This window comes from Emys orbicularis, chromosome 5 (assembly GCF_028017835.1).
Source record: "Emys orbicularis isolate rEmyOrb1 chromosome 5, rEmyOrb1.hap1, whole genome shotgun sequence".
Lineage (NCBI taxonomy): Eukaryota > Metazoa > Chordata > Testudines > Emydidae > Emys > Emys orbicularis.
Window position 1 is genome coordinate 83,650,490 of NC_088687.1, and position 60,948 is coordinate 83,711,437.

The 60,948-nt window shown below is 40.9% G+C and overlaps 2 protein-coding genes across 2 annotated transcripts; one reads left to right on the forward strand and one right to left on the reverse strand.

Moving 5' to 3' along the window:
- The first annotated feature begins 9,396 nt into the window (after positions 1–9,396).
- Positions 9,397–13,110, forward strand: SLC25A4 (solute carrier family 25 member 4). The gene is made up of 4 exons (XM_065405182.1): positions 9,397–9,507; positions 11,381–11,867; positions 12,469–12,609; positions 12,924–13,110. Exons 1-4 carry the CDS (start codon positions 9,397–9,399, stop codon positions 13,079–13,081), a joined length of 897 nt encoding a protein of 298 aa, XP_065261254.1. The 3' UTR covers positions 13,082–13,110.
- Positions 13,111–18,907: 5,797 nt separating this feature from the next.
- CFAP97 (cilia and flagella associated protein 97) lies at positions 18,908–54,348 on the reverse strand. The gene is made up of 5 exons (XM_065405593.1): positions 53,466–54,348; positions 53,292–53,363; positions 34,353–34,621; positions 22,033–22,183; positions 18,908–19,035 (listed from the first exon to the last, which is right to left on the reverse strand). Exons 1-5 carry the CDS (start codon positions 54,328–54,330, stop codon positions 18,908–18,910), a joined length of 1,485 nt encoding a protein of 494 aa, XP_065261665.1. The 5' UTR covers positions 54,331–54,348.
- Positions 54,349–60,948: the final 6,600 nt, after the last annotated feature.

Here is a 60,948-nt window from a genome sequence, read left to right on the forward strand (position 1 = left end):
CCCCTTTCAGGAGTCTGATTTGTCTTACGTATCCCCCAAGTTTCACCTTACTTAAAAACTACTTGCTTACAAAATCAGACATAAAAATACAAAAGTGTCACAGTACACTTTTACTGAAAAATTGCTTATTTTAATTTTTACCATATAATTATAAAATAAATCGATTGGAATATAAATATTGTACTTACATTTCAGTGTATAGCACACAGAGCAGTATAAACAAGTTGCCCCTATGAAATTTTAGTTTGTTCTGACTTCGCTAGTGCTTTTTAGGTTGTTGTAAAACTAGGCAAATATCTAGATGAGTTGATGCACCCTGGAAAACCTCTGAGTACCCCGTCTAAGAACCACTGATCTAGGGTTAACTAGTTACAGAGATATACATAATGTAACGTGATAACAATCAACAGGTTATAGATAAGTGAAGACAATACCATTAACATTTTATTTGAACTAAATTAACACACAAGTGAATTAACCTGATTATAATACAATACCTTTTGACACTCCTTTGATTTCATAGAATCATAGAATATCAGGGTTGGAAGGGACCTCAGGAGGTCATCTAGTCCAACCCCCTGCTCAAAGCAGGACCAATTCCCAACTAAATCATCCCAGCCAGGGCTTTCTCAAGCCTGACCTTAAAAACCTCTAAGGAAGGAGATTCCACCACCTCCCTAGGTAACCCATTCCAGTGCTTCACCACCCTCCTAGCGAAAAAGTTTTTCCTAATATCCAACCTAAACCTCCCCCACTGCAACTTGAGACCATTACTCCTTGTTCTGTCATCTGGTACCACTGAGAACAGTCTAGATCCATCCTCTTTGGAACCCCCTTTCAGGTAGTTGAAAGCAGCTATCAAATCCCACCTCATTCTTCTCTTCTGCAGATTAAACAATCCCAGTTCCCTCAGCCTCTCCTCATAGGTCATGTGCTCCAGCCCCCTAATCATTTTTGTTGCCCTCCGCTGGACTCTTTCCAATTTTTCCACATCCTTCTTGTAGTGTGGGGCCCAAAACTGGATACAGTACTCCAGATGAGGCCTCACCAATGTCGAATAGAGGGGAATGATCACGTCCCTCGATCTGCTGGCAATGCCCCTACTTAGGCCTGGTCTACACTAACCCCCCCACTTCGGACTAAGGTACGCAAATTCAGCTACGTTAATAACGTAGCTGAATTCGAAGTACCTTAGTCCGAAGTTACCGCGGTCCAGACGCGGCAGGAAGGCTCCCCCGTCGATGCTGCGTACTCCGCTCGCCGAGCTGGAGTACCAGCGTCGAAGGCGAGCACTTCCGGGATCGATCCGGGGCACTTCCGGGATCGATCCGGGATCGATTTATCGCGTCTTAACCAGACGCGATAAATCGAACTCAGAAAACCGATTGCTTACATCCGGACCCGGATGTAAGTGAAGACGTACCCTTAGACAGCCCAAAATGCCATTAGCCTTCTTGGCAACAAGGGCACACTGTTGACTCATATCCAGCTTCTCGCCCACTGTAACCCCTAGGTCCTTTTCTGCAGAACTGTTTCCTAGCCATTCAGTCCCTAGTCTGTAACAGTGAATGAGATTCTTCCGTCCTAAGTGCAGGACTCTGCACTTGTCCTTGTTGAACCTCATCAGGTTTCTTTTGGCCCAATCCTCTAATTTGTCTAGGTCCCTCTGTATCCTATCCCTACCCTCCAGCGTATCTACCACTCCTCCCAGTTTAGTGTCATCTGCAAACTTGCTGAGAGTGTAGTCCATGCCATCCTCCAGATCATTAATGAAGATATTGAACAAAACCGGCCCCAGGACCGACCCTTGGGGCACTCCGCTTGAAACCGGCTGCCAACTAGACATGGAGCCATTGATCACTACCCATTGAGCCCGATGATCTAGCCAACTTTCTATCCACCTTATAGTCCATTCATCCAGCCCATACTTCTTTAACTTGCTGGCAAGAATACTGTGGGAGACCATATCAAAAGCTTTGCTAAAGTCAAGGAATAACACATCCACTGCTTTCCCCTCATCCACAGACCCAGTTATCTCCTCATAGAAGGCAATTAGGTTAGTCAGGCATGACTTGCCCTTGGTGAATCCATGCTGACTGTTCCTGATCACTTTCCTCTCCTCTAAGTGCTTCAGAATTGATTCCTTGAGGACCTGCTCCATGATTTTTCCAGGGACTGAGGTGAGGCTGACTGGCCTCCCGGGACCTCCCCCGATCGCCATGAGTTTTCAAAGATAATGGCCAATGGCTCTGCAATCACATCTGCCAACTCCTTTAGCACCCTCGGATGCAGCGCATCCAGCCCCATGGACGTGTGCTCATCCAGTTTTTCTAAATAGTCCCGAACCACTTTGTTCTCCACAGCATATGAGTGAATTAGCCTGCAGCCCTGTCCTGAGCTGGCACCAGGGTAGACAGCATCACACATGCATCCTAGAGTCATTAAATTATCTCAATAAATACTCCTGCTAACATACAGCACATATTTTCAAACTAAAGGCTTACTCAGTTCAACAGATAGAGGAAAGTAGGGGTTAAAATTAATTTTATGATAGAACTCTTAATGCCACCTTCACCAAGTAGTCATTGCAGCTGTAGTCAATGATGTTACTAATTGGCTATTCCCTGAGAAGTGACAGTAAAAAATCATGGGAATCCATGTTTATTCTCTGTTAATATCTTTCATATTGAATTTGCTCTGGTTAGAAGTCAAAAGAGGATTTTTCTGTCAATTAACAAGGTCATTCTCGTCTAATGTAACTGAATTTGCATATATCCACAGCCCTTCGTCTTCAGTTTTTACTGAAAATTTCCCAAGTTTCCAAAAGCTATTATGCTGTTTTTACCAATTTTCAGACAAATTTTGGAGGAAGTGGGGGAGGCAAGGGCACCATCTCCTCACACTGCCTCCTCTACCTCTTCCACTTCCAAGCCCACTCAGAGAGGTGAGATGGTGGCTCACAAGCCAAGACAGCCTAGGTTACCAACCTGTCATCTCTCTTTCAAGAGTGGGAAGCTGTCAGAAGTACCTGACTCAAGTGCTGCTTTATGTGAATCCCACACCCACCAGATACACATTACCAGCTCTATAGATAGTGATTAGCAGTCAAAGCAAATAAAAGTGAGTGAACTACTTTGCATAGAATCATATAGCACTGGAAGATACCTTGAGAGGTCATCTAGTCCAGTCCCCTACATTAAGGACTAAGTATTATCTAGACCAGTGGTTCTCAAAGTCGGTCCGCCGTTTGTTCAGGGAAAGTCCCCTGGTGGGCCGGGCCGGTTTGTTTACCTGCCGTGTCCGCAGGTTCGGCCAATCGCGGCTCCCACTGGCTGCGATTCACCGCTCTACGCCAATGGGGGCTGTGGGAAGGGCGGCCAGCCCATCCCTCGGCCCGTGCCGCTTCCCGCAGCCCACATCCGCCTGGAGCGGCGAACTGTGGTCAGTGGGAGCCGCGATCAGCCGAACCTGTGGACGCAGCAGGTAAACAAATCGACCCGGCCCGCCAGCGGCTTTCGCTCAACAAGCGGCGGACCGGCTTTGAGAACCACTGATCTAGACCATCCCTGACAGGTGTTTGTCCAACCTGCTCTTAAAAATCTCCAATGATGGAAATTCCATAATCTTCCTAGGAAATTTATTCCAGCGCTTAACCATCCTAACAGTTAGGAAGCTTTTCCTAATGTCCAACCTAAACCGCCTTGCTGCAACTTAAGCCCATTGCTTCTTGTCCTATCCTCAGCTGTTAAGGAGAAAATATTTTCTCCCTCCTCCTTGTAACAACCTTTTATGTATTTGAAAACCTGTTATGTCCCCCCTCAGTCTTCTCTTCTCCAGACTAAACAAACCCAATTTTTTTTTAATCTTCCCTCATAGGTCATGTTTTCTAGACCTTTAATCATTTTTGTTGCTCTTCTCTGGACTTTCTCCAGTTTGTCCACATCTTTCCTGAAATGTGGCACCCAGAACTGGACACAGTACTCCAGTTGAGGACTTATCAGCGGGGAGTAGAGCAGAATTACTTCTTGTGTCTTTCTTACAATACTCCTGCTAATACATCCCAGAATGAGGTTTGGTTTTTTTGCAACAGTGTTACACTGTTGACTCATATTCATGCTAAAAAGGTCAAAAATGAAAAACTGTTTTTATGTTTCAGAACCTAAGTGTTTTATTGAAAGTTTAAAAAAAACCCAGAATATTTACTCTATTTTCCCAGAAAACTGTAAAGTTAAGTTTTTGCAACAATTTTCACCTGTTTTTTAATTTTTATAATAAACAATAATAAATTCCTGGGAAATTTGAAACAAAATAAAAACTGAAAATGTAGGGCCTTAGATATATCACACCTAGAGCAACCTATCAGTCAGCAGAAAAGTTAGATGGTAACTGTGAGCCTCCGCTTAGTACCCTAATCTCACTGGCCTGGGTCTACAAAGCCAGTGAAGAGCTGAATACCTAATTTCTAGGACCTAGAAAATCATTGGAATAACTATGAGATCTACAAAGCCTGGATTAGGTACCTAGGTTCCCTATAAAATGAATGAGGACAGATAGATGCCTAAGAATAGAATCCACAAAAGCCATCAGGGAGCCACCTAAACTAGTCAATAAGAGATGTCAACAATAGGGGTGTGTCCTAAGCTCTGCCCTCTCACAAATCAGGCACCCAACTGTGGGCTACAGGGAGGTGTCTATCTCTGCTTGCAATCTGCTGCCAGGAATCCTCTTGTGGAGTCAGGCAGTTTAGGCACCTAAACTATTTTTTGCAATAAATGCCAGTGGTGGTATTGCTGCTGCTGCTGCTGCTTCCCCCTTATAACTTTTATTCCAGTGGTTAGAACATTCACCCAGCATGTGGTAGACCCAGGTAGAGGGGGAAATTGAACTTGGGTACCCCACATCCTGGGGGAGTGCACTAAAAGTTATAAGGGATGTGGTATCTCCACCCCCTGGATTTTGACTGGAGCCCAATCTAGTAGGTATGTTCAGAAAAAACTTACAGGGTCAGACCCTGCAGGAGGCATAGACATCCCCCACCTACCTCCACCTGGTTTGTGGCTTGTGCTGGGCTTAGGTGTGAGACGGACATCTAGGTGCCTAGGCAGTGGTTCTCAAACTCCCCCCCCAGATCACTTGAAAATTGCTGAGTGGATCACTTAATGATCTTTCCAAATGTTAAAGCAACAGAGAGTCCTGTGGCATCTTTAAGACTAACAGATGTATTGGAGCATCTCACCACTATACAGATGCTCCAATACATCTGTTAGTCTTAAAGGTGCCACAGGACTCTCTGTTGCTTTTTACAGATCCAGACTAACATGGCTACCCCTCTGATACTTTCCAAATGTTGTTTGTACCATTAGCTAACTATTGTAAAGTGCTTTGGATAAAAGCACTATATACAAGAAACTTAATAATAATTAACTTTTTTGTTCTACAAATAAAAGCACACAACTCATATTTTCATTTCAGTCGTTTTATCTTTCTAATGTGATGGATGTGCACTCTCTCCCCCACCATGGCAGCCCCCGAGCTGTGGCTGGGAAGGAGGAATGTCTCTTCCTCTCTCCCCCACCACCACAGCAGCCCCCAAGCTGGGGCTGTGAAGGAAGTGGGTCTTTCCCACCACAGCAGCCCCTGAGCTGAGGCTGGGAAGGAGGACCATCTCTCCTAGGCAGCCACAGCCCTAGAGCTGGGGAAAGTCACCTCTTTCTCTGGCCACTGCAGCCTTACACATCCCAAATTCCCCCTCCCTTCACCCCACTGCCCACCACCTCACCTTATATGTGCATCTTCTCCAGGGTCCAGGCAGCTAATTAGTGGAGGCATGCCTGCATGGCTCTATTAATTAAGTGGGTGGCCCTTCATTCACTTCTGTGTGGTCATCCAGGTGCGCACTTTAGAGGGAACTATCTGTAGACCACCTGACTAGAGCTCACAGACCACTGGTGGTCCATGGACAACAGTTTGAGAACCTCTTGCCTAGAGTGAGGCAGCAACGTGCATGCTCATAGGCAGAAACATAGGGAGTTTTTACAGTGAAAACTTAAGCAGCGGGTGAGCTTAGGCACCTACAGAGTTAGGTAGAAGCGAATCAGGGGTTTGTTGATCTGGGGTTTAGGCACCTAGGTATCTTTCTGGATCTAGGCCATTATACTGCCTAGAAAAAGTCAGCAGGACCTCAGCTCTTACTGTTAAGTTCCAAAACATTCTTAGTTTAATTCCACAGCTCAGCAAGTTCTTTGGTGTTAAAAGGGGGGTTAATGATGACTGAGGTACCAGAGAAAGAAAAAATGAAGGTTAAAAGACCAGCAGCATTGAAAAGCAATAGTGGTTGCCTAATGTTTTCCTTCACCAGCTGTGCATGAAACTAATTAACTCCACCTGTGGAGTATCACTATGCTTTCTAGTTATACAATTATCATCTGACATAACATACCTGTGGGCTTCTGTGCTCAGGTACTCACAGCTGTGGCTCTCTGCTCTGTATCAGGGCTTTTACTTGTGGTGGCTGTAGTTTTTGATAGGAGTCTATTCTTCCCATTGTCCAGTAGCTATGGAAAAAAGAGTCAAGTCAGTTCAGTTGGGGGCCCATGCTAGGTGGGATGCAAGAGAAGTGGTTCTGTTTGGAGTCAGAGGTCTCACAAATATCCTAGAATTTATAATTGTGAAAAGAGCCATCTTTACCTTCTGGGTGTGTTGCTGTATTTTCTTCAGCCCTTGACAGTATTAACACCTCAGGATTTCAGCTAACCACCTGCAGGGAATAGGAAGAGATTTTCTGCCCCCCCCCCACCCCCCAATGTATTCTGGGTTTTTCTTTTAATCTCCTTTGTCTGAAGCAGCTGGAGATGAGACATTGGGCAGGGTGGGCCTGGGCTCTGAGGTGGCACTGAGCATTCTCTGTCTTAGGTGCTTGGGGTCTAACTGATCGCCATACATAGGGTCAGGAAGGAGTTTTCCCCCAGGTCAGAGTGCAGTGACCTTGGAGTTTTCCCACCTTCCTCTGCAGCTGTGAGGGCAGGTCAATTGCCAGGATTATCTGGGTATATGTCACTTAATAATTTCCCTGCTATTGCTGGGGCCTTAATGCACCTCGGTTCCTTCTATTCTCTGCCTGTGGCTAGTGTGGTTTCCTGTGGGCTGTAATACTTTGGTCTGATTCCAGTGGTTGGGCTTAGTATACTGGCAGGTGGTGTGCTGGGTGGTCTGGTTGGTGGCCTGTGATATGCAGGAGGTTAGACTAGATCAGTGGTCCCCAACCTTTTTGTGACCAGTAGCACATTCATGTTTTCAGAAGAGTGTGGCGGGCGCCAACAATTTTTCAAGGCTTATTTTGTATTTATACATTAAATAATATGAAAAACACCATATTTAATATTACATAGTATATGAATCCAGAGAAAAGAGAGAAGCCAGAGAGAAGCCGCAAGGACAGAGAACACTGGCGCCCACAGCCCCAGAGTTCTCTGTCCCCAACAGGCGTGGGGCCCCGGCTTCTCTCCACTGCTGGGCATTAGGTGGGCCCCGCGCCTGCCGGGGACAGAGAACACCGGTGCCCACAGCCTGCAGCCCCGGAGTTCTCTGTCCCTGGCAGGCACAGGGCCGCGGCTTCTCTCCAGCTTAAGCCGCAGCCCCACGCCTGCCAGGGACCGAGAACACCGGCGCCCGCAGCCTGCAGCCCTGGAGTTCTCTGTCCCCGGCAGGCACAGGGCCACAGCTTCTCTCCCCTGCTGGGCACTAGGCGGGCTGCGGGTGCACATAAATGCCCTGGCGGGTGCCATGGCACCCATGGGCACCACGTTGGGGGCCACTGGACTAGATGATCTGGTGGTCCCTTCTGACCTTAAACTCTATTACCTTGGCGAGGGAAATGTTCTTAAAGTAGCTGGGGCTAGAGGAAGGGGGATCAGCCACAGGGGCTCACTAATCCAGTTTAGTGTTTCATTGAGGAGAGGAATTTGATTTGCATTAAGAGAATATCACTATGTAGGGAAGGTCAGTCTTTTAGCTGCCAAGTTAAGGTGAAATTCAGTTCTACTAATTATTATTTGTATTTCATGAGCATCTGCAAATCCCAACTGAAACTCATATGCCATTGCACTGGTACTCTACAAGCCCTGCAGTGCTTATCACAATCTATGGCCCCCATTCTGAAAACACACCTGCTTAACTTCACAAGAACAAGTAGTCCCATTGATTTCAGTGTGTAAGCCTTTGCAGGATCGGGGTCTAAATAGACAAGTCACACAAGGGATGGGCAAAAGTATTATCCACATTTTATGGATGGAAAAGAGGGGACAGTGAGGCACAGAGAAATTAGTTAAGCATCAGGTACTGAGTGCACAAATTGTTCGGCTGTTTCACATTTGGTTTGGGTCATGCACTTGAATTTCCCAGGGCACGTGCTCCCTAGAGCCCCCTCGCTCCTCCCTTCCATGTAAGTGACCCTACTTAGCCCACTCTGCCAGTTATGTTCCTGTCTCATGCAGGGTCGTCTGTCCTTAAGGGTACAGTGAGGACACTAACAGGAAAAGTTTTCTCTTCTCTTCAGGAAATCTAGGATCAGGGATAACATGTTAGCATTTGAAGCTATGTCAGACTTTTAGGACTTTAAGCAAGGTGTTAAATCTTAAGAAACTTTCTGTCCTCCACGTAAAAGGCTCTAATCCAAATTCTGCAACTCATGTCTCAGCAAGCCACTGAGGGTCACTATTATATTTATATCAGCTTCTTTACCCTATCTTACAAAATATCCATAGAACCCAATTAACCAGGCTGCACTGTTGGTGTGCATCAGTAGGTACCATGTTTCTGTAAATCAGATGCAGTGTGTATGTGTGCCTCAATACAGACAATAACAGCCGTTAAAATACATGTGCTGGTTTATGATAAGTTTTTATCGGACTCCCAAACTTCCCTTGATCTGTCCGTTATTCTCCGTGGGCAGCACTGGATGTGAACGCAAATGGTTAACACCCTCCGAAGTATTTTTGCAGCCCCCCCCCCAGTCCCATCCTGCGTCTCCGCGGTGCTATTAATACAGCAGGCACATGCTCTGACATAGCGTTCTCCAGCAGGGAGCAGATAACTTTAATTTGCCCTTTAAACGTCCCTAGCACAGGGCAGCCGCCCCGCCCCGGCGGCCTCTCTGGAACAGCATGGCGGCTTTGCCCCTGTGCCCTCTGATAACTGGGGGGTTCCTAGCCAATGTGTGTGCCCGGGGGGGACCCTCCTCTTATCGCGAGAAGCAGAGGGGATATAAGTCGGAGAGACGCGCTTCTTCATTTGGAGCGCGGTGCAAGAGGCTGGTCGGGGGCAGCTGGGTGGGGAGGTGCGCGGCAGCATCTGCTTTTGCAAGGGGGCTCTTTGGGGTTTGTCTGAGCGAGTTCCAACATGAGTAACCAAGCGATCAGCTTCCTTAAGGACTTCCTGGCTGGCGGGGTTGCTGCTGCTATTTCCAAGACAGCTGTCGCCCCCATAGAAAGAGTTAAATTGCTGCTGCAGGTAAGGAGGGGGACGATTTCGTTCAAGCCCCGGTCTATGGACTTTGGTAGAGCAAACGGCCCGATTGACTTTGCTTGTCGCTAGCGTGCATGGCTCTCTTTGCTTTAAAGGCACCATGTAACTGTAAACGCTGCTAGCGAATGTGTGAGTGGAAATTTAGCAACAGGTTGCCTCTATCAGTCTCGGCTCGTGATTGTCCAGAGAGCAAATCTAAAGGGGCTGGGGGCATGATGAGGTTCAGTGCACTGGGTGGTAATCTACAAAAGGATGCTGTGTATTGCCCTGGGCGCTTGCAAGGAGTCTTCCTTCCCTGGGGGGTAGGAGTGTGAAGTTTGACTTGGAAGCGATGCAGGAATTGTCATATGGGCAGAAGCTTGAAGTGCCTAAATATGGCAACTGGCTTCGGGAACTCTGGTTACGCAAGAGCAGCACCGCTTCTTTCCCCTGGCTCTGTTTATAGCCGGGATACATGGGGACACTGAGCGCGCGCGCGGGGGGGGGGGGAATGGCCTCAAATCAGTGCTTAATTTATGCCAGGGCTTGAAAGTTCATATCCCCAGCAGCTCTGGGCTTGCCCGCTCCGTTATGAAAGTGTAAAAAAAAAAAAAATTTTTTTTTGCTTTAGCTCCGGCACCTCATTCGTTACAAATTAAGCTTCAATGGTCAACATCGTTTTCAGGGGCTTGTTGGCCGGACGATAAGACCGGGGACCCAAATATGCTAAGAGTGCACTTACTATCTGACTTGCTAAGTAAAATGGAAATGTGAAACTCTAAAGCAAGGTTGTACACTTGTATGAGACTAACACACTTCTGTGCAATTGGATAAGCTTTCTGGAAGATGTCTTTCTGTTAAAGTTTCAGGATCCTCCTGCAAATGCCCTGCAGGTGTCTCCTCCTGTAGGCAGTTTCCCTTTGACCTAATAATGTAATGGTCTTAAAGAAACTGGATTAAGATAGCCTGTACCTGTTTTATGCAATTATGTTGAATGGTAAGGTTATGAAAAAAGGCTCCATGTAATCTTCCAGAGTAGATGAAAGATGATAGATCTCCTGGTGAGAAGCAGAATTTTCTAAGAACATAAGAATGTCCCTACTGGATCAGACCAATGGTCCAGTTAGCTCAGTATCCTGTCTTCCAACAGTGGCTGATGCCAGATGCCTGAGAGGGAATGAACAGAACAGGGCAATTATTGAGTGATCCATCCCGTTATCCAGTCCCAGCTTCTGGCAGTCAGAGGCTAGGGACACCCAGACCATGGGGTTATGTCCCTAAACATCTTGGCTAATAGCCATTTATGGACATATCCTCCATGAATTTATCTAGTTCTTTTTTGAACCTAGTTATACTTGTTGCTACAGGGGTGTTGTGAAGGCCAAGAGTTCCACAGGTAGCCTGTGTTGTATGAAGAAGTTCTTCCTTATGCTTTTTTAAAAACCTGCTGCCTAGTCAATTTATTGGGTGACCCCTGGTACTAGTGTTACGCAAAGGGGTAAATAACACTTCCTTGTTCGCTTTCTCCACGCCATTCATGATTTTATAGACCTCTACCATATCCCCCCTTTACCAAGCTGAACAGTCCCAGTCTCTATAATTTCTCCTCATATGGAAGCTGTTCCATACCCCTAATAATTTTTGTTGCACTTCTCTGTACCTTTTGCAATTCTAATCTTATCTTTTTTTGAGATGGACTACCCAGAACTGCATGTGGTATTCAAGGTGTTGGTGTACCATGGGTTTCTATAGTGGCATGATATTTACTGTCTTATTTTATTCCGTTTCTTCACTTTGACAAATTGGGGTTTGTTTGATACATTGTCCAATGTAACTGTTGCAATCTCGTCTCTGTGCCCTTCTCTCTCTCACTTAACAGGTCCAGCATGCCAGCCAACAGATCACAGTTGACAAGCAGTACAAGGGAATCATGGACTGCGTGGTGAGGATACCCAAGGAACAGGGCATCATTTCCTTCTGGAGAGGCAACCTGGCCAATGTCATCCGTTACTTCCCCACGCAGGCCCTCAACTTTGCTTTTAAGGACAAGTACAAGCAGATCTTCTTGGGGGGAGTGGACAGGCACAAGCAGTTTTGGCGCTACTTCGCAGGGAACCTGGCCTCTGGAGGTGCTGCGGGAGCCACCTCCCTCTGCTTCGTTTACCCTCTGGATTTTGCCAGAACCAGGCTGGCTGCTGACGTGGGCAAAGGGATGAGTGAGAGGCAGTTCACAGGGCTGGGCAACTGCATTGGCAAGATCTTCAAATCTGATGGCCTCAGAGGGCTCTACCAAGGATTCAACGTGTCAGTCCAGGGCATCATTATCTATAGAGCAGCCTATTTTGGGGTTTATGACACAGCCAAGGGTAAGTGGAGGAGGAGGGAGCTGTGATTACTGAGAGAGAATCCAACAAATATAAGGATGGCCTGCTCCAGTGCACCCTGCCTTGGGCATTGGCTTTCAGGACTTAGTTAAACTGCAGCTTTGTTTAAATTTATATAATGCATTATAAATATTACAGCACACTTTTGAAATTCCATCCTGTCTGTTTTGGTTGATTCCCTCATGTCAGGCTTTTGTTTCTTGCTTTTGCAAACTCAGAGCCTCCTAAAACTGTTTGTAACTTCACTCTCTTTCCAGCGTGGTCATTTTTGTGTGTTTTGTTATTGAATTCGGTTATAAGAAGTTTAAATCCTGCTACTGTAGTGCAGTTCTGCAAGGAAGCTGTTATGGTCAAGGTTAAATGTTCTAAAAGCCAACTCTTGACTGACTTTTAAATGGCTGGACTGAGTGAAGACTGGATGATGCTGAGCAAGATGTGGCTGAAGGAATTGGCTGTGGGGAAAAGTCCCCTCGACTTACCATTGATCAGGCTCTGTGAATGAATGGAGTCTGGGGTAGGAATGATTCTCTCTTCCTCTCTCCACCCCTTTGTACTGACATTGTTGATTTACTCTTGATGACAGGTATGATGCCTGATCCCAAGAACGTGCACATCGTAGTGAGTTGGATGATTGCCCAGTCGGTCACCGCTGTAGCGGGGCTGGTGTCCTACCCTTTTGACACAGTCCGACGTAGGATGATGATGCAGTCTGGCCGAAAGGGAGGTAAGAACAAGTCTTCACCTGCAGTGGCCTAGCTGCAGAGATTATCTCCCCAGCAGGACATGGCTGAAATTTAAGGCATTATATATTCTACAGAAAATCTATGGCCTTTCTACTAAAATAATACATTGGAATAAATTGGTCCTCACTATATTTGATTGGTCTTTCAGATTGTTGTGAAGTACTTTGCTAGAGCTGTGTTTTTTGTTGTAAATATATTTGTATTAATTTAAAATCCTCTAGGGAGCACACTTCTGATTAATTGAACTGCCTGTATGATTCAAGAGTTTCTCAGGTGTACCTTCTTGTTTCCACAGCTGATATTATGTACAAGGGCACAATTGATTGTTGGAAGAAGATAGCTAAAGATGAAGGAGCCAAAGCTTTCTTCAAAGGCGCCTGGTCCAATGTGTTGAGAGGCATGGGCGGTGCTTTCGTATTAGTATTGTATGATGAAATCAAGAAATTTGTCTAAAGTAAATAAAACTATTCTGTTCAGTTGTGTAATATACTGCTTGTGGTTTAATGGACAACAAAATATTTCCTAGGGAAATTGAGATGGCTGTCATGGGGCAAATCCAGTTCAGAGAAGGATGCATAATTGTTTAATGGTTGTCCATTGGATCATAGTTAAATTTTGAATGAAAAGTCCTCAGATACTTATATTGGAACCTGTTTATATATTAAATATCTGCACAAGATCACTAATGTACTTATTCCTATGACTAGAATGCATTTCTTGATTTGGTGCCTTACATGCTAGCTATTAAAAGAGTTCACATTATTAGATTTTAAAGAAACCAAGTCAAGATCAAGTACTTATTTGTATTAAAGTGAATGTCTCTATAACTACCCAACAGCATCAGGGCATTCAAAACACATGGTTGAAGAGCATGCTTCTCCTATTAGGCTGGACTTCTTAAAAATCTGATATTAAAGTGAAAAAAGCATGTTTACAGATATACTTGGATACTATCTGTAAGCACCAGGATATAGGTTCTCAACCACTGCTGTCTCCCTGAATAAGCCCTCCCTTAAGGTAAATGAGGTCCTAAATTCCAACAAACTTTGAAAGACTGAAATTCTCTGTTCAAGATTAAGTGCCATACATGTCTTTACAAAAAGCAACATTATTAGTTGTCTGTTGGATTATACTTAATGTTCAATTGAACCAAAACAGAAAAAAAAATTTGTGTACTGATCATATTGTTACTTTTTCTCCTGTTTGGTTTCCAGTACTGCTCCATTTTTCAAATGATCCATGCTTGTAATAAGTGTTCTGCATGTACAGTATGCATGTACTCTGTATTTTAGTACACAAGTACCCTTCAGATAGTAATATCCATACCCATTATTATTAATAGTAAAAAACCTGTTTTAGGATGAAGCATTGGTATGATTTTAACCCTAAAAGACCTTGCTAGTAGTGCTGTAGTAATTGTGGAGATAGTGACTTAAATTGTCACTGTTTCAGTAGCTTATAATTTTCCTGAAAATTTACCCTGAAATGCAATTCTCTCAGGATTATTCTCAACTAATTGTAACACTTTTGCAGGGGAGGGGAGAGAGACTGCCAGATGGAAATGGTGGTGGAGAAATTTGAGTTATTAAGAATCTTAGAATTTGTATGTGCTGAATTGAAACTGCAGATATGGTATATAGATAATGCTCAATGAGAATAAGCTGTGTTCTGCATTTGAAAATAAGTGCCTGGGCAAGGACTAATAATTTTAGACTGTGTACCTCATGCATATTCTAGTGATCCAAATGCACTGTCTGATATAGCCACCTAGCAAGACCAGGATTAGACTTTCCAGACAGAGGGCTTTTTTTAATTCTCAAGTGAGGCAAAAAGCCTGGCATACTTGATTTGTACTTTTTCACATCTAGCATCCCAATTTTAAAATACAATGTTCAGTGTACCTTTTTGTGTGAAATTAAATGCAAAAAAGTCTGCTAGAACTTGCTATGCTACAAAGCTATAACATGGATACCTTTTTGTAATAAGAGGTGTGTGTGTGTATGTATGAACACACACAGTGGATTTTAGGTAGGTTTGTTTGGTACAGAGCTAATTAATCTTGGGGAAGCTGCAGTTTACATTTAGGAGGGAAATGCCCAAAGTATAGTAGCGCTCTCATTGTGTGACCTTGAGTAAGTCACCTTACTCTTCTGCCTCCATGAACCCTAATGAGAAATGCTTTTCCTATTTTCAGTCAGAATCACCAAGTGCATCTGTACTGAACTGTCCTGTATATTTACTCATCACAAATTCCCAAACTGTTAAGGATTACTCTTTGACATTTAATGTTCAAACTTTTGGCCATTTGGTGTATTTTATGACTGATCACCCACAGGTTTTGATCACTCTGAAGGAGTTAGAAATCACTTTAGTTTATAAATAGCACTTGCTGTCTACAGAAGTTGTGTTATCAGCTGTTGCTATGATGCTTGCTTGAAAATGCTCACCATGCTCTTGGAACTAATACACTCAAGGCTTAGCATATTCTTAACTGTGCCCTACAAGTTCAAGATTTTGCTATTTTTCTGCTGAAAAATAGAACTGATGCTTTTTTTTTCTCTTTCTAATTTCTGAAGAATCTCCCTTGATTTCAAAACAAAATGTCTTTATCCCTTGCTGAGATTTATTCTTAATTAGGAACTGTGGGCATTAAAACTTATTTCAGAGCTGCACTTCAGCTTTTTAAACTTCTTTAAAATGAAGCACAGCTTTGAGTCTGGTTCCCACAGGCCAATATTAGGAAAAACTGGACCTGCACTTCACTATTGCCATAACTCTGCTGATGGTTACACCTTATAGATCCTACCATTTCATGCTAGTTGCACAAGTGGGTGATGCTTAGACTACCACCACCACTTTTCTCAAATCTTGCCTCTGGACCTAAAAAGCCAGTGGGGAGAAACAGAACAGAGGGATATCTGCACCCCACTAATGGTGAGCCAATCCTACAGCACCCACTTAAGCATCCAAACACCCCTGGACCACTAGTCCCCCTCTCCCCATCTTGTGTCTAGAGCAATGAAGACCTGATCCACTATGGCTCGTGTCAACAAGGGGGCTTCCGCCTCTGCTCTAGTGTTTGCTAATCCCCCCTCTGCTGGAGACTGGCTGCAGATAACCATCTCTGTTTTGGTTACACTTGTCATATTTTCAAGTTTTAAACTAGAAATGAGGGCATTTTATTCAAAATGAAAGTTGAGATTGACATTCTCAAATAAGTCTGAAGCAGAGAGCAACTTTCATGTATTTGTGCATTTTAATTTGCTTAACACTACAGTTTAGAAGCAGCACTTGTTTCCCAAATGGTTAGATAAAAGGTCTTCAGTTTTTGCTGGAGAATATTAACAGGAAAGACTGAAGATACTGTCTTGAAAATATTCAGACTTCAAGCAGCATATTCATAATTTTGGGAGGTGCTGAGAGTTCTGCATAGGCACCAAACAAAAAATGTTGTTTTGGCTTCTGTTGAATAAAAATGCACAGTGCATACAATTCAAGTTTCAGATACTCCACACTCCTGCAGAAAAAGTCTAAAATTATTACAGTACTCACCTTTATGCTATATATAAACAAAATGGTAGTGGGAGAGAAGCACCTGTCTCAGGCACTTTACCTTTAATTCATAATTTGAGAACAAGGAGACAGGAAATGTTTGGCAAGTGGTTTCTCACATTATTAAAAGGAATGGGGAAAGAATCAGCTTTTGAGAGAAAAAACAGCCTTCTTCCAAAAGGAAAATGTGGAAGATCTTCTGAGGAGATAAAGTGAAAGACGATCTAGTAAAGAACACTGAAAATGAGGTGAAAGTTTGAAGTGGGACTATTACTATAAATATCCCAAGGCAAAAGGATTTTCAACCAATGACCCAGGACAACAGATGTCATAACTGAAGATTTCAAGTTTAAAAAAAAAAAAAAATCCGTAACAATCTCAGAGAAGTTTATGCAGAACATATGGTTTCCTTCATCAATGAATGAAGGGAAGTTATGTGGAGAGGTACTACTGAGAAGGTGGCCATCATGAGGAAAAATTCCCTTTAGGATAAAAAAGGAATTACATTTAAACTGCCTGACAGATTATTACCCAGGACTTGCCAATAAACCTAGTTTTAAAAATAATCATCCATGAGTGAAAAAGAAAGAAAGAATCACAAAGCTCACATTTGATGCATTTTTGCACTCCTGTTTCACTAGCTAAACTGATAAACAGCCAATTTCTCTCAGTGTCCTTTACAGTTGCTGGATAATAAACTAACAAAATGCTCCAAGAAGCTTATGCAATGATGAACATACATATAATTCATGTTAAATATTTTACTTCTTACAATTTACAAAAGGAGTGACATACAAAACTGACAAATTCCCCATACCAAATTCAATCTAAGCAGCTGGGATGATTAAAACTAAGCCCATTTTGTTAGTTTCTTCAGAGAAAAGAATTGCTATAGGAACACTCAAAAGTGCCTAGTGTACCCTTGATATTATAGTTTATTTGTGTCTCATTCAAAAACAAAGAATTTAAATGGTGAATAATTTTAATCAGCACAGTTATACAAATAATTACAGCAGTACTATTCAAAGAACACATTACAGTCACAATGAAAGAACAATACATTTCAATTATAGCTTTTTTCCATACTACTGTTTAAAGTTAAAAACTGTTAAAACATTGTCAAGCATATAAAAATTTAATCCACAAAAGTCAGCAGGTTCAGAGGTAAAGCTTCTTTAACCCATACAGTTCTGTCAAGTTATCAGAGAGGACCAAAGAAACTAGATGATCCTGTATGCCAAGTGTATCACAATATTAAATATTCAAAAATGTATGCCATTGTGCTAAACATGGAGAGAGAAAATGGATCTGACTTTTGTAGGTCTAGGTCTCGATACTATTAAACAAAGAAAAAATCTTTGTTAAATAGAAAGACCCCCAATAGTTCTGCCATAAGGGAGTCAGGACAACAAGCAAAAGTACAGTAGTAACTATGGATAGCAGATCATAATTCATGCTCTTTATGAAAGAAAATCCTGCGGCCAGTGACCAAATCGCCTGTTGCAGTTTAGATATGGAAATAAACTACATCACATACTGCCTTCCATTATCACTTCCATAAAATCTTACATTTATTATGTAACGGGAAACTGTTGCTAAGGTTGGTCTGAAACTACTTAAGAGATCTAGTATAAAACATAAACATTAAAAATATAAGTTAAAGATGCAAAACTTTGGATTTATCCTTATATTCTACTTTGTCCTCTTTTCTAATTCTGGTTGATAGTATCTCTCAAAACTTGGATGTTGTACTACTAAATTTGTTTCCCACAGCTCCATATCTGTTCCCACTAGTAAGCCAGGGCAGAGGTCTGCAAGTAGTGCCATCACTAAAGGCAATGGCTATTAACCCAGTTTGGGGAATAGTTGAATTTTCTGTTTTTATTGGACTTCACATTAGAATTTCACTTCACATTTATTCTCCTATCCAACAAACATTTCTACCCAGTACAGCAGGTTCTTTTTTCCTTGTGTGTAGGTCCATAAGTTTGGAAAAGACATCACCTCTGACCCAGAATGAACACCACTTCTTTATTCAGCTAGAATGATCTGCAATAGTTGCAGAACAAGACACTTCCTGCATCCTCAACATTTTAGCTCACTCACATGAAAGGAAGTGCTATTGCTGCGCAACCAGAATGGCTTTGTTGCTGCTACAAGGTAGATTTCCTCCACTATTCTGCACAACATTCAGATATTTCTATACCCTCTTCCTGCATCATAAGAATAAAACATATAGATCTACTTTTTATCAAAAACATTCCCACAAACTGTAATAAAAAGAAAACCCTTTGAGCCATTATTGCATGACCTAGAGGTTCTGAAGACCAAACAAGGATGAAAAATTAGGACCATTTACAAACTAAACACATGCTTGAAAGTTTATTGCAAATTAAAAAAATTAATTAAAAACATTAATTTTTACATCTTGGAACCAAAGCGCAGCAATTCCATCCTTCACAAGTGTGAACTTCATTTGTGCTTTGCAAATAAAAATAATTCGCAATTTCAATTTTCACCTCTCTCTTTTATAAATACATCCTCTCTCAGGAAACACTGATTAAAGTGAAATTGTCCATTTAAAACCAATTTACAAGAAATTACACCACACTGCAGTGCACTTTAATCAGCAAACAATGATGACAATATTCTTGCACAGAGATAATCTACAAAAGCAATAGAAATATAAGTCTGGTGATCAAGAACTCTGGGCAAAGTACAAATAATTTATAACCAAGCAGCACGAACATTAGTGGGCTTAGGTCTCCGTAACGCCCCACTAGATGCATCAGAAACTGGTCTCTCAGTCCTATGACTGACTGTACTGGATGCACTAGATGCTCTTGAAGCTCCTCCTATTAGAGAATATAAGGAGAACATATATCAACAAATGATCTTGTTATCTTGGATGCCTGGATACGGTAGGAGGCCCTATTGCTTCCTTTCCCCCCCATACTACCCCAAAGAACTGTTGTCATGGTTTTGCTAGGGTTTGGGGGCCAATCCAGACATATGAGGGGATGTGTCACTGCCTGCTCTGTAAACCTGGGTGCCTCAAAATGCTTTACTGCTGTAGCTCCAAACCTGGGCTGCTCACAATCAGCCTACTAGCACGCAGGTCACACCCTAAGTGTCTGTGTGCTATACAGCCCTGGTTCAGCAGCTCTGACCTCAGCAGCCTCTCTACAGCCCCCCTCTGGCTTCCACCAGACTTGGTTACAACCAACAAGAATATGACCCCAATGTACTCCCAGTCCCAAATTGTCCTTGCCTGGACAACTCAGAGAAATAATAAGGTTCGTTGCTCTTGTAAAGAGAGACAAAACTACATCACATCTTATTAACATAACTAGGGCCAAATACACCCCTTCCTTTAAACACAGCACTGTGCTGGTTTATGGTAAAAATGAAATAAATTTATTAACAAAATATACATAGGATTGAGTTCAAGTAAAAGGAATGAAGATAGAAAGAGTTACAAGTAAAACAAAACAAAAAACACACTTCTAACTGTCTAAAACTTAATCTGGCAAGATACAGGCTTTGTTCAAGATGGCTTCTCTCATCAGTCATTCTTTTTCCCACCCATGGCTGACTTTCCCTCAGTCAGAACTTTCCATAAGAGTACAAGGTGCTGGCTTCCCTTGTTGTCTTAGGTGAAAGATCTTTGCCAAAGCAGGTTGCTCACCTATATTCAGTTTCCAGAGACTTCAACTCCTTCTCGGTTGAAGGACCCATCTTTCTCAGCTCACAAGAGCTCTGTTCCCTTGTGTTTGTTTAGTGATGGATGCCAAAGATGGTTTCTGTCTTTGAATTTTGAAAGATATAAGCAATGACTATTTCAAGAGGCAGGATAACCTCGTAGGATTCGTCCTTTCCTGTGGGCTTCCCATTTCCTTGTATGATTTCAATGAAAATGGACCTTCTATTGTTTCTGATTCCACCATGCTTAATTTACATAAGAAATAAATATAGCTGACATTTCCTCCTGTCTGGGCAGACTATACCACCTAATATCAATGAGTACCCATAATTCCTTACACAGTGTTAATACATACCTTTCACAATTATATTAAATCACGTGTAATTAGTTTTCAAGGAAAGACCTTGCTCTATACACTTGTATAATACAGTAATATTGTATGCAATCAGTTAGTTCAATTGCTTATTACTTGAGATTCAGCCCCCCTCTCTCTTCATAGCTCAAATAAAGTTCCTCTTCCCTGCTGGGGGTGAAGCTATGCTGTCTCTTCCCCCACTTGTTAGCTTGATAGCTTTGTTTATCTGGTATGCAAATGTGCCTCCATTGTGTGCCTGACAACCAATCTGGAAAGGACATGCTGACCCCCAACCACCTGTGAGCTTTGATGGTTGTTTATTGCACATGTAAATTGCAATCCCACTGTCTCTGGTCAACCCTTCTTCATTTGTATTCAAGACCTGGGCAGACCTGTTTACAATTCCCCTGAACTGCCTCATTTAAACACACTTTAGTCATAAATCCAGCAGTGTTGCCAACCCTCACCACTAGAAAATCATGCGTCAGACCCCCCCCCCCCAAAATCATGAGATTAAAAAAAATCATGATTTTTAAGCCAATGAAATGTGGGTTCTCTTTATTTCCCTTTTGGTTTCTGAGCCTTTAAAGTGCTCTCAGGTCACACATCTGGCTGACAGCAGGAGTCCCAGCCACCTAGGTCTGACAGCAGGAGCCTCTCCTTGCAGGAGTCCTGGGAGGAGGGGCTCCCACTATTAGCCCTGGGGTGGGCTGACAGTGGGAGTTCCGGCTGCCCAGGGCGGGCTGGCAGCGATTTCTAAGTAAAATTATTAAGGCTGATTCATGATCTTGAGCTAGAACTCTCAAATGTCAGGTTCCCCCCCCCTGTCCCCCCCTCTTCTTCCCAGCTCTGGCTGAAACCCCCCCAAAAACCCAACATTTGAGAGTTCTATTGTGAGATCATGAGTCAGGTTTAATTTTACTTAGAAATCACATCTCTTGCGATTAATTTGTGAGAGTTGGCATGTCTGATACCCATCCCATACATACACCATAGAAAAGAATGAATGATCAGTAAGTTATTCGTTTTCAAATTATACCCCAACAAGCCATATTTTGTACAAAGATTATTACAAGCATGTGCAGGGTATGAATACAGGGGTTCTTAGTGTCACAAATGTCATTGCCATGTTTGCTGGAGACCTCACAAGAAATTAAAAACAAACCTAAAATGGTTTGAGTAGTTTAAAAGTAGTCTGGACAAACCATTCAAGAATAGCGTAGAACCTCAGAGTTACAAACACCTCAGGAATGGAGGTTGTTTGTAATTCTGAAATGTTCATAACTCTGAACAAAACGTTATGGTTGTTCTTTGAAAAGTTTACAACAGACCATTGACTTAATACGGATTTGAAACTTCACTATGCAGAAGAAAAATGCTGCTTTCCCTTTATATTTTTAGTAGTTTATGTTTAACATAGCATTGTACTGTATTTGCCCTTTTTTTCCCCCCTCTGCTGCTGCCCGATTCCATACTTCCGGTTCCAAATGAGGTCTACGGTTGACTGGTCAGTTTATAACTCTGGTGTTCGTAACTCTGAGATTCTACTGTATGTTGTAGATAATCTTGCTAATGCAGAATTGTTTAACAAGATGAGTTCTTAGAAATTAGATATGGTAAAGAGTAATTACACAGATAATGCATAGTTCATTTCTTTTTATATATGAAGAAAATGATTTATTGTTCTTAAAGAAAACTACAGAATATTCTTTCATTCTAACAGGAGGGAGAAAAATCACTCTGAGTGCAAAAATAAAGTATAATGCACACAAATGCCATACCAGGTCCACTTACTTGAAGAGCTAAGCTGGCTTAGAGCAGACTTTCCTCGTCTTGTGGATGGTGAAGAACTTAGATAACCCATATGACGCTGATAGTCCATCAACTGTTCAGAACGCTTCATACCAACTGTTGGTTTCACAGCTTCCAGTCTCTTTAGAAGAGCCTTAATTTAAAAAAGCCAGTTTTGGTTAAAGAAGCTATAAAGAAAATATTCACAAACAAATTAATTTATATTTGTATAAATCACAACACCCCACAACTGAAGTGTGATCTATAACTCTACACTCAATAAGTTAATTACCAGTGAAGTGATTCAATCTTATTCCATCCTTGGGTCCATTCCGCCCCCCCCCCACTCTTTTTGTTAAGCATATACACCTCTACCCCGATATAACGCTGTCCTTGGGAGCCAAAAAATCTTACCGCGTTATAGGTGAAACCGCGTTATATCGAACTTGCTTTGATCCACCGGAGTGCACAGCCCTGCCCCCCCGGAGCACTGCTTTACCGCGTTATATCCGAATTCGTGTTATACCGGGTCACGTTATATCGGGGTAGAGGTGTATTAAACTCAAATACTACATTTATTTTAAGTCCCTAAATTGTGTTTTTCACTGCACACTATATACAAAATGAGTGTCTGTATAGCCATTTAACTGTACTTTGTGTTTCTCAAAAACAAAATTAAATAAACCTATCACTACATGGGGAGAGGGTAAAAAGAGAGTGTGATTGTTTCAGACTAGTTTTCAGTGAGTGGCATAAGCAGTCATGGAATGTCAGCTATGTCAGTTTAAGTGCAATAAATCTATTAACATACTATAGTTTGCATATGGGAACCTGGAAATGTGCATTGAGAGAGCACAAGAGAGAAAGGACAAGTAGTTTTGGCTTAGTAGTATGTCATGTGTTTGCATCACGTGCCAGTCTGTTCATCATCAAATGGAAATACCTAGGTAAGCAAAAGTCAAAGGAAGGACTTTGGCTAGAAATAGCAACTGCTTAAAGCCAGTTGCAAAACATGAAATGTTAGACTAGTCTCTAAATGTTAGATCCAACTTTGTACATGATTTTGTCACCATCTCCTACACAGCTGCATAATTTTTGACCTGTGACAGGAATTATAAATTGATCATTCACTAATCCTGAAACTTTAAACTGTAAATTCTCAAAACATTTAATGAAACAGTCTACACAGGCAGGCTAATATAATGAACTGATATTCTTCTGTTAAAAGACAAACATGTATGAATTTACATTCCAATAATTGTATACGGTCTTTGTACAATTTACATACCAGGAACATCACAGTAACTTCAAGTATGCCTTAAACTTCATAATGACTGTTTATCTACTGGATATGCCCACATTACTCAAGAGAAAAACAAACATATGTTTCCTTTAAATTACATTTTTATGTATCAAATGTATTTCAAGCTGTTATGCATGTGTTCAGACAGGGAGCAAAAAAAGCAAACAATTTTAAAACATGCATCTTTCACAAGTAAGAAAGATGTTATTTTCCAAAAAAATTAAAATGAAGACAGATGAACATTATTGAAAATATTAACCCTTATTTATTGAGAGATCAGATACAGATTTTAAAGTGGTAGTGGCAGGTTCTACCCTGCCATAAGGGACCCTCCTGTAAGAGATGAGAGGGTAGCCTTCATCTGTCCTTACTCTCTGCTGAGAATTTCATCAAGGGTCATTATCTGGGGTTTTGCAATCCGGACAGCAGTCTTCTGCATATGGAAATGAACCTACCTGAACATTTGAAATGACAGTCCTGACCTACTGAATCAATGAAGAACTAATAGACACCTTATATTTGATGACCAACAGTGTAAGCCTTCTAGCACCTTACTAAACAAACAGTAATTTTAAGTTGAGTTTACTTTCAATTATTAAATATCTCCTGATTTTTAAAGTTAATATTTTCTTTAACACAATATCGTAAAATGTTCACTGAATAATGCTATGACTATTCTTACTTCTTCCCCACCCTTTAGTCTCTATGGCTCTGATCCCACACCATTCAAGTCAATGGGAGTTTTACCATTCACGTCAATGGTTGTAGGATCAAGCCCTATAAAATAAGCTTTTGTTGGTATAAGAGATTTCACAGATTAGGATTTGAGATAACAACATGGGGCCATTACATCCCTCATATTTTAAAATACATCAACACCACTCCTTACTCTTAAGAACTTGTATTGCAGCTATCATCATTTTAGCCAAGATGGACTTTAGAAACAAAGCTAAATCAATTAAAAAAAAAAAAAAATTAGGTCAGTGCTCAACAAATCAAGGCACCATGCTGTTTTCCCCTCATCTCTGAGGAACAATGCTAATGTAGTACATCTGTTACTGCCCCAGCCTGTGCCAGCCCAGGAAGCAAGAGATCAGAAAAGGTTATAAAATGGAATTTTTTCTCCCCCCATCACCATGTAAGATTAAGTAGATTTCAGATACTGGATTTAACATAAATAGGAGAAGAAAACAAGTGAAAGTTGTGTTATCTTCCAGCGTTACTGCACCTTCCTGTTCACAAAGCCTTACACTGATGAGTAAGACTCTTCCCTTTAGGAACAGGATCTACAGATTTCTGAAGAATTTCTAAAGCACAAACTGTAAACAGCGGAAGCAAGCACTGGATCACTGACATTTGGAAAAATGAAACAAAACAGAAGCAGTATAAAAGATTGGTGCTGCTTAGTGGCTTAAAATGAATGGCATTAATTCAACTTCCACCACAGTAAGTGAGCACTAAAACTAGTCTGGGTACTTTCTTTTTTCAAAAATTCAGTATATGTTCTTCTAAAGCCATTCCAGAGGGGGAAGGGAGAAGTCACAAGTAAAATTGAGTATCTAGCTCCATAAAGTTCAGTTTAGAGGAAAAGGTTAAGCTACTACTTTCCCTTGTCTTATGTTGCTCTTTGGATCTCTGTAGGCTTCAGTTTCACCATCCATTGAACGCCAAACAGCTGACCGTTGTGCCTCAACAGCTGTTCAAGTGTATTTATATTATGACGTCTCGAATTTCGTTCTTATTAGAACCACACTATTACTTTGCAGAGCAGAGAAAGAACAGAAGGTGCATTTGAGGACAGCTTCTTTTTGTTCCTCTGCATGGACTAATTTCTAATTTTTTTCCATTGTTAAAGTGGCATTAATTGGCTCTATACTTGTCAGTTAGTTGTAAGTAACTGATAAGCTCCAAAGTTCTTTCATCTATGACAAAGACTTAACGGAACTTTGCTAATTATTTTTGTGAGTAGGAGCCACGGGCAGCTCAATGAAAGAAAGCTGAGAAGATAAACAGCAGCATGAGCGAAAAGGACACAGTTTGAATATCAAAAGGAAACATTATTTACAGTACCTTCTCTAGCTTCAGTGAGTCTAGCCAGTCTATAATCATTATTTTTATTACTGTAGCACCTAGAATCCCCCATCCTGGACCAAAGACCCCGTTGTGCTAGGTAGGCACTGTACATACACAGAACAAAAAGACAGTCCTTCCCCCAAGAGCCTAAAATCTAAGTACATGCTAGGATCACAGTTATCCTACTTCATGTCGTACCTATTTGCATGGCACAAGCAATAGTGCTAATATCTGTGTAACAATCCAAGCAGCGCTGTAACTATGGCATTTTAGCACCCAGGATGAGCAAGCATATTTGTGCCCCCTACTGCTTCCCTCCCCTTCATTTCTCTGCCCCATTTTTCCACCCCCACAGCTTTGCGCCCTGGGCGTCTGCCCTGCCCTGGTAATGGCCCTGAATCCAAGAGCCTGATGTTCTCGCCTAGTGAGGGAAAAGTTACTACAGGAACTTCTCCATGTGGCAGGATTTCTAATGTTGGGAACTGCTGCCTGGATCTACACCTGACCTTGGGCTAGATCTGGACTCCTATCACAAGGTTGCCTTTAGACATAGGTTTTTATTATATTACCAGATTAAAGGAAAACCTAAATATTTTATTTTAGAAAAACAACTATGAAGCACAAAGCCCTAGGAAGTATCCCCCTTTGCTCCAGCCTCTGAGATTCTGCCTGCAGCTCAGCTTCTGAGGTCCTGCTGTATTCCACATTCCAGGAGACTCTGTCCTACAGCAATTGCATTCTGTTGAACTTTTTCCTTTGGACAAACGGGCTAGTGAGTTAACAGAGCACTCTCAGCATTGTTCCTGCTGCCCCTTAGATGTAATCACCAAGGCAAACACAAACAAACAACAGCCTTAAAAATCTACAGTCCTCTGACATCTATTCCCTCTCCAGCCTACCCAAAATGCTGCTACTAAAATCATCTCCCACTCCTTCCACTTCAACCCCATCACCTCAAGTCCTTTCACTAGTTTCCTATCTATTCCTTAGCAAAGGTCAAACTCCTCATCCTTACCTTCAGGGCTCTACACATCTCTGCTCCTTCCTACATCTCAGTTTCTAGCTTCTTGCACACCACATTTTGGTTGCTCCTCTCTAATGATCCCTTGTCTCCTCCTCATGACCTTGTGCCTTTTTCAGGGTGCCCTCAGCAGCTGGGACTGCCTCCTTCTTGTGCATCAAGCAATCTAACTTTCCTTCAGAAAACACTTCCTCAAAACTCAGCCTTCAGCTGGCTTTCCAACCCTTCTCTGCTCTAGCACTATCTACTAGAAAAAGTAAATAAAAAGTACCTTACCTACCTTGTCTCTCTCATAAAGCAATGCAGCATTTGCAAGAAAGCCAGATTGTATAAAAACACTCTCTCAACACCATCATCTCTCCTCACCTGCCCTACCCTCTAACCATCATAGAGTATTGTCATCAAGTTATCTACAGTAGAACCTCAACGTTACGAACACCCTGGGAATGGAGAGTGTTCGTAACTCTGAACAAAACGTTATGGGCTGTTCTTTCAAAAGTTCACAATTGAACATTGCATAGTAACATTTCAAAGCTGTATTAAGTCAGAAAAAAAAAAAGATGTTTTTAACCTCTTAATTTAAATAAAACAAGCACAGAGACAGTTACCTTATCTTGTCAATTTTTTTTAAACTTTCCCTTTATTTTTTTAGTAGTTTACATTTAACACAGTACTGTATAGTATTTGCTTTTTTTTCTTTTGTCTCTGCTACCTGATTGTGTACTTCTGGTTCCAAATGAGATGTGTGGGTGACTGGTCAGGTCGTAACTCTGATGTTTGTAATTCTGAGGGTCTACTGTACCTAATTCAGACTGTAAGCATCTCAGGAAGGACAGGGACTCTGAGTTATGTGTTTATAAAGTGCTATGCACATTAACTGTACTGTAAAAATAAGGATTCTTACATATCAACAGTCAGCGTCAGTGCAAGCTTCCCTGCACTGCTCTCCTCACCCAATATACTGTAACTGTTCTGGAAGGTATCATTTCCAAAGCTGAGAGGGTGGCTCTGACTAGGCCCATTCAGTTTCCTCCAAGGCTTCCAAATGGGCGAACTGATGCAAATTGTGATGGCCATTTATCTACCAGGAACTGGGCTGAGCAAACCAGCTCATTAAATGCAGGCCACCTAACAAGTGCCCACGAAAGCTTATGCTCTAATAAATTTGTTAGTCTCTAAGGTGCCACAAGTACTCCTGTTATTTAAGTGCCAGATGGTAATGATTTCTAATCATGACCAAACAGAGACACATTTAAAGTAGCGAACTATGTGTTTATCCCATTACTTTAGAGAACGTGAACTGATTCAGGGACTAGATGGTTAAGTATCTGTATGCTGGTGTTTTAAGGTCTCTGATTTATAGCAGGGGCTGGTAGCACTGCCTAGTAAGATTGCCCAACATTTCCCATTATAAGACCTTGTTTCAGTTGCACTTTGCCAGATTTTAACCATTCAGGCTGAAATTTCCCACGACAGGAGTTGGTCTCTGGCTGAATCTTTTTGGAAACTTGCAGCCAAAATGTCTCAGCCATTTCTGAGAATGAGGCTCAGGAAAATACATGTTTTTTCAGTGTTAAAAAAATATGACCACCTTTTCTTTGGAAACCTTTAGCAATCTCCTGCTTTGGAGCAGGTATTTGAAATTTGGCAGGTGGTGGCCTGTGCGTCAGGGATGGACCTTGTGCGGTCTCTGTAAAAATCCACCAACATTTGGCCAAGTTATATACTTTTTGGGGGGGGGGGGGGAAGAGAGGGGGAAATCACACTTTGAACATAAGCTCTAACAAGTCTCTGAGTAACAGCTAAAATCTGAAGATTTCATCTTCCCTGAGTATGCTCAAGCTTCTCACAGCTCCTAATGCTGACCAGACTGCAGCTGCACTGTCCTCAGAGTGCCTGAAGATGTCCCGCCACTCAAGGGCTACAGGGACTCAGAACTTTCCCTGTAATTGCTGCTTGAGGCCAGGGATGGGCCAGGCAGAAGAACCTAGAGCAGGGAACCTCTCAGTCCTGTGCACTCAGTGACCTCCTGCCCCTCAGGCAACATGCAGGGAGAAGGCATCTGATTCAAATGCAGAGGGCCAAAAGCCAGATCTAGGCTATTGCAGGACAGCAGATTGGGACAAGGCTGCTGGGTGACAGAGACTGGGACTTGCTAGGCAAGGAGACTAGTTCTAGGTACTGTGGAGGGAAATGGTAGAGTCAGGAAACCAGCGAGTGGAGGGAAAACAGATCAGATGAAGAGTGGCACTGGCAGGGCAAGAAGCCTGAGGGGGGAGGCTGGGTGTGGAGGAGGGAAGGTTGGGCAAGGAGACTGGGAGCGGGAGCAGAGGTGGGGGAGTCTGGAGCAGTCAGATTAAGACAGTGGGCAAGGAGACTGGGATTGGGTTGAAAAGCCTGAAGACTGGGATGAACTAGGTGCAGAGAACGGGACTGGACTGAGGAGCGAGTGGTGTGGTAGAGACAGGACCGGGACAGGGAAGAAGGGATGTGTGTCAAGCTTGGGGGGTGCGGGGGGAATGGGTAGACAGAGTCTGTGCCCACTAGAGAACACTCCCTTCCAGAGCCTGGAATGGAACCCAACATTCCTGACTCATCATTCCTCTGCTGTCAGCAAATACCTGTGAAATCCACTGGTAAAAAAAGTGTCCCATCCCCCTCTGGTGCTGGTCCACATGAGTCTATGAGGTGAATCTAAAGGTTCCAACCCTGCTTATGACCCATGTCAGTGTCAATATGATGCCACATGATGGAATCTTGGGGTGGGGGGAGGGGTGTCTGTTTTTAAACCCTAGGAAATTATATTCAAATATAAAAGCTATGTTAAAAGGGACATTATGAAGGTTACAAAGTCAAACACACAAAAGTTAGGACGTGTCAGAATTGAGGTTGCCTGTGCAACCTTTATTTGGCTCCCATGTGCATATGCATTATGATAGTCTTTAATTGCATGATCATATACTATTTTTTCCTCACCTGCTCTAGGGATGAATCAGAGTTGCGTATTGAAGTACTGGGACCCCTGCAGAAGATGGAAAATGTGTAGTGAATGAGGCAGGAGATTTCAGGAAGAGAGGGGATGGTCCCAAGGTTAAGGCAGTTGAATGTGACCTGGAGAACTAGATTCTACCCCTGCCTCTGCCACAGAGTGATTAAGTGATGCTAGGCAAGTCACTTAAACCAAAAACTTTTCACAAGTGATCACTAACGGTCTGGGTGTCTGACTTGAGACGTGGGGTCTGATTTGCTTAAGTGCTGAGCACTCACAGCTGCAACTGAAGTCAATGAGAGCTGTGCTGTGAATATCTGAAATGCTATATAATGCTAAACACTCTGAAAAATCTGGTCCTAGGTATCTCAAATTGGGCACCCAAAATTAGTGGACACTTTAGACCTTAATCTCTCTACGATTCAGTTTGCCATTTGTAAAATGGAATAATAAACCCCCTCGACTCCAGCACATGTTGTGAAAATAAATTCATTAATGCTTGTGAAGCATTCAGATGCTATAGTGATGAGGACCATGGAAAAGCCTATGAGGAAATTAATAATTCGGTCTTCAGAGCAGGGTTTGAAAAATGTGCAGTAAACACAGCATGGGGTGTGTTTACTGTACCCCGAACAATGAGGAGAAAAAAATATTGAAAAGTTGCTCATTAAGTGAGCACCGTCCATTCTGTGCACTGAATGAGCTAAGGGTCCTGTACAAAAAGAAACCAAAAACAATATCTCATAATGCATAGATATAAGGAGGCTGCATTAAAGGTTGCACAGGCAACCTTGATTCTGGCATTTCCTAGTTTTTGATGCTTGACATTGCAACCTTAAAAATGTTCCTTTAACATAGTTTATGCAGACTAGCAGTTTGCATAATAAAATAAACTTCCAACTCGTAAGGTACTTTAGGATACATTCCAGCCTATAAGCTTTAGCATGTTGACAATTGTGTACTAATTATATTTACACCACATCTGGTTTAATCTGTGTCAATACAGACAGATATATACCTGCAGAAGTTAAAATAAAATTATAACATAGCAGCAACATTTGTTCCACATTCCATTAGGAAAAAATAGGTTGGCAGACAAAAGAATACGCCAGACTTATTTTAGAAGGATAAAACAGTTTGTGATTCAATAGTAGCCTCTACTGGTCATTTACGTTTTGTTCTTGCTATTTCAGATAGCAGCCTATAACCTAAACAAAATGATCAAACTTTCCTGCTTACAAAAACAAAAATTAAAAGAAATAGCCAATGGGAAAAGTTTGACATCTATGAAGAATCAAATTGGAAAAAGAGGTAGTCATTAAAATGTCCACAGTAAGAAAGATCTGAGGGCTGTATTAGTGACATAGCTTTATTAAAAGAAGAGTGAAATATAACAAATTGAGTTTAGGACATGATTAAACATTTTTTTACAGCTGTAAGACAGCATGGCATCTTGGAGCAAATTCTAAAGAGTTATTTTTGAAGATTTATCAATTCATGTATTTCTATTCAGTTTTATGCTGCTGACACTCTAGGGCGGTGGCTCTCAAACTTTCCAAACTACTGTATCCCTTTCAGGAGTCTGATTTGTCTTGTGTACTCCCAAGTTTCACCTCACTTAAAAACTACTTGCTTAAAAAAAAAAAATCAGATATGAAAATACAAAAGCGTCACAGCACACATTACTGAAAAATTGTTCACTTTCTCATTTTTACCATACAATTATAAAATAAATAAATTGGAATATAAATATTGTACTTACATTTCAGTGTATAGTATATAGAGCAGTATAAACGAGTCATTGTCTGTATGAAATTTTAGTTTGTACCGACTTCACTAGTGCTTTTTATGTAGACTCTTGTAAAACTAGGCAAATATCTAGATGAGTTGATATACCCCCTGGAAGACCTCTGCATACCCCTGGTTGAGAACCGCTGCTCTAAGGGATAACTACTGTACAGAAGCATATGAACAATGAATATTTGTGGTACTTTTCTTCTTGGGCTAAAAGCAAACATCAGTAACATCTTCAGAAATATTTACCACACATTAAGGGAGTAATCTATGAAATGGCTAATTGAGTCTTAGAGTATGCAAATGTGAAGTCATTCACTTTTGATCCCAAAGATTCTAAGGCAATACATTGTTGGGTAATACTGACAAAGAAAGGTACTTGTGGATTCAAGTTAGCAGTAACAAAGATAGAAGTGCATCATAGGTGGTAAAAGAGACTAATTGGCACAATGTTTAGATAAGAAAAAAGGCAACAGTGTATCATGTAGTGATTGGGGTCTACCTGGAGCATGGCATCCGATTTTCAGCACCATGCCTGCCTAGAAAACATACAAACTCTGGAGAAGATCCTGAGAAGAACTACTAAATTTGTCAAAGATATGGGAACCCCAGCTACAGTGGCAGGCAGAAGAATCTAAGCTTACAACTGAGAAGCTGATGGGGTTAAGGAAATCTTATTGCAATGTACCTAAAAAGGGACCACAAAAACTTGAGTAGGGTCTTATTCCAAATAAGCAACAAACAAAATTAAGAGACTATGCAAAGTTTAGATATGTAGTATTCTGGCGCTCTGGAACTTTTATCAAGATGATTTTTTCAAGATGACAACCATGAGCACCACACATCTGTAACTTGTGCTTATGCCAAATTCTTCACAGTGAAATTACACTGGTCACTAAATCTCCAGGAAGTGTTTGTATCTCAGTCATAGCTATTAAAACTGGAAGTGAACGAAGGAAAGTATACACTTAAAATAGACAATTTTAGAAAGTGTCCCCCTTTTTTGGTTAGCCAATCAGCCAAACCAATTTCAATTTTCTCTGAATGTATTCACTATTTGCTAGTATTCACAGAACAATCTGAATGAAAATTTTCAGACTATGTTTTGTTTGCTTCTGTTGTTACCTGAGAAGTGTAGCTGATCACATACACTACATGTTACTGTTTCTGCTGCCTAACACATTTTAAGCAGGTGAACAAATAGTGAATAATGCATATGAATTTGAGATATAATGTTTTGTGCTATAATTTGCCCACAAGTCATTATAAATGAAACTCTGCACTTGTATATAATTTTTAAAATTATTTTACTATTTGACCAGCTGAAGCAATATCCTATTACAATTGAAACTGGATTCGTATATGTCACTAAAATGTGTTACTACAGTAACTCCTTGCTTAACGTTGTAGTTATGTTCCTGAAAAATGCTACTTTAAGCGAAACGATGTTAAGCGAATCCAATTTCCCCATAAGAATTAATGTAAATGGGGGGGGGGGGGGGGTTAGGTTATAGGGAATTTTTTTTCGCCAGACAAAAGATTTGTGTGTGTGTGTATATATTACACATACATACATACATACATATATATACACATACACATACATATACATACATACACATACACACACACACACACAGTTTAAGTTTTAAACAAACAATTTAATACTATACACAGCAATGATGATTGTGAAGCTTGGTTGAGGTGGTGAAGTCAGAGGGCAGAATATTTCCCAGGGAATGCCTTACTGCTAAATGATGAACTAGCACTCGGCTGAGCCCTCAAGGGTTAACACATTGTTGTTAATGTAGCCTCACACTCTACAAAGCAGCATGAATGGAGGGAGGGGAGACAGCAAGGCAGAGAGAGACAGAGACACACACTGTATGCGAGAGAGAGAGAGAGAGAGAGAGAGAGAGAGAGAGAGAGAGAGAGAGAGAGAGAGAGAGATATGCATTGCCCCTTTAAGTACATTGACTCGACTCTAAGTACATTGCCTTTTTAAGTAGATCAGCAAGTTGAGACAGGAGCTGCTGCTAGCAATCTCCCTCCGTCCTGAGCCCTGTTGTGTGTTCCCCCCGCCCCCCGCTCTATGGAGATGGAAATAAAGGAGCGGGGAGGGAGGGGGAACACCCTGACATTAGCCCCCCCCTCTTATCCTCCCAGTGCACAGCAAGCAGGAGGCTCCCGGGAGCAGCTCCAAGGCAGAGGGCAGGAGCAGCACATGGCAGTGGGGGGAGGGACTGCTGAACTGCCCGGCAATTGATAGCCTGCTGGACGGCTGCCGCACAAGGAACTTAGGGGAGCGGGGAACTGATAGGGTGGCTTCCAGTTCACCCTGGTTCCAAGCCCCCACCAGCTAGCTCCAATGGGCTGCTCTTCCTGCAAGCAGTGGACAAAGCAGGCGGCTGCTAAACAACATTATAAGGGAGCATTGTGCAACTTTAAACGAGCATGTTCTCCAATTGATCAGCAACGTAAAAACGTTAACCGGGACGACTTTAAGTGAGGAGTTACTGTATATAGGTTCAACATAATGGGACAAGCAGAGAGCTACAGATATTGAAAATGATGGCAGGTTATACACACAGTTATTTCTGATTCAGTTTATGTCATACGATTTATTCTTTGTGTATCAATATACTTAATGGGTTTTGTTGTCAGCATGTAGATAAACTAACATGTGCTGAGTTAGTTTAGTCTACTTAATCTGCCACCCAGAACTGAGGGTACATTAACTAGATTTAAATAGAAGCTGTTTCCCTCAAGTGGAACATTTCTACAGGAAAGAAAAGCCATATAGTTTTAAATCCATTTCACATACTGAAAAAACGACTGTTGTTTTGTCAAAGTAAGATGATATATTTTTCTTACAAATATATGTACGTACTGCGTGTTCAGATACTATAGAGATGGAGGCCATACAAGTACCTAGGATATTATTTCACTCTCCTGCCTAACTACATAAGGCTGTCGGTTATTTCAACAACATTTATTCTGGCCTTAATATAATAAAAGTTTAAAAAACTAAAGAGACATTTCAAGTGCTGTCTTATCAGCTTGGCAACCTTTAATAGTGGCCCATCTGATACCAAGCAGCCTTTCCCTCTATATTGATTCAAAACAATACTTTTTACACTTACCAGATTCTCTCTTTCAATCCTTTGCTGCTCCTTTTGCCTGTTGAGAGCACTATGGTACAACTTAGGTGGCAGGCCAGCAGGTTTCTTCAGAGTGGCACTTTTGCTCCTTGGCTTTGCAGATTGTCTGGACAATTCTTTTAACAGCCTTTGGTTTTCCTGATCAATTTGTCTTACTTCCTCATTTGTGAAAGAGTAATTTTTCCTTGACCCTGGAGTTGGCTGATCAATGACGAGTTGTTGCTGTTCCTTTTTCTCCAAATGTAGAAAAGCTTTAAAAACATAAAAGCAAAAACAAACATAGATGAAAGACACCACGTGCAAATAATTTTACATTACTATGATTTATTGATAGAGCTAGAAAAATAAGTCAGAATTTTTGAACATGTGGGCCTGTAGTTCAGCATTTAGACACCTAAATAAATGGCCTTATTTTCATTACTGTCAAGCACCATCAACATATTATTTTAATGGGAGCTGCCTGGTATCTCAGCAAATCATGCCACTTAGTTAGAAAATGTTAGCCATCATGTTTTCTCCCCCTCTCTGTTTTAAACTGAAGAAGAGTCACACTTAGGACCTGTGCCTGAAAGGTTTAAGCAGCTGCGACTCCCACTGACATGGGGCTGAGGTGTGCTGAGTACTTACCTCTCAGGTTCAGGCGTTAAAACGTTACCTCAATATTCAAAAGATCCATCAGTATGCAAATACATGCAGTATATGTTGTAGATACTTTAACAAGGTAGAGCAAAGAGCAAAGTAGACTCTTATGGACACAAATCAGCAGTGTGCAAAGCTGTTTCCTTTTGACTGTTATCAGCACAAGCAAGGCTCCAGGCAGCCAAGAACCTACTGCTCTGTACCTTTACATACATGCTCCTCCACTCCCTTGTCCAGTGATAAAGTATAGTCAGGGAAGACTTTAGCTAGAGGAACAACTATCTTCGCTATAGTTATTGTGGCACCAACAATCATCACAGAGGTCACAGTAATCACATATATGCATGTGTGTTTACTGTTAATAGCATACTACCAAAGCACTGAACACAGGTGATTGGTGGCACAGCAGTGCAGTATCATTTGTGATACTAACATAAGCCTCACAGAAGTTTTCTAGCAGTTGTAATACAGTTTCAGGAAGGCCAGGGCTAGAAACTGCCCCATGGCACCATCGATCAAGCTAAAATGAAGTTTTAGATGTTGACACAGTGTTTGCTCCCAACATGTACAAAGTTCTGTAAAATCTCAGTCCCAATTGTGCAATTGGGCTAGAATCACATTTTGGATACAGGAGCAGTTGCCTTTGTGAGGAATACAGGAACTAGAGAACACAGCACTGGAACAAGGAGACAAAATGTATTTCTGAAGATTACTATGAATTTGGTACAGGACTCCCAAACAGAAGAGTTTTAGAAAGGATCCTTGTTGGAGAGAGAGAAATAAGTAAATAAATGTATGGCCACTTTAAAACAAATAATGGAGAAAAGAGAAGAACCTGGCCTGGAAGTATTTAAATAGTCAATAAACAAAGAATTAAAATAGGGATATGGCAGCATAGAGCAAAGGGGAAGCTTGAAAAAACACACAATTTACACCTCAGAGTATTTCAATATGCCAAGGCAGATTTGGCATTTTTAAAATGGGCAATTTCTTGGATGGGAAATATTTGGTTCCAGGTGAAAAGGTAATTAGCATTAAAGGCCAAGCCTCTCAAAAGTGATTATTGGAGGTCTGGTTTTTGGTGCCATTCCACCAAAAGAGCATGATTTTCAGCAAATACTGAGCACCACCTTTGTAAAAAAAATCAGGCTTCTTTAAGGTATTTCAAGTTAGGTTCTCAAAAACTAAGACACTCAAAATCCCTAGTCACTTTTGGAAAACTTGGCATAAGAGCTAACACTCGCAATGAGCCAGAAAAGCTTTCATTCAAATCCAAACAGTTCCCATAGGAACAACTGAACTTGACCAAGCCAGAAGAACCTCTGATAAATGTAAGAACTGAACTTCAGCAACACTAACTGCAAGACAGGTCACATCAGGAAAGACAGTTTAGTCAACTTGTCAAGATGGTATGCAAAGTACCATGTAATATGTACTACAATGCAAAACTAGTGAAGAGCAAGTGTGCACATAACACATTAATAAGCTTTGAAAAACATCTTTGCAACTTAGTACTTCATTTATAAACAGAACTGAAGTACAATCATTTACCAAAGTCATTCAAAGATACAGATCTGGGATGTGACTCATCCAGATAAACCTACAGAAGACAAAAAGGAACAAACTAAGAATACCTAGGCTACATGATTCATGTGGAAAAATAAAATGGCAGTGCTCTTCCTTAACACAACAATATCAAATATATCCCTGTAGGAACATGTAGAGCAAAAGCTGCAGAACATGAAGGTACTTGGAAGAGAGACACTAGTCACTTGGAAAATAGTCTGTAAAAGAGATGTGTTACATATTGTGGATGACAAACGTACACAATTGCTAACTTTATTACTCCAAAGATGTTGAAGACAAATGATTTCACCTACTGCTCCTTATCCCCTACAGCCATACTTCTTTATGATTTCATAAGGTAGGCAAGGTCAGCACTTGGATGGGATCCAAGAGGGAAAACCAGGTTACTGTGAGAAAAAGTTTTCAACCAATTCCCAGAAGAAACTATTCAGCCCCTGAATACTTCTTACTGAAGATCCCACACACTTCTCACACTGGAAGGAAGTGTTATTACTGGTCTACTACTCAAATTTCACTTTGGTATTTTCAATTCCATTTCTTACCACACTGCTCCAATCATGTGGTACCTCCATCTCCTTGCCCAGAGATGAGTGATTACAGCTCTAGAGTTGCTGGATAGGGGGCGCCTCACTGCTGCTGCTGCTTTCTCTGCATTGTCTCTCACCACCACACGGTCTTCAGCCATGTTGCAGACTCCAGGTTCTGAGGCTCCACTGTCCAGCCCAACTATTAGCAATTTTAGCCATCAGTTATTTTCACTGGATAAGAGGGGAACTATGCCACAGCCGCTTCCTCTGCATCATTTCTCATTGCAACCCTGCTCGTCTCTGATCAGCCCATGAGGTTAGTCTCTATCACCCACTTGTTAAATTTTCAAAACAAATATCTTTGTGCTTTCTCTTATGCTGCCCCTCCTGCTTGGGAGGGGCTCCCTAAAAATATCTGCAAAGCTACCTCATTATCAATCTTTATAACTCTTCTCAAAACTCTCCTTTGCTGTGATGCCTATAAAAAAACCTGACAACAGTTAGGCCCTTGGTGCGCTGAGACCACGACCGTTCACGCCGACCAATACTGTTTCCTTGTACTCCCCTGTCTGTTTGTATCGTTTCTTTGTATTCCCCCACTTCTGTCTGTATCCATCTGTTGTCTCTTGTCTTATGTTTAGATTGTAAGCTCTTTGAGGCAAGGACCATCTTTTTTTACTCTGTTGTACACCACCTAGCACAGTGTGACCCTGGCCCATGACTAGAGCTCCTATTATGGTAAAACAAGTAATACCATAATTAAACACAGGATTCTTCACTTTATGTCCTAACTGGTATAGCAGAACACAGTAATGCTACACAACATTTGTCACAATTCACCCCAAGGATGGCTGTACTCCAATGGAGAGTAAAGCAATTCCTACATATATAGTTAATAAACTTCATCAAGCTCTTTGAGATCCTTAGAGATCAATATGCATAAGTCTCATTACTTCACTTATCTTCTGCCTTCACAGATCTCTTTACTACTCTGATAAATCCTTAAAAGCATAAGGAATGTAGTGGTGAAAAAAAAGTAATGAAGGTATGAGGACGCAAATACCAGTCTCAATCCACTTAGTACTGGTCTGCAAATGCTTTCAGGATTGCCTTAGGGGATCCAAAAAGCCTCTTGACCAACGGTTTACGTGGAAGTGGTATACACGAGCTGCATCACCCTATATTTATTTCAGAAGTCTTATGGAGGCAATAGTGTGCAACTTCTACAGCACAGAGCTAGACTGGCATCTTGCTAGGAACCCTGGGCCAACTAATACATATTTACATAAATTTACATGCATTGTACAAGTTTGATATCCTCCAATGGATTTATTCATCTAGGTTTCATTTACTGGTTCATTTTACAAACTATAAACCTGTTTCTTCCCTTTCAGTTTTATTCTCTTCTCTCTTTCCTTCTGTCATTTTCTCTTTTGTGCCTTTTTCCCCTCCTCTTCTCTCCCTGCTTCTTCAGCTTCCAGTTACTCCCTGCCTCTTTTCTTCCATTCCTTCCACTGTATCCTCCTTTCATCCTTCTCCATTTACATCATCAATGCCTTGGCCACCATCACTACCTCACCATTAACATGAGCTATTCCACTTGCAACCTGAAGAGAAGCTCTGCTCCACTCCCCCAGGCTATTGGATCTAGGTGGTCTCACTATTATTAATGCTGTAATATGGAGTTCAATTCTGTTACCAGCCTTTTGATGACTCTTAAGGATATTAGGTTGCTGACAGTAGTATAGCAGGTGCACAAACACTGGAAAGGAACAGCTAGTGACCCAGAAAGGGAAAAAGCTGTGGAATCTCACTAGGGAAAAGTTCTGCTATGAAGTGCTACTCAGTGTTACCTCTTAATGGCAGACTTTTGGGCTGCCAAAAACAAACCATTTTCCACACCTTGACATGTTGAGCCACACAAGGCCCATGAGTTTTGCACTAGGGTTCAGAGCTGGTAGTGTCTGTGCTACAATCAGACAAGATTTCCTCAAGGAAATCCCGTCTTAAAATCTTTCGCTACTCATCAGCCATCTTTTTTTCTGTGGAAGATATCATCACAAACTCATGGCTCTTAGTTGTCTATGACCAGTGTACATTTCTTCCCAGTACGGCTTATGGTGCGGCCTGCACAAAGAAACACAACTGGGTTAGAAATTTCACAGTTAGTTCTCCCATTCATAGTTGCTAAAGAACAGCCTGAGTCACTGTGACAGATTGAATGCACAATCTACTTAATTTATTGAGTAATAAAATAACTTCAGAGCTCTTTCCTAATGTAAATTTTGGAACCCACTAATACCATGATAAATGGCACTTACGCATCTCAACCCTTCACTGATTGAAGCCTCTACACAGAGAGCATCTTCTAACGGAGAGTGCCTTAGTTTCTTGAAATGGGTAAATAATCCCAGTCTTGTTTTAATATACAGTCCCTATGGAGCACAGTAAAGATTAAATATTTAGTCAAGGAAAAAATACATACGTTTCCTCATGAGAGCAAAACATTAGCAACCTTAGCACTACAAATTAAATGCTAGTCCCTACCCAACCAGATACAGCATAATCTCACTAAAAATCACACCTTACTAAACTACACTGAAAATCAATATGGGGAGGAACTATCTAATGAAGTACAGGAGCAGGGTTGATAAGGGTGACCCCAGCTGACCCATGGGAACATTGTGTTAGAAGCAACATATCACACTTCCCTTCCCCTCTCCTGGTACCCTGTTCTGCTCTGTACACGCTCCCTGAAGGTCTGGTACTGGCCAGACAGGATACTGTGCTTACCCAGTATGGCAGTTCTTATGATTGTGTTTATTCAACCAGTTATACAGCTGGTTGAATAAATTTATCTGAATATTTAATAAGATATTTGTAGCTAACATTTAACCAGATAAGATTTCAAGTTATTACAAGTTTGTGATATGCCCCTCTCACTACTCCTTTCCTTAACTTCATTCTTTGGATAGTTAGAATGACTATCCACTATTTTATACTATACAGATTGGTGCAGTAAAGTCTGATCTAGGGCTCAGATCCTTAACACCAATCAAATGGGTGAACCCCTACTTCAAATGGCATTTTGCAAGGCATAAGGGTTCAGTTGCACTAACTCCATTGCAAGATCAGGGCCTAGGTTATGACCAGAGTAATGTCCTCTGTTATATGACTACCAACAGGCAGAAACATGAAAACCAAGGCTTTGTTCCTTGGGGGTGGAGAGGAAGGAGAAAATATGAAGGGGGGGCGGGGAGAAACATTATAGGTGAGATGACGGACTGGCAAGGAGAACTCTGTGGTTGTCAAGGGAGATTTTGACAGAAAAACGAAGGGGTGTTGAATATTATAGGTTTTTTTATGGTGCTCATAAACATTACATTTAGTTATCCTTACAATAGTTCTGTGGAGTAGTGAACCAAAAAACACAAATTAAATTTTCTGATCAAGGTCATACAGGAAGTCTGTAGCAGACCCAAATATAGAAACCAGATCTCCTGAATCCCAGTACAGGGCCTTAACCACAAGAATACCCCGCTCTCCATGGGAAGGAGCTGATTGGAAAGGGTGCAAGAAAAGGGAATGCTGAAAAATAAATTACTAATGGTAGAGTGAAAGTGAAAAGGGGATTTAAGGGAATGGATTTAATTTAAAGATAACACTGAAGGTTCATTGAGCGGCTGACATGAATGAGATCATTTTCTCCATAACATGATCCACAGGAAGATTTTTGATAGGCCTGTTACTAATTAACAAAAAGTGAGCCTATCAAAAAGACATTTAGGTACCACAAGTGGCCAGTCAGCATGGCCTCAAAATGTCAAACTCTCTTCCAATCCCCTGCCAATTAACCAAAAGTTAGGTTAAACAAATTTGCCTTGCATCATGCCCCAAAGGTCATCAAATTCTGGCTTTGGTGGACTGTAAACAGGCGTTCCAGAGATAGTATCCCCTTCCATACACTTCCCTCTTCTAGAAACTGACAGGGCTTATCCACAAACAGAAATTGTGCCAGTTTAACTAAAGGTGCAATGTTGTATTAATTTAGTTAAATCACTGCAACTTTATTTGTAGATCAGGCCTTACAAAATAATACTAGTGCTCAGACATGGGAAACAGAGCTCCTTAGGCCTACTCACCTGATTTCTTAATCTGAATAACTAATGATTGCTTTGAGACCTTTTCTAGACTGAAATGTATTTATGTAAGATGTGTAAAGGTTAAGGTGGTCTGAAAATATTTTTCAATTTCTGAAATTTTGATATACACAGTTTAGTTTCTGATTAACAAATAGCAGTACTTGCACGTATAGAGTCATGCAGAGTACATTTCTAATTTCCTCTTACAGGTGAAACACTGAAAGAGATGTTTTGGTAATAAGTGCCTTCAATGGTTTCCATGAAGAGAAGGCTGACTTTTAAACCTAGAAGCACAGATAATGATAGCAATAAACAATTCAGCAATTCTTAAACATTCAGACGATCTAGCAGAATAAAAATCCAACCTCAAATAAAATATAGGAGATAATTATTGAGCTTAGCAAGTTAGAGTAGGGTGGTAGAGTTGATTTAGCTGTCTTACGTGATTTAAATTGCCGCCTCAGCACAAGTAAGTATCTCTACACCAGTCTCTCCAGTCCAAGTAGGGAATTACGTTGCATCAATGCTTGTACCAACACTTGTACTTCAGGACTTGACAGGTATTCTATTTTACTCTGTTCCATTGTCACATGTATAATACAAATTAAAGGATATACAAAGATTAAATACATATCCTACATAAACATTTGATCCTATCAGTCTAAATCCATACTTCTTGTAATAAATCAAACAAAAATATTTTCTAGACAATTGATTTTATATGGATTGCATCAATGAGAAAAAGGAAATGTGTTTGAATGATAAACCTTGCATGATTAAACACCTTCAGAAACAAAGCTGATGTTTATTCATTTATCTTACAAGGAAGACAATAAAAACCCTTCAGACATCAGAAAATATGCATCTTTCCATAGATTTTTAGGGAAGTCTACATTTCTCTTTTAAAATTTAAGAAGAGATCCTAAAGTTTCTAGCTTTTCAAAATATTCATAATGTAACCTGATGAATGCCCTTTTACCTCCAAGCCTGCACAAACCTGATCTGATGAAGCTAGTGATTTTTAAATCTAAGAGTATAATTTTTTTTTTAAGTGGTCTGTTTTAATTTGGATGTAGGAATGCTACTCTTGCTTAACAGACTCAAACCACTATCATCCAGCAAATGCACTTGCTCAGCATGGCGGGGAACATCTATCATATACATGAATGGAGAAGCCCTAGGAATAGGGCTTGAACCTTTGATTATGCAAAGATAAATTCTGTTTTCTGGAGAAGAGACCACAGCAAAGGGTAAACACAGTTGCAATGTGTTAGGCTGAATGTAGTCAAGTTTGCACCACCTTACAGTTTTCCATACTAGTTTGTTTGAAACCAATGGGCTGTTTAGTTACATAGTAATGATACCAAGCTCAGATAATGTTTTATGAGTAATGTACATATAATCCCCATTTTACTGATGAAGTATCTGAGGCAGAGGAGAAATTAAATGACTTGCCAAAGGACATGTAGCAGATCAGTGGCAGCGCCAAGGATAGAGTCCAGGTCTCCCAACTGTCAATTCAATACCCTATTCACTGCATCATTCTGTGTCCCATACTAAGTTAATAGAGAATACACAAGAAGGAATTTATTGATTAATCCTCACAGCAACCCAGTTGGTATCAACCTGGTTTAACAAATGAGGTAATAGATGAGGAAACAAAGGGTCAAATTCTGTAATGTTTACCTCATTACTATTTCATTCATTCATTCATTCATTCGACTTCAGTGGAGATACACCTGGCATAAGTCAGCACAAACTTTGGCCTATAGAGGATCAAGTGACTTGCCTAAGGCCATAGAGCAAGTCAATAGTATAGTGGAGGTTAGAACTCTGGAGTTCCTAGCTCCCACTCCTGTGCTCAATTCATCTCTTATCTGTGGAATCTTAGTGCCTTTCAGTGACAACCAACACTAGATATAAGTAGGGTCCAGAAAACTAACACAAGAAAACCCCCCCAAATTCCAGAGCTAGTTGGGGCATGGAGAGTAGATATGGAAATCCTTTTTCAGACAATGCTGAAAGTATTCTTGCCTATCAATTTTGTCAACAGTATATTTTATTATTTCCTATTTGATAAATTTGTTTACAGATTACGCAGACTACAACAGAAAAGATAATGCATCTCACACATTTATGGTTTCAAATTTTAAAATTATAGTGTTATATTTTAGATCTTATTCTAATTTTCTATAAAGTATTTAAGATTAGAGTCTGATACATGAGCAAAACAGAAGTAAAGTCCATGTATGAAACTCTTATATAGGAAAACTATATGTACTATGCACTATGTAACGTGGAATAACAGAGACTTGGTGGGATAACTCACATGACTGGAGTACTGTCACGGATGGATATAAACTGTTCAGGAAGGACAGGCAGGGCAGAAAAGGTGGGGGAGTTGCATTGTATGTAAGAGAGGAGTATGACTGCTCAGAGCTCCGGTATGAAACTGCAGAAAAACCTGAGAGTCTCTGGATAAAGTTGAGAAGTGTGAGCAACAAGGGTGATGTCGTGGTCGGAGTCTGCTATAGACCACCAGACCAGGGGCATGAGGTGGACGAGGCGTTCTTCCAGCAACTAACAGAAGTTGCTAGATCGCAGGCCCTGGTTCTCATGGGAGACTTTAATCACCCTGATATCTGCTGGGAGAGCAATACAGCGGTGCACAGACAATCCAGGAAGTTTTTGGAAAGTGTAGGGGACAATTTCCTGGTGCAAGTGCTGGAGGAACCAACTAGGGGCAGAGCTTTTCTTGACCTGCTGCTCACAAACAGGGAAGAATTAGTAGGGGAAGCAAAAGTGGATGGGAACCTGGGAGGCAGTGACCATGAGATGGTCGAGTTCAGGATCCTGACACAAGGAAGAAAGGAGAGCAGCAGAATACAGACCCTGGACTTCAGAAAAGCAGACTTTGACTCCCTCAGGGAACAGATGGGCAAGATCCCCTGGGAGAATAACATGAAGGGCAAAGGGGTCCAGGAGAGCTGGCTGTATTTTAAAGAATCTTTATTGTGGTTGCAGGAACAAACAATCCCTGTAGAAAGAATAGTAAATATGGCAGGCGACCAGCTTGGCTTAACAGTGAAATCCTTGCTGACCTTAAACGCAAAAAAGAAGCTTACAAGAAGTGGAAGATTGGACAAATGACCAGGGAGGAGTATAAAAATATCGCTCAGGCATGCAAGAGTGAAATCAGGAAGGCCAAATCGCACTTGGAGTTGCAGCTAGCAAGAGATGTTAAGAGTAACAAGAAGGGTTTCTTCAGGTATGTTAGCAACAAGAAGAAAGTCAAGGAAAGTGTGGGCCCCTTACTGAATGAGGGAGGCAACCTAGTGACAGAGGATGTGGAAAAAGCTAATGTACTCAATGCTTTTTTTGCCTCTGTCTTCACAAACAAGGTCAGCTCCCAGACTGCTGGACTGGGCAGCACAGTATGGGGAGGAGGTGACCAGCCCTCCGTGGAGAAAGAAGTGGTTTGGGACTATTTAGAAAAACTGGATGAGCACAAATCCATGGGGCCGGATGCGCTGCATCCGAGGGTGCTAAAGGAGTTGGCGGATGTGATTGCGGAGCCATTGGCCATCATCTTTGAAAACTCATGGCGTTTGGGGGAGGTCCCGGATAACTGGAAAAAGGCTAATGTAGTGCCCATCTTTAAAAAAGGGAAGGAGGAGGATCCGGGGAACTACAGGCCAGTCAGCCTCACCTCAGTCCCTGGAAAAATCATGGAGCAGGTCCTCAAGGAATCAATTATGAAACACTTAGAGGAGAGGAAAGTGATCAGGAACAGTCAGCATGGATTCACCAAGGGGAAGTCGTGCCTGACTAACCTAATTGCCTTCTATGAGGAGATAACTGGCTCTGTGGATGAGGGGAAAGCAGTGGATGTGTTATTCCTTGACTTTAGCAAAGCTTTTGATACGGTCTCCCACAGTATTCTTGCCGCCAAGTTAAAGAAGTATGGGCTGGATGAATGGACTGTAAGGTGGACAGAAAGCTGGCTAGATCGTCAGGCTCAACGGGTAGTGATCAATGGCTCCATGTCTAGTTGGCAGTCGGTTTCAAGCGGAGTGCCCCAAGGGTCGGTCCTGGGGCCGGTTTTGTTTAATATCTTTATTAATGATCTGGAGGATGGTGTGTACTGCACTCTCAGCAAGTTTGCAGATGACACTAAACTGGGAGGCGTGGTAGATACACTAGAGGGTAGGGATTGGATACAGAGGGACCTAGACAAATTGGAGGATTGGGCCAAAAGAAACCTGATGAGGTTCAACAAGGACAAGTGCAGAGTCCTGCACTTAGGACGGAAGAATCCTATGCACTGCTACAGACTAGGGACCGAATGGCTAGGTAGCAGTTCTGCAGAAAAGGACCTAGGGGTCACAGTGGACGAGAAGCTGGATATGAGTCAACAGTGTGCTCTTGTTGCCAAGAAGGCTAATGGCATTTTGGGCTGTATAAGTAGGGGCATTGCCAGCAGATCGAGGGACGTGATCGTTCCCCTTTATGCGACATTGGTGAAGCCTCATCTGGAGTACTGTGTCCAGTTTTGGGTCCCACACTACAAGAAGGATGTGGAAATATTGGAAAGAGTCCAGCGGAGAGCAACAAAAATGATTAGGGGTCTGGAGCACATGACTTATGAGGAGAGGCTGAGGGAACTGGGATTGTTTAGTCTCCAGAAGAGAAGAATGAGGGGGGATTTGATAGCTGCTTTCAACTACCTGAGGGGGGGTTCCAAAGAGGATGGAGCTCGGCTGTTCTCAGTGGTGGCAGATGACAGAACAAGGAGCAATGGTCTCAAGTTGCAGTGGGGGAGGTCTAGGTTGGATATTAGGAAACACTATTTCACTAGGAGGGTGGTGAAGCACTGGAATGCTTTACCTAGGGAGGTGGTGGAATCTCCTTCCTTGGAGGTTTTTAAGGCCCGGCTTGACAAAGCCCTGGCTGGGATGATTTAGTTGGGAATTGGTCCTGCTTTGAGCAGGGGGTTGGACTAGATGACCTCCTGAGGTCCCTTCCAACCCTGATATTCTATGATTCTATGAACGTTGGAGCGGCGTAACGCTGTTTGTGGAATCACAAGCTCTGTCACAGTGAATACAGCTTCCCCATAGAAAGTGGAGAAAATGACATACAGAAATTTACTAAGCTAAGTATTGATATCAAATTAGCGCCAAAAGGCCTCATTCCGGATTGGGTCCTTCTTGGGCTGGCCACTGTGCAAACAGACGTTGAGAGTTCCTGCCACAGAGATCACAATCTCTAAATTTGGCCCAAACAATCAAAGCCCCATTTTATATCAACATGTAGATGAAGACCACTTGTTCAAACTCCCATATTTCCCCTCCCACCTAGGTTATAGGTTTATTTTTTAAAATTGTATTTAAAAATTTTCTGAAATATGATCAATTTGCTCTCTTACCTGTTCTCCTTCAGTAGCGAATGGTCTGGGATCTTCCTCATACTGATGTATTTAAAATCTCATACAGTATGGACATGATCTGTCCAGCACTGAAATGCTAATGGTAACTCTTACACTCAGCATGTCATAATGGATAATCCGCATAATGACATCAGTTCTACTTCATAATGGAATGCCATAAGTAATCTCAAATGTGAGCTGAATTTTTTTTTAAAAGTATGAACCACATCATATCACACCACACTATTTAGCATTTATATAGAGAGGTGTTGCCAAGTGAAAGTGCACTTGGACTCACTGGAGGGCAGAAGGAGAGTCAAGAAAGGGGCAAAGACTGCCCGAAAAAGTCTTTTGACAAGGTTGGAGTCCTATGCCTCCTTCCACTCCCTGCCATATATAACTTGAGAAAGTGGGTGAGTCTTGAAATTTTACCCAGTTTATCCTTGAAGACATCAAGAAAATATTTGTTTTTCTTATCAGAATTAATAATCCTGATTTTAGACAGACACAGCCCTTAGTTTTTATATTTATTTTACTCATTTCTATACTACACCTCTACCTCAATATAACGCTGTCCTCGGGAGCCAAAAAATCTTACCGCGTTATATTGAACTTGCTTTGATCCACCGGAGTGCGCAGCCCCGACCCCCTGGAGCACTGCTTTACCGCGCTATATCCGAATTCGTGTTATATCGGGTCGCGTTATATCGGGGTAGAGGTGTACCTGCTGCAATGGTTACAGAGATTAACACACAAATCAGATGGGCTATCTAGAAAGAATACAAAAACAAACACTAAACCATACAAACAAGCCTCACATAAGATCACTAGACTCTAAAGGCACAGGGTTCTCAAATGAGACAGCCCAGCAGCTAATCACATAATGTTCACACTTCTAAAAATTAGCTAGAAGATCTTTGCTGACATAGAAATTGGGCACTGTCTCACATAACTGGATTCCAGATCATTCAGGACTAAAGATCAATGACAGAATCTTGAATATAACCTGGAAACTAATACGAAATCAATGCAGATATTAAGCATGGATTTTGAATTCACACCGGCCAGCACCACTCAGGAGGTGGACAAATGCATTCTCCAAACTACAAACTGAAGGTAAGGAGTAGAAACTTAAAGGCAAATTTTATCCTTAGTTGTAACACCGAAATTTTTATTTTAAAAGACTGGTTAAGATCTCTAATCAATCTTGGGGATTGTAAGAACATGAGTCTATTTTAAATTCCATGAGAGGAGCTAGAGGGGGACCAGAATTATTTCTTCTAATGTCTCAGATTTAGTAGTATTCTCAGTCTGAGAACAAAGTGATGAACTCTAGTTCGAGCTTGGTTTCCTATTTAAGGTTACAAATTGTTTTGAGGAAAAATATATGTAGCAAGGATTCTTTAACTCTATTAAGAGCAGCATTGTCGGTTGAATGAAGCAAGGCCCCACACTCAACTTCATGGCACCTCTATTTGTCTTTAAAGGAATAACTTTGGAACACCACATCCAAGCAATTCCAGAATTTCAGGGAATATTCCAGGCATCATGAAAGAGTTTGATTGAGAGGAAGGTCAGGACCCCCAACTGCCTGGTGCTGTCAGTAGAGGAATTTCTCTGACACCCCCTACTACTGCTTAAACATAGCAAATTGAGCTGCTGTCTCTGGTGTGTGGGGAGATTGTCTTCTAGCCTGGAGTCTAACAGAAACAAGAGAGTCTTAGAAGGAGGGAAGGGGATGGGGGGAGACTGGAGAAGAGCACAAGCATCAGGGACCACAGGGATGTGGCAGTTGTGGTGAGGGAAGCCGTTATAGCCAAGTTAAAGAAGAAACTTCCTGTTCCATCTGAAATGGAAACTATTGTTAGGCTAGTCTGCACCGGGTGCTTTGGACTGCTAATGTACAGAAGCCTGGGTCTACTGAATTTGTTCATAGACTACTCCATTGGAGATGAGAGATAGATTGTCTGGGTTGGTCTTTTTACAACTGCCAGTAAAATACCAAGATACCTTGCTATCATGAGATCTAATCCTTGCTAAAGCATCTAGAATGAAAAATGCCCATCACACCCTTCTGTTGAAGAAGATAGACCTTTCTAAGGGAAGTCTGGGACATGAAAAACAATTGAATTAAAGTCTAATTTATATTTGGGAGTGAGATGAAGCAGGAATGAACAACAGGACAAACTCCAAAAGAAAAGATTATGCACTAATACACAAAGGTTAAGGCTACACATATCAGAATATATACAATAAAAACTCTGACTGATGGGGTTTTAAACAGGCTACTTCACCTTGAATGGAACCTTGAAATATGTGTTATCTACGCATGTTAAACAATCTGTTTCACCTTGTATTTAGCTGTGACACTGATTAAGTTTCCCAGACGTGAAGAAGAGCTTGTGTAAGTTCAAAACTTGTCTCTCTCACCAATAGAAGTTGGTCCAATAAAAGATGAGGTGGGTGAGGTAATATGTCATTAACAATTTAAACATTTGGGAAATGTATGTTGCTTGGACAACACTTCTACCCAATTTCAAGTAAAATCTTGGTTTACTGTAATCCTAATATTGCTGTGGCTTCCACTTATTTAGATCAATTCCATTCCTATCACTTGACAAGTAGCTGACCTTGTTATCCATATGACCACTAGAGGCCGTATCACAGCTTGCCTTGCCATAGGCAGTGCTTTCATCAGCAATAGGACTATAGCAGTGGTCTCCAAACTTTTTTGATCGCGCACTCCATCAGTAAAAAATTTTTTTGAGCACGCACCCCCTGCCGCGCCGCAGGGCCGGCTCTACCATTTTTGCCGCCCCAAGCAAGCAAGCAAGCAAAAAGAAAAAAAAAAAAAAGAAAAAAAAGGCGTCCGAACTGCAGAAGCCCCCACTTTGGAGACCACTGGACTATAGTGCTGGAATAAAGTTACTTACAGGGTATGTCTACACTGCAATTAAAAACCCATGGCCGGCCTGTACCAGCTGGCTCAGGCTCATGGGTCTCAGGCTAAGGGGCTGTTTAATTGCAGTGTAGATGTGCAAGCTCAGGCTATAGCATGAGCTCTGGGACCCTCCCATCCCACAGGATACTGGAGCCCGAACATCTACAAAGCAATCAAATGGCACCTTAGCCTGAGCCCCAGGAGCATGAGTCAGCTGGCATGGGCCAGCAGCAGGTTTTTAATTGCAGAGCAGACATACCCTTAGATGTTCACCTGTTGTGAACATCCATCGTTCTGAAGTTCTCTCTCATTCATAATTCTGGCCTCTTATTAAATAACTTTAAAAAAAAAAAACAGTCATAGAACTGCCCAGTAGTACCTGCCTTAAAAAAGTTCAAAAGCAATTGAAATAACAGGGAGAAAATTGTATTTTCAGTACAAATTATTTTGTTCTGATTTAATTCCAAGTGGAAGAACTTAAATATTTAACTACTTACACATTGAAAATTATGTTCCTATAGCAAAAAACATTACAGATTTGAGACACTCGAAAGATTTATTTTACTAGATAAATGTGCTTTAAATTAAAAATTATGAATATTTTTCCAAACTATAATAGTATGGAATGGTTTGCCTGTTTTATATAAGCACGTACTAAGGGCACATAGCATGAGGAAAAATGTACAGTAACTCCTCGCTTAACGTTGTAGTTATGTTCCTGAAAAATGCGACTTTAAGCGAAACCAATTTCCCCATAAGAATTAATGTAAATGCAGGGGGGGGGGGGGGGGGTTAGGTTCCAGGGAAATTTTTTTCGCCAGACAAAAGACATTATATACATATACAATATAAGTTTTAAATAATTTTAAACAAACTATGTAATAATGTACTCACCAATGATGATTGTGAAGCTTAGTTGAGGCAGGGCGTAGTGGGGTCGGGGCACGGAGGCTTGCCCCACTCCGCCCATCCGCTCCCCAGCTGGAATGCTGGGTGGGCAGAATGGGGCAAGCTCCCATTCCCTGACCCCACTCCCTGGCTGGAATGCCGGGCGGGCGGAGGGAGCAGGACAAGCCCCCACACCACAACCCTGCTCTCTGGCAAGAGTGCTGGGTGGGTGGGTGGAGCAGGGCAAGCCAAACAACCTTATAATGGAACGTTGCGCGACTTTAAAAAGAGTATAATAGATCAGCAACCTAATAACAAAACGACTTTAAGTGAGGAGTTACTGTATGCTAAAAATCCTTGTCAGCTGCTATAAATTTGTGCCGATATACATATTGTTCTATATGCTCAAACTGAAACAGAGTCATTTTAAATCATAAAAGTTATTTTACACTTTACACCCTCCCCCACCCCCCATTACAGGATGTACATGCCACGCCACTCTCTTCACTTACCATCCAATACAGCTGTTTGTTTCAACACAAAGTTTACTCTTTTAACGTCATGTTCTTATTATAGTTTTCTCCCATCTTTTCTCCTTTAGTACTATAACATGCCATTCTATCTTCATTTTCTCCCCATATCAAAAAAAAAGAGACTTTCATGTTACCACTTAGCTCAGTTCTGCAAGGTACACTGTTGAATGCCTCCAGCAAGAGGCAGATCACCCACAACTACAGTATGAGCTGGGGGTACATTCACCTCAGGAAACTGTACTCATGTAATTGTTACATACATTTACACCCAGGTATACTTGTTTCCAATATTATAGCATCATCCTTTTTATGTTTCATTAGTAAGGTTTAATAAAATTGTATTAAAAGCATCTCTGATAGTCACACAGTGCTCACATTATGCTCATAATAAAGCAATTCTTATGGTTAAACATGTGTTGTACATTTCTGTTCTCTCAGAAAAATTATTTTCCCCGCACTCATTTTGTGCATACTGAAAAAGCTGAAAGTGTAAAAATAATTATGGAATAAAAGTGTCTGTACTCCCACAGTAGCCACTTTCCAAAGGTCAATATCTTATCTGCTTTAATTTTTGAAGTACCCAAAGTAATCACAGCATCTTATGCTTGCCAGTTTAATTGTTCTAGACTGAAGTCATTTGGAAATTATATAAGTGTTAATCAGCATCATTAATTGGTAAATATACCTAAATTCCACTTCTCGCCTCCTGACTTGTATTACTTAAAGATGGCCATGAGTAATTGCTTTTCAGTTTTGTGGAAACAAACTTGCTCCTTATATTCATATCCTTGGAAAATATTTTTATTAAATTATAGTTCCTATTGTTTTATGCATGTGACAAAGTTTGGGCACCAAACAAAAAAATTCCAAGGTCCCCTTCCCCACAAAAAAAATCCAGTTTGATTTGAACTGAAACAAGCTTTTTTTGTTGTTGAATTGAAAAACAAAAACCAAACAAAATTGTTTCAAAAATTGACCAAAATGTTTTGTCAACCTGAAATTATTTATTTTATTTTTTTTATTTTGAATTTTCCATTTGATTCAGCTGTTCCAGGTGCATTTTACCTTTAAAAAAAAAAATTGGCCAAATTTGAAATAAAAAACACCATTTCAAATCAAAAAGCCTCAATGAAATGTTTCAACTGCTTAAAAAAAAAACAAAAAAAGTTTCAGCTGAAATTATTTGCCCAATTTGATGCCCCTTTTGACAAAAAAAAAAACTAATGTTAAAAACATTTCACCCAGCTCTACCCAAAAGTTTAGTTCCCTACCAATACTATGTACTAACATGATGCTTTGCTGAGTGCATGAAGTCACCATTAAGCAGAGCTGCTAGAGCATAGGGAATAACAGATAAGGGTTAGGGAAAGCTTTCTTTTCTTGCCCACAGTGCAGCTTCCAAACAGCTAAAAATTTGGTCCATTACACCGTGAGAATAAAGACAGAAGGAATCATTAAGAAAGAAGGTGCACAACTCCTAGTTTATATGTGCTCATTGCCTGATCATCTGATGCTCCCATCCCACTGAGGAATTTTGGGGATAGGACAGCAAATGGGACACCGGGCTCCTTCTCACCAACATTAAAAGACATTTCATAAAGTTACTGGGAAGGAGAAGCTACAGTCTAAATGAAAACCTCTCAAAGACTATTTGACTGTTCATTTTTTTATTAAAATATTTTCATCATTCAATATTTAGAAGGAATTTTAAGTTCATTTGATTTGTTTATTTATCATAAGGGCACCAGAAGTTAAAATGTATTTGTAAAATGTTTGCTATTTATAGCTGTGTTTAATTCTGAGTTGCATTTTAAAGTTGAGAATGTCCATAATTTGATAGATTTCCCATATTAAAAGTTTGGCGTTTTTAAAGAAAATTGTTAGTTATTAAATGGATCATGATTTGACAAATCAAAGTATGATGTCAGTGGATTTGTGAAAATATCAATCCTATTTGGGGATTCATCACATGGCTACTTATCCCTTTACCCATAAGAGTTTATTAAAGGAGCACTTCCATTAGTCTACTGATGTACCAGCGTGCTATTACATAAACAAACAAAACCACAAGGCAGCTTTAAAACTGATACAACTTGGTCTGAAGCCAATTTTAAAAGAAAAAGCAGCACACACAATGACCCCTAATTTCCATTCGTGCTCAATGCCATAGCTCCTCTCAACACAGAAAAGGTCACACTTTGTAAATAAGTTTGTAAAAATTTTGTTTAAAAATCACCTTTCAAAAGCTGATTCAGGTCCACAGCATCATGCAAGACCTTTTGATTATGTCTGCGATCAAACTCAGCATCTAGTGAGAAAGATACAGATGTAAGACTGGGTCTCAATTTTCCATTTTCTAGTCTGCTAGGCTTTACAAATTTTGTATCGTACTTCAATTCCTCAAAATTACCCTGTAATTCTTGGCTCACATTTTCTTGTCTTTTTACTTTCAGTTTCTTATCATTTGATGCTGCAAGTTCAAAAGATTGGATAGGACTGATGTCTGGTGTTGATAGAGGTGTTACATCAGTCACTGTATCTTCAGACTCCTCTGTGTATTCACCAAGCTTTGGTTTTACTTCCACTGACTTTATTCCTGGCCTGAATTTTTGTCTTGGAGATAGAAGAGCCAAGTTACATATACTTCTCTTTGAGGAAGAGTGTGATGAATCTGATATGCAGCTATCAGAATCCATATCTGAACCATCTGTATCCGAACTTGAGGAGGAAGAAGAGGATGAGGATGAGCTAATATTGGTATACTTTTTGTTAACTTTCTTTATGCTACTGGATTGCTTAGCTGATTTAGGTCTAACCCTTTGTTTTCTGCCATCATCACTACTGTCTTCTTCATCTGTATAATAATCCTCCTCACCTTCTCTAACTATTTTGGGGATCCCAGCTGGAATGTTTACACGTATTCTTCTACTTAGCGCAGAATTTCTACCTGATGTACTTGCATTTTCTGAACTTAAAGAAACTGACTGTGATGAAGCATTCCCACTATGGTCAGTGCCACCATTTATGGAATGATCCTTTGGTGACTCTCTCTTTTTCTCTTCACTTTCCTCCTCAGCACTGTGTTCTTGCCTCAGTTTTGTTTCCGATTCTGAGTCTGATTTGGCGATGTGTGTATCTCCTTTTTCTATGAGCTCACTATGTTCTTCGCCATTGGCTACAACAGGGTTTTCTTCTTTCTTTGGCTCTTCCTCAAAATCACTATCAAAGAAAGAGTGGTCCACTTCACCCTCTGACACATCTTCATACCGGTCCATCTCAAAAGTTATTGTATAAATTCCAACTCCTGGTCCTGCAGGTGTGAAAAAGGGTTTTCAAAATATTAACAAAAAGCAGTATACCCTCAGTATAATTCTAGGTTATATTATTAATGATATACTTCTATGATATAATTAAATATGTTATGGACCAGGTAAGTTAAATATTTATTTATAATTATATATGGGCCAGATAATATGGTAAGAGGCTGCAGACTTAAGAGAAACAAGCTCAAAGAAAGGAGAAGCGGTAGATAGTTGGAACTAGGACAGTGGGGGGGGGGGGGCAAACCTTGTGAAGTTCATAAATTGGGGCAAAGCTGGGGAGGAAGGGACACTGTACTGCTTTTGGACTCTACAAGGCAGTTTAATGAGGAGGAGACCGGGGGGAAACAATCAACCCTGCATAGCTCTTAAGCTGTGCAAGGCAACAGAACCACAGATCTTTAAGAAAGGGGAGCAGAGACCTAAACGTTGTAGAACTCCTTATCAGGGGAAACTTTTACACTTGGCTTGACACTAATGATACTAGCACTGAGCGCACTCCTGCCTCAAGTACTTTTTGAAGCACAGAAATTCCACAGGGCCCATCGTTCCCAGTTCTCTCCCCACTTTTCAACTGCTCTGAAGCTTCAAAGCTTTCTAAATCATGCACCACTACATGAAGAAAAATGGACCACATGAAGTTCAAGAGCGCCATACAGCAGCTTAAGTAGTAAGAAACCAGGGAGTCTACTGAGATCCAAAGCTTCGAAGAGCCAATGAAGCAAAAGGAGATCTAGTGAGCTAGACAGCTTGCAAAGTTCCTAAGCACTGCAGGGCAACAGAAGTGGAAGGAAACCTGGGGAGCCATCAACTCTGCAAATCTGAATTCCTCCACAGCTGTTGAAATAGGGACAGGGGAAGCAGGACAAGACATGCTTCCCCCTCCCCCCGCCCCCCTCTTAAAAGTCCAGAGTGGAATTTGAGTTTTGCAGTATTTATCACTTCTTGTGTCAATTGGCTTCAAATATCCTGTAGAATCTGACACCCAGCTTTCAGAGGCATTCCTAAAAACAGCCTAAAAGGAAATGTAATGCTAAAAAAGCTTAACTATAACAACTTTATTATAAAGTAAATATTAAAAAGAATGAAAAAGGCAAAGTTAAAACCATCTATATATTACATACACTTCCCAAATTTTATTTTATTTTTTAAAGAACATGTAAACTTCACATTAGATATTCCCAGAACAATCTTACTTGGATTCAGGGTGGATAAAAATCAATGATTTTCCTTAAAAAACACCACCAACACACCGCTACCTCGATATAACGCCACCCGATATAACACGAATTTGGATATAATGCGGTAAAGCAGTGCTCCGGCGGGGGCGGCGCACTCCGGTGGATCAAAGCAAGTTCAATATAAGTTTCACCTATAAGGTGGTAAGATTGTTTGGCTCCCGAGGACAGCTTTATATCGAGGTAGAGGTGTATCCAATTTTTTTTTATTTAAATCGGATTTTTTAGATAAAATGCTTTTTGAGGAAAAACCTACCTAAAAACAGTTTTAATTAAGATACATTATAGCTCAAAGATATCTCATTATGGAATAGGGATTATAAATTCTAATTCTATAGTATGAGACAATATATTCATGTAATGTTTAAGAAAAGTTTTGTAAATGAGTTCCAATAGTTCATGGATTAGAGACCCAATCTTATGGGGTTCCAGGGGCTTCTGTATAGATTATTTAGGTTAATCTTTCTATCTACTCAATGGGGCTCAGTCTAGAAGATACCATCAGAGATGCCTAATTTTGCAGTTCTCAACTGTGAATTTGGGTCTCCAGAGATAACATGCTTGTTAACAGGAAAAATGTTTTTAAATAAAATATATAGAGGTGAGAAATAACAGACCTCAACCCTATTGTCTCTTGTTGAATAGTATGCGCTCATGGATACATACATTCGACACTTTATGGAAGTATTTATATATCTTTCTATCCATCATTGTCCAAATAAGAACTCTCAGAGTCAATCCCTTACCTCTCTGTAAAAGTTTCAAAACGTTCAATGAATAGAAGATTTTGGGGGCGGAACAGATCTGGACAAGGAGAAAAAGTCTGGATATAAATGTGAGAAGGGAGGGACAGGCAGTAGAAACAAAAGTGAAACAGTTTGAGCAGCATATTCCAGTAGTCTTGAGGTCTTTCTGAGTGTAGCCTTCATTGATTTGAGATCTACCATACCATTCTTTCACTAAAAGGGAAACCTATAATGGCAGCAAGCCATAAAAGAGACCCAGTTTCGGAATATTTGAATGAAGTTCCTCTACCTGTGGGTAAGACAAGCATGCGTGCAAAATGTAAACAGTGCAACAAAGAAATGCAAGGCCTGGTTGCCCAAATGAAACAACGTCATGAGAAGTGTTCCTTCTCAGGAGGAAGCTGTGTTGAAGATGATGAAAGGAACATGTCTGAACATGCAGGATCTTCAGGTTGGTAAACTTTTCTATTTCATACTTCTTTCTTAAGGACTGCCTGTCTTCCTTCTGGACTATTCTTGAATTCTCATGTTTGAGCAAAAAAATATGGTTGTTACTCTATGGTACTATCATTTTAGATGCAGTTGTGATAAAAAAGGAATAGCTGAAATAGGCAGATCTTCCTTTTACAATTTCCCCTTTAAAGTAGTACTGAGTGTCAGTGAATGCAATGAGTAATACTAAATGAGCAGTATGGTAATAATAATTAAATAACTGCATTGACTTATTTTGTTTAGGAGAATTCATCCCCAACATACAGGATTCTGAAGACTATCCACCTTCAAGATCACCATCATTTTCTATAGGTTCAGCGTTATCTGCCAATGATAGTGTTTCAGTCACATAACGTATGTCACATAACCACAGTATATCACCTGTAGCAAAAAGAAAAAAGAGAAAAAAGCTCCATCATCCAGAAACAACCATAGGTAAATTTGTGATAAGAACCAGCAGATTACAAAAAGAGGTAATTGATGAAAAAATTGCCCGGTTTGTTTATGCAACAAACTTTCCTTTCTGTATGATGGAGAACCCACACTTCATTAACATGGTTCAGTCATTAAGACCAGGATACAGTCCATCCAACAGAGCAGATGTCACAGGCAAATTGCTGGATAAAGTGTATGAAAGAGAAAATGAGCAGTGTGCAAAAGGTCTAAAGGGTGAAATTGTTAACCTGAGTCTTGATGGGTGGAGCAATGTCCACAATGATGCTGTTGTATGTGCTTGTGTGACAACAGAAGAAGGGAATGTCTTCCTTACAGAAACAATTGATACATCAGGAAATGCACACACAGCAGAATACTTACAAGAAGTAGCAGTTAAAGCTATAACAAACTCTGAAAAAAAAATTTAAATGTCTAGTATGCAGCTTGATCACAGACCAAGCTGCAAATGTATCCAAGATGAGAAGAAATTTAGAAGAGAGTCCCAACTAATACACTGGTCTACAATTTTTGAGAAGTCGTCTGCTTCAGAGATAAAATGTGCTATTTATTATGTATTTTGATGTGCTGAATTCAAATATGACAATTAAAACAACTGATTGGCTACTGTTTCTAAGATATTTAAGTTTTTACATTTTATGTCTATGTATATTGTGTAGATAGTAGAGTTTTAATCATAAATTGTAAACCTAGGTCTTTTCGTGTGTTTATGGTTGCTTTACATGATAATATTTCACCTGTCCTGTTTATGTAACACTTTAAAAATCAGCAAAAGGGTTATATAAATAAAATTTATTATGAAACAAAAGGCAAAAAACTATTCTGTACATAGTTTAGTCCTATTCAGTGTCTACTCGGCGCTTCTTGGCTTGTCTCTTGTATTCATTAAATGGAGCATCTCTTGTCACTGTCCAGCAACAGTCTGTAAGCATTGATAGGCTCCATTTGCCCTGATAGCGTTTCTCCATTGTTGCAATGTCCTGGTGAAATCGCTCGCCGTGCTCGTCGCTCACTGCTCCGCAGTTCGGTGGTGGGGGGGGGGAAAATCTAGATGAGAGTGCAAAAAATGTATCTTTAGTGACATGTTGCAACCCAGGCTTTTGTATGCCTTGAGGAGTTTTCCACCAACAACCTGTAGTTGTCTGCCTTGTTGTTTCCGAGAAAATTTATTGCCACTAACTGGAAGGCTTTCCATGCCGTCTTTTCCTTGCCACGCAGTGCATGGTCAAATGCATCATCTCGAAGAAGTTCACGAATCTGAGGACCAACAAAGACACCTTCCTTTATCTTAGCTTCACTTAACCTTGGAAATTTTCCACGGAGGTACTTGAAAGCTGCTTGTGTTTTGTCAATGGCCTTGACAAAGTTCTTCATCAGACCCAGCTTGATGTGTAAGGGTGGTAACAAAATCTTCCTTGATTCAACAAGTGGTGGATGCTGAACACTTTTCCTCCCAGGCTCCAATGACTGTCGGAGTGGCCAATCTTTCTTGATGTAGTGGGAATCTCTTGCACGACTATCCCATTCGCAGAGAAAACAGCAGTACTTTGTGTATCCAGTCTGCAGACCAAGCAAGAGAGCAACAACCTTCAAATCGCCACAAAGCTGCCACTGATGTTGGTCATAGTTTATGCACCTCTAAAGTTGTTTCATGTTGTCATAGGTTTCCTTCATATGGACTGCATGACCAACTGGAATTGATGGCAAAACATTGCCATTATGCAGTAAAACAGCTTTAACACTCGTCTTCGATGAATCAATGAACAGTCTCCACTCATCCGGATCGTGAACGATGTTGAGGGCTGCCATCACACCATCGATGTTGTTGCAGGCTACAAGATCACCTTCCATGAAGAAGAATGGGACAAGATCCTTTTGACGGTCACGGAACATGGAAACCCTAACATCACCTGCCAGGAGATTCCACTGCTGTAGTCTGGAGCCCAACAGCTCTGCCTTACTCTTGGGTAGTTCCAAATCCCTGACAAGGTCATTCAGTTCACCTTGTGTTATGAGGTGTGGTTCAGAGGAGGAGGATGGGAGAAAATGTGGGTCCTGTGACATTGATGGTTCAGGACCAGAAGTTTCATCCTCTTCCTCGTCTGCCTCAAGTGAGAATGATTCTGGTGCATCAGGAACCGGCAGTCCTTCTCCGTGGGGTACTGGGCGTATAGCTGATGGAATGTTTGGATAATGCACAGTCCACTTATTCTTCTTTGACACACCTTTCCCAACTGGAGGCACCATGCAGAAGTAACAATTGCTGGTATGATCTGTTGGCTCTCTCCAAATCATTGGCACTGCAAAAGGCATAGATTTCCTTTTCCTGTTCAACCACTGGCGAAGATTTGTTGCACAAGTGTTGCAGCACACCTCTTGTCCTGATCTCCAATTTTGCAGCCAAAATAAAGGTGACAGGCTTTCTTAACCATAGTGGTTATACTGCGCTTTTGTGATGCAAAAGTCACTTCACCACAAACATAGCAGAAGTTATCTGCACTGTTCACACAAATACGAGGCATCTCTGCTCACTTTGGCTAAACAGAAATGTGTCCCTTTGCAAAATCAAACACTGACAAATAAGAGAGCACGACACTGTATGATTTCTAGAGTGGATATAGGGCAATTTGTTCAGCAGAGTGATGTAAGCTTCGTTATGATTGCATCATCCATGACTTCTAGGAATAACATGATGCAATTCATATCATGTATGATGCAATACCAGCTTCAGATTGCATCATTCATTGTTTTGCCTAAAAAGCAAGTACTGTCCAAACCCAGTCAGATTTATTCATAGATCCAGTCAAAGATGTATTTTAGTCATTTCTGGTTTAAATTGAGATCCCTTCCCTTTATAACTCACTTATCCTCCGCCATTCCCAAGTCAAGGGTCGTATATACTGACCCAATAGCATATCTTGAAAACTAGAGCCAATCAACAATTTTAAGCATCATTTTCGTTCTCAGTGACCCAGAATTAGTAAAGTTTGACTACATTTATTTCAGAAGCATTTTGGCTGTAGAGCAGTGTACGGTTGCAGTGCTCATTTGATGCACCTCCTAGCCAAAGACTTCAGTTTTCCAGAAATAAAGGCTAATGTTGTTGAAATTACAAAATATTTCCATAACAACCACTTTGCAGCAGCTGCTCTGAAAAAAGTGGGAGGAACCAAGCTAACTCTCCCACAAGACGTGTGATGGAACTCCGTAGTGGACTGTTTTGAGCACTATATCAAGAACTGGCCTAATCTGATGACAGATTGTGAACAAAATAATGAAAAAAAATAGATGGCACTGTCACAGCCAAAGTTTTTAACATTGGGCTTAAGAGAAATGTTGAACACATGCTGAGTACCTTGAAGCCTATTTCTGTAGCCTTGACCATAATGCAGGGAAATAGCTGTTTTATTGCTGATACTCTTGAAATTTGGAAGGAACTGAGTGAGATCTTAAAAAGAGAAATATGCAATGACAGAATTAAATTACAAGCATTAAAAGAACGAATGGGACAAGCACTATCTCCGGCTCATTTTCTTGCAAATATTCTCAATACTTGGTACCAGCATCAAACCTTAACTGCTGAAGAAGAAGAGTTGACTATGACATGGACATCCAGCAACCATCCCTCCATAATGCCAACTATA

Coding starts and splice junctions, on each gene's coding strand:
- SLC25A4 (XM_065405182.1), top strand. CDS start 9,397: ATGAGTAACCAAGCGATCAGCTTCCTTAAGGACTTCCTGGCTGGCGGG. Junction 9,508..11,380: donor GAGTTAAATTGCTGCTGCAG/GTAAGGAGGGGG, acceptor CTCACTTAACAG/GTCCAGCATGCCAGCCAACA. Junction 12,610..12,923: donor GCAGTCTGGCCGAAAGGGAG/GTAAGAACAAGT, acceptor TTGTTTCCACAG/CTGATATTATGTACAAGGGC.
- CFAP97 (XM_065405593.1), bottom strand. CDS start 54,330: ATGGACCGGTATGAAGATGTGTCAGAGGGTGAAGTGGACCACTCTTTC. Junction 53,364..53,465: donor TGTGAGCCAAGAATTACAGG/GTAATTTTGAGG, acceptor CTTTCTCACTAG/ATGCTGAGTTTGATCGCAGA. Junction 34,622..53,291: donor CCTGAATCAGCTTTTGAAAG/GTGATTTTTAAA, acceptor ATGTTTTTAAAG/CTTTTCTACATTTGGAGAAA.